Raw genomic sequence first — 72089 nt, 5'->3', positions numbered from 1 at the left:
AAATCTTTTCTAACTTCCTATCTTTTCAAAATTGATTTTCAAATCTTTTTCAATTAACCACTTTACTTTTTAGTTTAATTTTAAAAGTTTTCTATTTCAATCATATCTTTTTCAAAAGTACCTAACTACTTTTCTCTCTCTAATTTTCGAAAATCACTGACCACTTTTTCAAAAATCTTTTAAATTAAGTAATTTATTTAGTTTTCAAATTTTATTTTAATTCTCCTTTTAATTTTCGAATGTTAACCAATAACTAAAATAAAAACAAAAATATTTTCCTTTTATTTTAATTTAAATTCAAAATCTTCTCTCTCTCATCTCTTTCTATTTATTTATTTAATTACTAACACCCCTCTTCTTCTTAGAAATTCGAACCCTATCTCCCTCTCTGTGTTCAAATTTTTCTCTTCTCATTCTTCTACTTTTCTATTCTTCTACTCACATAAAGGAATCTCTATACTGTGACATAGAGGATTTCGATTCTTTTCTGTTCTCTTCTTTTTCATATGAGCAGGAGCAAGGATAAGAACATTCTTGTTGAAGCTGATCCGGAACCTGAAAGGACTCTAAAGAGGAAACTAAGAGAAGCTAAAAGGAATCCTGTGAATAATGGGACGCCTCAGAAGAAGGGAGTTCTTGAAATTGATGCTCTGAATGCCATATTGGCTTAGAACAAAATATTGACTCAGAAAGTCAATATGATTTCTCAGAGTCTGAATGGATTGCAAGATGCATCCAACAGTATTAAAGAAGCATCTTCTAAAGAAGAAGCTTATGATCCTGAGAAGCTTGCAATGGCAGAGGAGAATTACATGGGTGAAGCCTATGGAAACACCTATAATTCCTCATGGAGAAATCATCCAAATTTCTCATGGAGGGATCAACAAAAGCCTCAACAAGGCTTTAATAATGGTGGAAGAAACAGGTTTAGCAATAGCAAACCTTTTCCATCATCCTCTCAGCAACAGACAGAGAATTCTGAGCAGAGCACCTCTAGCTTAGCAAACATAGTCTCTGATCTATCTAAGGCCACTCTCAGTTTTATGAATAAAACAAGGTCCTCCATCAAAAACTTGGAGGCACAAGTGGGCCAGTTGAGTAAAAAGGTTACTAAAACTCCTCCTAGCACTCTCCTAAGCAATACAAAAGAAAATCCCAAGAAAGAGTGCAAGGCCATAACCTTACTTAGTGTGGCCGAACTTGGAGAGAGTGAAAAGGCAGTGATTCCCAGTGAGGAAGGCCTCAGGGAACGTCTACTGACCATTAAGGAGTACCCCAATGAGGAACCAAAGGAATCTGAGGCTCATACAGAGACCATAGAGATTCCATTGAATTTCCTTTTACAATTCATGAGCTCTTATGACTATTCATCTTCTGAAGAAGATGAAGACATTGCAGAAGGGCAATTTGCCCCGTATTTAGGAGCAATCATAAAGCTGAATGCCAAGTTATGTGGTAATGAGACTTGGGAGGATGAACCTCCATTGCTCATTAATGAGCTGAATACTTGGGTTCAGCAAACGTTACCTCAAAAGAAATAGGATCCTGGTAAATTCTTAATACCCTGTACCATAGGCACCATGAGCTTTGAGAAGACTTTGTGTGACCTAGGGTCAGGTATTAACCTCATGCCACTCTCTATAATGGAGAAACTAAGAATTTTTGAGGTACAAGCTGCAAGAATCTCACTGGAGATGGCAGAAAAATCAATAAAACAGGCTTATGGACTAGCAGAGGACATGCTAGTGAAGGTTGAAGGCCTTTACATCCATGCTGACTTCATAATCCTAGACACTAGAGAGGATGAGGATGAATCCATCATCCTTGGCAGACCTTTCCTAGCCACAGCAAAAGCTATGATTTATGTTGACAGAGGAGAGTTGGTCCTTCAATTGAATGAAGATTACCTTATGTTTAAGGCTCAAGGATCTCCCTCTGCAACCATGGAGAGAAAGCATGAAAAGCTTCTCTCAATACAAAGTCAAACAAAGCCTCCACATTCAAACTCTAAGTTTGGTGTTGGGAGGCCAAAACCAAACTCTAAGTTTGGTGTTGAGAGGCCCCAACCATGCTCTGAATATCTGTGAGGCTCCATGAGAGCCCACTGTCAAGCTATTGACATTAAAGAAGCGCTTATTGGGAGGCAACCCAATTTTTATTTATCTATGTTTTCTTTAGGTTGATGATCATGTGGAGTCCCAAAAATAACTACAAAAATGAAAACAAATTAAAAAATAGCATTAAAAATAGCACACCCTGGAGGATAAGCTTACTCGCGTTTAAACGCCAGTAAGAGTAGCAGAATAGGCGTTAAACGCCCAGTCTGGCACCATTCTGGGTGTTTAACGCCATAAATGGGCACCAGACTGGCGTTTAACGCCAGGTAAGGTATAAAAGCTGGTGTTTAATGCCAGAAACAAGCAGTAGTCTGGCGTTAAACACCAGAATTGCACTCTAAGGGCATTTTTTCACGCCTAAATGGAGTAGGGATGAGAAGTCATTGACCCCTCAGGATCTGTGGACCCCACAGGATCCCCACTTACCCCACCTCTCTCTCTCCCCCTCACACATCTCTATAACACTCTATCCAAAACACCACTCACAAATCAAATCCTATTCTCTTCCCTATATTCTCTTCACTCCTTCATTTTCACACATCACAAACCCTCTCTTACCCCCTTGGCTGAACCACTTAACCCCTTCCATCTCCTCCATTTCTTCTTCTTCGCCCTTCTTTCTTTCTTTAAAGGACGAGCAAATATTTTAAGTTTAGTGTGGTAAAAGCATTGATTTTTGTTTTTCCATAACCATTTATGGCACCTAAGGCTGAAGAAACCTCTAGAAAGAGGAAAGAAAAGGCAAAAGCTTCCACCTCCGAGTCATGGGAGATGAAGAGATTCATCTCAAAGGTCCATCAAGACCACTTCTATGAAGTTGTGGCGAAGAAAAAGGTGATCGCTATGCAATTCAGCTGGAATTGTCATAGAGGAAGACATCCTCATTGAAGAGGACAAGCCCATCACCAAAAAAGAAGATGGAGCAAACAAGAGAGCCCACTCATAGACCTCAACAAGAGCATGAGGAATTCTCTCATCAAGAAATCCTTGAGATGCCTTAAGGGATAATTTTTCCTCCACACAACTATTGGAAGCAACTAAGGATAGGAGCACCAAAAGTACTAAGGATGGAGCAACAAAGGCAAGGAAGAGACATTGAGAAGCTCAAGCACTCCATAGGATCTTCTAAGAAGAAGAACTAGCCGCCATCACTAAGGTGGACCCGTTCTTTAATCTCCTTGTTCTTATTTTTTCTGTTTTTCAAATTTGATGCTTTATGTGTTATCCATATTTGTGCCTTCATTACATGATCATTAGTGGCTAGTATCCATGTCTTAAAGCTATGAATAATTCCATGAATCCTTCACCTCTCTTAAATGAAAAATGTGCCTAATTACAAAAGAACAAGAAGTACTTGGATTTCAAATTTTATCTTGAAATTAGTTTAATTATTTTGATGTGGTGGAAATACATTTTGTTTTCTGAATGAATGCTTGAGCAGTGCATATTTTTTATAGTGAAGTTTATGAATGTTAAAATTGTTGGCTCTTGAAAGAATGATGAACAAAGAGAAATGTTATTGATAATTTGAAAAATCATGAACTTGATTCTTGAAGCAAGAAAAAGCAGTGAAAAAAAAGTAGCGAAAAAAAGAAGAAGAGAATGGCGAAAAAAATTTAGAAAAAGAAAGAAAAAGAAAAAGCAAGCAGAAAAAGCTAATAGCCCTTTAAATTAAAAGGCAAGAGTAAAGAGGATCCAAGGCTTTGAGAATTAATGGATAGGAGGGCCTAAAGGAATAAAATCCTGGCCTAAGCGGCTAAATCAAGCTGTCCCTAACCATGTGCTTGTGTCATGAAGGTCCAAGTGAAAAGCTTGAGACTGAGTGGTTAAAGTCATGATCCAAAGCAAAAGAGTGTGCTTAAGAACTCTGGACATCTCTAACTGGGGACTTTAGCAAAGCTAAGTCACAATCTGAAAAGATTCACCCAGTCATGTGTTTGTGGCATTTACGTATCCTATGGTAATACTAGAAAACAAAGTGCTTAGGGCCACGGCCAAGACTCATAAAGTAGCTGTGTTCAAGAATCAACATACTGAACTAGGAGAATCAATAACACTATCTAAAATTCTGAGTTCCTATAGATGCCAATCATTCTGAATTTTAAAGGATGAAGTGAGATGCCAAAACTGTTTAGAAGCAAAAAGCTACTAGCCCTGCTCATCTAATTGGGACTAAGTTTTATTAATATTGTGAGATTCATTGTATATTCTATTCTTTTTATTCTATTTGATTTTCAGTTGCTTGAGGACAAGCAACAATTTAAGTTTGGTGTTGTGATGAGCGGATAATTTATACGCTTTTTGGCATTATTTTTACATAGTTTTTAGTTTGATTTAGTTAGTTTTTAGTATATTTTTATAACTTTTTAAGAAAAATTCACATTTCTGGACTTTACTATGAATTTTTGTGTTTTTTTGTGATTTCAGGTATTTTCTTGCTGAAATTGAGGGACCTGAGCAAAAATCTGATTTAGAGGCTGAAAAAAGACTGCTGATGCTGTTGGATTCTGACCTCCCTACACTCGAAATAGAATTTTTGGAGTTACAGAAACCAAATGGTGTGCTCTTAATTGCATTTGAAAGTAGACATCCAGAGCCTTCCAGTAATATATAATAGTCCATACTTTGCTCGAGTTTTGACAACGCAAACTGGTGTTCAAATGCCAACTTCCTGCCCTATTCTAGCATTAAACGCCAGAAACAGGTTACAAGCTAGAGTTAAACAACCAAATCAGGCTACAAACTGGTGTTTAACTCCAAGAAAAGTCTCTACACATGAAAGCTTCAATGCTCAGCCCAAGCACACGCCAAGTGGGCCCAAAAGTGGATTTCTGCATCATTTACTTATTTTTGTAAACCCTAGTAACTAGTCTAGTATAAATAGGACCTTTTACTATTGTATTATAGAGGCTGGGATCTTTGATCAGTTTTATGCTATCTTAGACATTGGGGGCTGGCCTCACGACCATGCCTGGACCATCATCACTTATGTATTTTCAACGGTGCAGTTTCTACACACCATAGATTAAGGTGTGGAACTCTGCTGTTCCTCAAGTATTAATGCAATTACTACTGTTTTCTATTCAATTCATGCTTATTCTTGTTCTAAGATATCCATTCGCACACAAGAACATGATGAATGTGATGATTATGTGACGCTCATCACCATTCTCACTTATGAACGCGTGCCTGACAAACTCTCCCGTTCTACATGCAAACAATCTTGAATGCATATCTCTTAGCCTTCTGGTTCACGATCAGAGACTTCGTGGTATAAGGTAGAATCAATTGGCAGCATTCTTGAGATCCGAAAAGTCTAAAACTTGTCTGTGGTATTCCGAGTAGGATCTGGGATGGGATGACTATGACGAGCTTCAAACTCGTAAGTGTTGGGCGTAGTGACAGACACAAAAGGATCAATGGATCCTATTCCAGCATGAGTGAGAACCGACAGATGATTAGTCGTGCGGTGACAGCGCATTTGGAACATTTTCACTGAGAGGACGGACGGTAGCCATTGAAAACGGTGATCCCTCTATATACAGCTTGCCATGGAAAGGAGTATGAAGGATTGGATGAAGGCAGTAGGAAAGCAGAGATTCAGAAGGAACAACGCATCTCCATACTCTTATCTGAAATTCCCACCAATAAATTACATAAGTATCTCTATCTTCATTTTATGTTTATTTATCTTTTAGTTATCAAAACTCCATAACCATTTGAATTCGCCTGACTGAGATTTACAGGATGATCATAGCTTGCTTCAAGCCGACAATCTCTGTAGGATCGGCCCTTACTCACATAAGGTTTATTAGTTGGACGACCCAATACACTTGCTGGTTAGTTATGCGAAGTTGTAAAAAAGAGTTGAGATTACAATTGTGCGTACCAAGTTGTTGGCGCCATTGAAATCACAATTTCATGCACCAATGACACCTTTAGTGATGACCATTCTTTTGAATTGAATATATTGCTTAGCTCACCAGTGAAAGAAACTTAGGTACTATTACTAATATTTTCTTTATCCTTCCTATGTGTGTTGTTTCTAAATAGATTTTTTATTGGTTGAGTAATTTTTATACCTTTTTATTAATTTCTGTGTCATAGGAGGTATTCTCCGAAGTTCTTGATGCGTCTTCCTACTATAGAGAGAAGGTTATTTATGAAGATGATGTTGTTACTTCCAAGGGAAAGAGGAATTTGAATCCCTAATTTGATAAGGCGGCTAATGATGCAACTGGGCATGTATCCAAGATTGCCAAGATTGATGGAGTTTGATTTAAGTTGTGGAGTTGAGCTGCTGTGTTTAGGTGTAAGTATGTTATATAGTATATATCTACAAGTGTTTAGAAAGGCTTATGATTCCAAGTGGATCTAAATGTAATCATTCTTGCTGGATACTATTTTGATTTGACTTTTTTTGGATTGTGTCCAACTAATAGGATTGTCATATATAGGGGTTTGCCTTATGTGTTGGCTCAGGTTACGAGTCAACTAGCTCTATTGTTAACTCCTTCCTTGTAATATTGGCTTTGCTAGGGATTGGACACATTTTTAATGTTGTAGCCTATAAGTTACATACTTGGATATGTAGTCAGGTTTTGGAATCCTCCTTAACATAGGAGAGATAGCCATATGTAATTGTGCGTATCAATTTATTAATGAAATGTAGCAGTTTCTTATTATTATTAGTTTATTGTTGTGCTACCCTATCTTTTCATGTCAATAGTTAAAGATATTAAATAAAATACTTTATCTTTTTTCTTTTGTGCCTTGCCAAACGTGTGAATGGTTATATAAATAGTTTGTTGCTGTGGTTCATAGGTTTTGTTCCCAGCCCTTTCTTTTTTTTTTACTTGTTGCTTATAGAAACTTAAGAATGTGGATCTCTTTTGGGTAATGAATTAGTGTTAGTTCTTGAGGTTTATCTTTCAAGTTCTTGTTTTGTTTAGCACGTGTAACAAAAATGTCTCAGAATTTTATTGGTGCCAGAGAATATAGGAGGAATTCTTGGAAAAGAAAGCGAGCACAAAAGCACCATTGAAACACAAGAGGTCAGCACTGAATTGAACTTGGTGATGTTTTTTAATTTTTTTCCCCAACTTCCAATGATTTCATATCTTTGGGAGTGCATGTAATTTTTTTTTGTAATATTTTAGAGGTCCTGAATTCCTCGATGTCTGTTCTCTCTTTGAATGATTATTTGGGTAAATTTTATTTTTCTAACTAGATTTTTGTAATTAATCTTTATGTTTCTAATAATTTATGTGTTTGTTTTATATATTTTTAATATTTTTGTATATTTTTATGTTTTAAAAAATTTAGTTGAAGTGTCCCAGAATCTTAATCAAAGTTTAAATTTTATGTTGTCAGGTATAATAATAATTTTTATTATTTTATTCCTGTCCAATATTGTTTTTGTTAAATTATATTTTAAGTTGTTTTGATTTATATCTAATAACAGATTCGTTTATTGGTTTATTATTATTTTTTTACATTGCTATACCTAAAAGATTTACTTTAACTATTATTAACATAAAGAATTCCTGATTAAACATATCATTAGGCTTTTGTTTTGGTCTCTTTTAATTTAATATCTCAATTAATATTTGTAAAATAAAAAATTATATAATAATTTTAAATAGTGACAAAAAGTTATTAAATTAGGTAACCTAATCTTGGGGTCGTTTAGTTCTTGTTGTTTACATCGCTGAAAGAGATTAAAATAATTAATAATTTATTTAACTCAAATAATTACCGAAGGTTATTAAATTAATTAGCGTAAGCCTAACCAGTTGCTGCATGTGGCTTAAATAATTAATCCCATGATAAATTTGTTTAGACAATCGTTTAGATCACTACAGGTAAAACAACCCAAGTAATTGAAAAATTAAATAATAAGTTATTCATGATTTATTATTTTATTAAAAAAATTTATTTTTTTTGAAAATAATTAAATTAAATTTTATGATATTTTGAGTTTAAAATTTATTAAAATTTTTTAAAATTTTTTATTATATTGAAAAAATTCAAAAAAAATAATAATAAAAATCATCATCATCATCATCATCATCATCATCATCATCATCATCATCATCATCATCATCATCATCATCATCATCATCATCATCATCATCATCATCAATTTATTTATTCTTGGCCAAATGCCATTAAGAAAATAATGATTAAGAAAGCTAAACATAGCTTGCATATATATATATATATATATATATATATAAAGTGTGACACATGTTTCATTTTATTTATTAGTCATGATACCTAATAACACTAAATACCAAAAATTATAACTCATCACTTTCCTTTAACTATTCATTCATTCCCACTGAACTTGAAGAAAATAAAAGAAAGAAAATAGAAACGTGGCTTAAGTGCATATATATATAACTTGACACCTAATAAAGCTTTTATATTCACAAATCACCATTAGCCTTAATCTTCTTCATTTCTTCTCATTTATCACCGAAACCATAAGAAAAAGAAAAAAAAAAGGCTGAGAGAAAATGTGATGCTTCCATGGAAACTGTGAGTTTCCGACTCGAATTTCTTGAGATCCGTCACTTCGATTAAAAATTTAATCCGATAAAAGTGTTTGTATCTTTCTCTTCTACAAGTTGGCGTTACTTTTATCCGGTAAAAGTTGACGATGACGTAGCTCCTTTTCCCTTTGAATTTGGCCAATTGAAGTTCTAGAAGGCAGAACCAGTTTCTGATGTTTTCTTCTTCAGTAGCTCGGTCAGAAAGCTTCTCCAAAATTTTCGTTGATTTTGATTTCGTACGGGGGTAGAGGCTTTGTTTTTTAAATTATAAGTTTTTAATTCATGAATGCTCAAAAGCTTAATGAGTAATTGAAAATAATTTATGACTGTCTGGACTGGTTGAATGACGAATTTGTGTTCGATTTTCGACTGTGAAAAATAATTGAATTTGATGAATATGTGTTTGATTTCCAAAATGTTTAAGAATGCTAAAGATTATGATTTATAGCTGGTTGTGATGAGAGTTGTCGAAATTGTGGCTGTGAATAAATTATGTGTATGTTTTGGTAAAATAATGTAAGAATTGAGAATAGTGTATGGATGGAGATAAGTTAATGAATGGTGAAAGTGAGGGAGTACGTGAGGTGGTGAAGTCTATTTTAAGCAGAGGTTCTGCCAGGTTCTTGTAAAATATACGAAAAAGTGATTTTATTTTGAAAACCTAATTTACAAGCTTATTTTGAAAAATGAATCTATCTTAGAAAAAGATTTGGTTTATATATTTAGTCATAATTGAAAAAAGAGTTTTTGTATTAAAAAAGATTGACTTATTGGAAGTGATCTTTGAGAATTGAAAATGGATTTATAATATTGAATTTAATTTGTTTGAATTATCAAGAAGAGGATTTTGAGAATTGAAGATGGTTTGGCAGGAACCCTTGAAGGGTGGCAAAGCCTGAATTTTAGAAGAAATGCTGTAAAAATTTTTATAAAACTTCGAGGCTTGTTTAAAGTATTATTTAAAAGAAAATTTGATTTAAGAATCATATTAATTGATTTTGATTTATTAAGAAAAGTATAACTTTTTTAGTTCAATCTATTAAGAGAAGATTCTGTTTTAAGTTAGGAATTGAGTTTGGTTTATTAAAAAAGTAACTTTTATCTTGAATAAAAGTTAAAGAAGTTTGGGTATTTGGAAATTAAAGGTTTTGATGCTAAGACTGAAAGTATACCTTTGAGGTGATGTAGAGGTAAGAGTGATTGATTATTTAAGGTGTGTAGGATAAACATGCATCATATTATTTGTGCATTTGCATTTGATTGTGTTTTGCTTGTTGTATTTTCTCTTTGATTGTACCGGTTGCCTTATTCTGCCTTGCTTGTGTGTTCGGTCTCTGGTACTATTAGGTTATATATTAAGTGATTAAGAATTAATGTTGTAAATGAGTTTTTGTTTTAAGTTCAGAAATCTTAAGGAAAGCATCTAATTGTCTAAAGTAAAATTAAAAAGTATTTTCAAAGGCTTCATAAAAGAATAGTTTTACGGGGTAAAGTCAATTATTCGCATTTTGTTAATTACTTTTACGACATTCGCTTTTCCAGCTGAGAACATGCGAGGATGACGTTCTCACCCCTACAGATTTTCCTTTCAGCAATAGGTTCAAGAATTCTTGGCGAGGAGTCGTGACCTATCCCCATAATTTTATTATATATATTCATATTTCTTGTATTTGATTTAGTCCTAGAATTTACTTTCCCCTCGCCATTTATTCTTTTGACTTTTAGAGAGGCAGGACTTGTAATTGAGACTCTTTGAATAATTCTATGTATATATTGCTATGTGATGATATATATTTTTGTGATTAAGAAGTTTAAAATAAAAACTTTCCTTTTCTTGATTAAAATTTCAATTCGTATTCACGAAGGCTCAATATTAAATAAAGATAGTATGAAATAAAAAAGTTTAGATGTAAGTAACGTCTATGCTTTTAGTATGATCATGAGGTGCTAAAAGTTAAGGTGTTACAATAGGGGGTTTAACTTATGTACCTATTTTGAACATAAACAAGTACCAGAGGTGATTAAACTGTTTAATCAGCGTTTATTCTTGTCGTGGAGAATATGGAAAGTTTCCTAGTTATGTGGTTGGATCCAGGTAATTAGAAAATTAATTAAGTTTTTTAGCTAAATAATAGAGGAGGGATCTTTGTTGAAAACTTTTTAATTTGATGTTCTAATCAATATTTGTATATTAAAAAAGATTTAATTACTCTATTGGTCCCTATAATGTTTCGAAATTTTCTATTAGGTACCTATATTTTTTCTTTCATTCAATTTTTTTCCTGTACCAATTTTTTTTTATTTTTCAATTAGGTCCCTCTTGACATTAATTGGCTTAATTGTATAGGGATCTAATTAAAACAAAAATTTAGTGTAAGGATCTAATTAAAAGAAAAACAAAATCTAGGGATCGAATTAAAAAAATAGTGCAAGGACTCAATTAAAATAACAAAAATTATAGGAATGTAATTAAAAATTTTGCAGAATTCTATAGACCAATAGAGTGAATAAAAATTAAAAAAATAGAAAATTATTCTAATAGTTATTTACATGATGTATTTCTAAGCTAGACACTTACTATGAGTGATTAAAATAATTAACCAAAGTCTATTCTAATATTAAAAATTATGAAAATGTCCCTGAATGTGCATTGATATTTATTCCACATTGGTTTTTAAAATTTTTATTTTTATTTTTAATGTTCAATTTGAACGTTAATTATTAAATAATTAATTGATTTCTTATTCGATAATATTTTTTTATTTTTGGTTATCAAATATATATATTTTTATATATTTGTGTTATTTTAAATCAAAATGGATGATCTAGACGAATCAGAAATATATGATCCTTCGATAAATTCATTCAGTCAAATTGGTTCTGTTATTGATCATCATCTCTTCATGCAAAGTGAAATACAAGGCATGGTCTCTTTTTTAAATCATCTATTATTCAATAATAGTAAAATAAGATTCCTATTTAGTTAGTGCTAAAAAATTTTGTTGTCCTTCTGTGATAAAGTATTATTCAGTAAGAGTAAAATAGAATTATTTTTTTGCCATATATTTTTTTATCAAAATTTAAAAGAGTAAAGTATTTATAAATATATTATATCTGTATGCTAATTGTTTATTCATTTTATGTTGAATCTACTTCATGTGATAGAATTGAGAAGAAATTTTTATATTTTTATAATATTTTCTTTCCTTTTTTCTTTACCAAGTTGTCTTGATGTTGGTGCTCCTCACTATAAATGTTCAATCTGTGGGGCATGTTTCTAGTTATTAGAACATGTTGAAAGATACTCTATAGTTAATCATCCTGTTTTTACTATTTTTTACTCAAAAGGAAAAATTCAGTTACTTTATTGCTGAAAAACACCCGATCTATTAAATAATTTGATTACCGGACATAATAGCAAGAGTTTGTACTTCCAAAAAAATATTCGATCTTATAACAATATGTTTGCTTTCACGTCTCTTGGTGGTAAGGTACTGGATTCAATCAATGATGGGAGTGGTCCATTGCAATTTGTAATAACTGGTCAAAATTATCATCGGATTGGAAGCTTGCTCCCAGATGCTAGTCAGAAGCCTAAATTTGCGCAATTCTATATATACGACACTCAACATGAGATAATTCATAGGCAAGGAATCTTTGAGTATGTGTGTTTGAAATTTTGTTGTTGAGTTTTTTTTATCATATTTTTCTAGATATTTTAATGTTTTCTGTATTGAATAACAGGTTTATAGCTGGCATTACATAGATATACCATGCTTTATTCCTCTTATAATGTCTTATTAATCATTTTTAACTAATAATGATGTATCAGAAAATATGATAATTGTATTCTGTATGGTTCTTAAATATATTTTTATGGTTAATGTATATTTATTTTAGGCAAACATTTAAGATAGATAAAGAATTGATAACTGACTTGTTGCAAATGATCGATACCCATAATGTTATATCACAATCAATTCGAAGAGTCAGAGAATTCTATAAATGTCATCCTTCTAAGATTTTCCGTTTGAAGTTGTATTCCCAAAGGACAGTTGATCGAAGAACTTACGTGCTCCCTCTTGTGATGAAGTTGCTGCTTTGATTGTTGGAGATTTTGATTCCTCAGATCATGGTCATGACATTATTGTTCGATCTACTGTTGGTCAGTTGCAGCGTATTTGTAACACCCTACCACACAGAGTCTTATGCTTAAGTCATAAAACAGAGGTGGTGACGTATTACGACGTCTAAAAATAAAATTTAGTACTTATAGTATTGCAAAATTGTTTATAACTAGGAGCCTTTGAAGAAAAAGGGGTAAATCAAAACTGTTAAGTCGAAAAGCGCAACTCTCCAATCGATAATGTAAACGAAATAGATAAGGTAAGCTAACGCGAAAAGACATACAAAAAAGTGCCAAGAATACGGATATTAAGACTCTGAACTCGGTTTGCGAAGAGAACCGGTCCGAGCATATAAGGTATACATACATATATAAGGGACTTCCCAAATGACAACCCATAGACAATATACAGAACCTATTTCTCCAAAATAACCTCTAAGAGGAGTCAATACAAAATATATATAAACAGTGGAGAATATGAGTATCTAAGCGAAATACATGAATCAAAATAAAATCCCGAGAGCTAAGGATCTTCGCCAAAAGGAAGTCTACAACATGCCTCAGCGAGGAGCCTCACGTCCTGCATCTGAAAATCACAAAATCTGCATGGGTGAGAACCGGAGGTTCTCAGCATGGTAACAGTTCCCAAATATCTAACATGTAATGTCCTGGAAAAGCCGAAGGCAATCCTAGAACTTCCAGTTATAATCAAAGCGTGTAAATATAAATAAACCATGAGAAAATGATAGTAGGCAACTAACTTAAGGGTCTTCAGTGTAACTAAATATCCCCTTCCAAATCCTACAAACCTCCCAACCGCTAATAGTAACTTGATATGCAAACACAATTAGTTCATACAAGGAAATGCACAAGTAGGAAGCAATTATAACAGTTAAGCAATTAGCAAGTAAATATGCAAAGAATTAGGCATTCCAAATAAATCACATATGATGCATATGATGCATGCCTGTCCTAATGGCTGATGAGTCTCATCTGTCGGTTATAAAGCCAACCCGACAAGTCCTGGTAGCTATCCATTGGACAGAACACCAAACACCGAGCAAGTGGAACAACGCCACAACCTTTGCATCTTACCCGCGTACTCAGAGCAGGGGACAACTTCACCCTGCCTCTTACCCAGGCAGTGTTACATTCTCGGCCCGGAGCAAGTGGCAACAGAACACAGCCCTTGCATCTTACCCACAACCTCGAATTTTTCTTGAGCAAGTGGATAACACCACTGCATTTTACCCGGCTTACTGACTTTTACCCGGAGCAAGCGGGTAACACCGCTGCATCTTACCCGGAGTCACATATAGAAACACACTTTCATTACCATTAACATTCATTCATTCATCCAATCATACTCAATTTATACTCGGAGCAAGTGGATAACACTACTGCATCTTACCCGGCGATCTCACTTCTTACCCAGAGCAAGTGGTTAACACCACTGGGTCTTACCCGGAGGCACATCATAATCAATTTCAATTTCATTATCTTTATAATTCCCTTATCTCAGCCAACCAGCTTAGAATCATAATTTATAATCAGCTATAACCATCATCACACATAGTCATTCGGCTCATATCATACTCAGCCACTCGGCTCATGTCTTACACAGCACTCAACCATCCTCCTCAATATCTCATATCGTCTTTATTAATCATAACTCATTATAATATCCCCTTTCTTCCTCCACAAGTTACCGTTTCCCCTAGCTTACTCCCATTCACTAGGCATCCTATATCAATTTAAGATTCAAGGGATAAAATTGGGGGTTTATAAGTGTGAATTAACACCTCGAAAGGTTACAAGCTCGTTGGGAATGTGAAAGTCTTGAAAACAAAAACGTTAGAAAAGAACTGGTCGTGTGCGTACACACAAGGGTGTGCATGCGCATGCCTAGAAGCATTTTCAGAAGCTATGCGTGTGCACAGGCTTGTTCATACGCATAGAAAGTTAAATTCCCAGGGTTGAGTGCGCACAAGGTGTACTAGCGCCATCAACTGAATGCCATTCCCAACCTGTGCGTGCGCACAAGTCTGTGTGTACGCACAACTCGCAAACCTTCGTTGGTTGTGTGTACGCACGGGGCGTGCTAGCGCTCTCATCCATAACCCTGTCCCTGTGTGTGTGTACACACAAGGCTGTGTGTGCGCATAGGTTTAAAATCACGCGGGCTGTGCGTGCGCACACAAACCAGAAATCTCAAATTCTGCAGAATTTGCAAAATTCAGATTTTTAGCCTAAACTTCCAACGATCATATCTCCTTCCACAAAATTCAGATTTTTACCAAATTTAAACCATTTTAAGGCTTATGAAATTATCTTTCAATTGATATAAAAATAATCAAATTTCAAAAACAATAGCTCGAGATATGATCCGTTGAAGTTCATCAAAATTCCATTTTTACCAAAACTCATAAACTCCCCATTTTAAAACATACACTTACTAATCAATACAAAATCAACCAAAAACTCAACCATCCCAGCATCAATCATTTCCAAACTCCTTTCAATCATCAACCCACCAATTCCACCATATTTAACCAAATCTCAATTTAACAAATCTCACATCATAATCAACATTTCGTATCTCACTTCAATAATCATCCTTCCTTCTCTCAATTTCCAAAACAAACAATCATTTATCAATCACTATATATTTTCACATATCAATATCATACTCCAAAGACATGCTCATCAACAAGAGCTTCAACCTTTTCATCAATTAAACATATCAATCTATATATCCATCTCAATCCAATTCATTCATCAAATATATCAACATGTCACAATCCACTAAGTTCATACATAACAACACAACTTATATCATCCACCAACCACATTAATAGCTCAAAAATCTTATCCTAGGGCCACTAGCCTATGTTTTCATAACCACATTACATTTTAGATACATGAAATCGAAACCATACCTTGGCCGATTCCTGTTCCACCCGGAACACCTCTAATTTCAACCTCCTAGGTCCCCAAAGCCTCACCAACAGATTTCCAAACACAAAGCTCCTTTCCAAGCTTGTGATGCCAGGGCATTTTGGCTAGTTTCACTGACCTTTCTTTACTATTTTTAAGGTAGTTTCATGCATTTTCTTAAGAAATAAGCTAGTTTTGGGTAGATATTCACTTACATCTTGTTTCAAGTATACATTGTGCATTTTACATGATTTCATGAGAATTTTGCATGAATTATATGACAAATTAGATGATGCATGTCTCATGACTTGGATTAGAACTTTGATGCACTTTGCTGCTTGATTTCAGGACAAAGGAAGCAAAGAAGAACCACGTTAGCATTCACGTTAGTTCAACTAATGTGACCTCTAACATGGAATGGGAGCTAGTTTTGCAAAGTTAGTGAGAAAGGTAATCACCAATAACGCCCTCGAAGCCATCACAGCCCACGTTAAGAGTCACGTTAACTAAGTTAACGTGAACTCTAACGTGGAAGAATACAACAAGGCCAATGTTAGTGACACTCTCTTTTGTCACTAACGTTGGACCAAGCTCATAATTGTCCACGTTAGCTGCAACATTAACGTGGACTCTAACGTTGGAAAGCAAAAGAGAAGCCAACGTTAGTGACATTCACCTTTGTCACTAACGTTGGCCAAGCCTCCATGAGCCACGTTAACTTAGTTAACGTGGAAGCTAACGTGGAGAGAGCAATTGATTGCCAATGTTAGTGACACTTACCTTTGCCACTAACGTTGGATTGAACCACCAAGAGCCACATGAACAACAATAACTCCCACGTTAACCTAGTTAACGTGGAAGTTAACGTGGATAAAGAGATAATGAGCCAACGTTAGTGACATTACCTTTGTCACTAACATTGGAGATGGCTAGCAGTACTATGTTAGAAGCCACGTTAACCTAGTTAACGTGGACTCTAACGTGGGAAGTAGGGGCACACTGGAACGTTAGTGACAAAGGTAAGTGTCACTAACGTTCTCGAAGGATTGGCATTACTACGTTAGAAGCCACGTTAACCTAGTTAACGTGGACTCTAACGTAAGAAGAAGGGGTGACTCATCACGTTATTGGAAAAGGTAAGTCCCAATACGTATGCGAAGGGCCAAGAGGCAACGTTAGTAGTCACGTTAGTGCCACCAATGTTGAAGTCAACGTGATCATATTTGGGTTAGGAACGTTAGTGAAAAAGGTGATTGTCACTAACGTTCTCGAACCCACACTTTCACTTAACGTTGACACCACTAACGTCCTGAGCCAAAGTCCCTGCCTACTTCACATTTTCTCTCTGCAAGCAAAGCTAAGCCCAATAAAGAGGATAACTGCTTCAAACTCAAGATGCAGAGGCCCATACCCAAGACTTGAAGAGCCAACTAGAAGATCAGAAGAGTAGTATATATAGGAGTAGCTTTGAATTAAAAAGGGGTAGGAAACTTTAGGAGCCCGGGGGCATAGAACTACTCTCTGTATTTTTTTACTTTCTCTGCAACTTCTAGTTTTACCTTCATGATGTATTCTCCATCTTTGTTTTCATTTTTCAGAGCTATGAACAACTAAACCCCTTTCATTGGGTTAGGGAGCTCTGCTGCAATTTGATGGATCAATATTAGTTTTCATTCTTCTTCTTCTATCTTTTCTCTTGATTTTTACTAGAAAGCTTTCAATCTTCATCGAATTGGGTAGTTATCTTGGAAAAGAAACTATTCATACTTGGATCTCTTCAGAACCTTGAAAAGGGAATGAAGAGATCATGCTAGAAATGCTTTCTCATGTTGGATCAAATTGGGTTTGGATGGATATGTGACTATAATCCTACCAATACTTGATTTGGGAATCCATGTGGTATAATCAGGCCCATACTTCATCTCTTCTCATGAGCAATTGACCAAAGAATTGGCTATTGATCAAGATTTGAGAGATTGGATTACCAAGGAATTGGAATTCGATCACTTAAGATTGCCAAAGAGATCAATGAATGCATTGATTGAAGAAGAGATGAAAATGAATTTGATCCAGAGAATGTAACATCTCCTAAGCCCAATGAACTCCCATTTCTGATCTTACACATTCTCTTTAATTTCTGCCATTTACTTTTAATGAGCATTTCCCCCATTCCCATTTAAGATTCTGCAATTTACTTTATGCCATTTACATTCAGCTCTTTATTTATAGCATTTACTTTTTCTGCTATTTACTTTCCTGCTATTTAATTTTCTGCAAATCTCAAATCAAATTCTGATTCGTTCAACTAGAACATTCCTCTAATTAAAGTTGCTTGATCAATCAATCTCTGTGGGATTTGACCTCACTCTATAGTGAGTTTTTACTTGACGACAATTCAGTACACTTGCCGAAGGAAATTTGTTGAGAGATAAGTTTTCCGTGCATCAAGTTTATGGCGCCGTTGCCGGGGATTGATTTGTATCAACAATGATTATGTTGGAGGATAACTAGATTGAGCATTTTTCATTCTGCTGATTTAAAATTCTGTTTGAGCAATTTAATTTCAGTTTCAGTTGTTTTTCTTCCCATCCCTTTAACCCTTTTATTCCAGTTGTTTACAAACTTTTTCACTCACCCACTAACTGTTTGATATATTGCTTCACTCACACTAACAGCATTTTTTAACAAGAATAGTTTCTACATTTATTTCATTGCTTGTGCCTTGTTGATTGTATGACAGGGAGAAGAAGCGGGGCTTCAACTTCCTTTGATTATGAACCTGAGAGGACCTTCGTTAGATTAAGGAGGGAAGCAAGAGGAAAAAGAGTAGTAGGTGCTGAAGAAGAGGAAGAGTACTTCGAACCCAACATGGAAGAGAATTTGGAGAACAACCATGAAGAGGAGGCTTATAATCAAGGCCATGCCAACCATGCTTAGCAAGAAAGGAGGGTCTTAGGATCCTATATCAATCCTAATCCCGGAAACTGTGGAAGCAGCATTCAGAAATCCACCATACATGACAATAATTTCGAGCTAAAACCTCAGTTCATCACCCTGGTGCAGAATAATTGTTCATTTGGAGGAGGTGCTCAAGAAGATCCTAATCAACACTTGACCACCTTCTTGAGGATTTGTGACATAGTGAAGTCCAATGGAGTCCACCCAGATGTATATAGGCTGCTCTTGTTCCCCTTTTCACTCAGGGACAAGGCATCCAAGTGGCTTGAATCCTTTCCAAAGGAGAGCTTGACTAATTGGGAAGAGGTAGTGAACAAGTTTTTGGAAAGGTTTTACCCCCCTCAAAGGATCAATAGGCTGAGACTTGAAGTGCAAACATTCAGACAGCAAGATGGGGAAACACTTTATGAAGCTTGGGAAAGGTTCAAAGATCTAACAAGGAGATGCCCACCATAGATGTTTAATGAGTGGGTCTAACTTCACATCTTCTATGAAGGTCTTTCCTATGAGTCGAAGAAGGCTGTGGATCATTCATCAGGAGGCTCTTTAAACAAAAAGAAAACCATTGAAGAAGCCATAGATGTCATCGAAACAGTTGCTGAGAATGACTACTTCTATGCCTCTGAAAGAAGTAACACTAGAGGAGTAATGGAGCTGAACCACATGGATGCATTGTTAGCTCAAAACAAGATGATCACCGAGTAGCTAGCAGATCTTACCAAGAAGGTGGAAGAGAACCAAGTTGCAGCGGCCATCACCTCATCACCAACTCAAGAAGGAGTAAACATAGGAGAAGAAGGTGACTGGGAGCAAGCCAACTATATGGGAAACTCACCTAGACAAGTCCATGATCCATACTCCAAAACTTACAACTCTGGATGGAGAAATCACCCCAACTTTGGATGGGGAAATCAACAAGATCAAGGCCAAGATCAAAGACGCCCAAATCCCAACAACATATCTCACCAACATGCCACACCTAGACCATATCAACACTCACATAACAACCCCTCTCAACACCTATACCAAAGCCAACCTAACCATTCTCTTCCCTCCAATCTCAACTCACCATCACCTTCTGATGACAGACTCTCAAGGATTGAGAACTTACTTGAGGGTATATGCAAAGAGATTCAAGACAACAAGGTGTTCAAGGAGGAAGTGCGAGCTAACTTTAAGAACCAGGGAGACACCATCAAGAGGTTGGAATCTCAAGTAGGTTATCTCTCTGAGCACATTCCCAAACCTACAGATGGATTCCCAAGTGATACGGAGAAAAATCCGAGAGGAGAAACAAAGAAAGTAAGATGGGAAGATTGTAAAATGGTCACTACAAGTGATCAGGAGACCAAGGACGAGCCAAACAAGCTATCAGAACAGCCTGAAGATACCTCAACAGAGAAGCAGGAAAAAGATCACCAAGAACCCAAAATCTCACAATAGGAGTTGCTGAGACTCTATGCACCCTTCCTCCAATTACTCAATGGTGCTGTGGAGAAGAGAATATACTTAATGTTTCTTGATTTGTTTGCATCCCTCCATGTAAACATACCATTCATCAAGACCCTCCAACAAATGCCGGCATACATCAAGTATATGAAGGAGCTGCTTTCTAGGAAAAGTTCACTCAAGGGAGGGAAAACTATAGTAATGAATAAGGAGTGTAGTGCTCTCATTCAACCAGAGTTGCCTACAAAAAGAAAGGACCCAGGGAGTTTCTACATTCCCTATGCCATAGGAGAAACCATGTTTGATAAAGGACTCTGTGATTTGGGAGCAAGTATCAACTTAATGCCCTTATCCCTTATGAAGAGGCTGCAGATCAATGAGATAATACCCACAGATGTAGTCATCAGGCTGGCCGACAAAACTCAAAAACAAGCAATAGGAGTGGTGGAAAACGTGTTGGTAAAGGTTGGGAAATACTTCCTCCCAACAGACTTTGTCATATTGGACATGGAAGAGAGTCGCACTCACCCAATCATATTGGGAAGACCATTCCTAGCTACAGCCAGAGCTCTCATAAATGTGGAGCGAGGGGAGCTAATTCTGAGGATCCATGATGAACAGCTCACCTTTAATGTTTTCAAATGCTCACAAGAAACAGATCAAGAAAACAATGAACCAAGGAAAGATCAATGTGAGATACTAAAGGAAGAAACAAGCACTGAAGCACAACCAGCACATCTGGGAATCTCATTGATTGAGGAACAAGGCAAACAACAATTGCCACAGCTCAAAGAAAATTAGGATGAATGGTGCACGAAATTGCAATCACACTTTTGCAGCCCCGCACAACTAACCAGCAAGTGCACTGGGTCATCCAAGTAATACCTTACGTGAGTAAGGGTCGATCCCACGGAGATTGTCGGCTTGAAGCAAGCTATGGTTATCTTGTAAATCTTAGTCAGGATATCAGAAATTATCAGGATTGATTGTGAAAAGTAAAAGAACATGAAATAAGTACTTGTTTTGCAGTGATAGAGAATAGGTTGAGGTTTTGGAGATGCTCCATCTTCTGAATCTCTGCTTTCCTACTGTCTTCTTCTTCAAACACGCAAGGCTCCTTCCATGGCAAGCTGTATGCAAGGGTTTCACCGTTGTCAGTGGCTACCTCCCATCCTCTCAGTGGAAATGTTCAACGCACCCTGTCACGGCACGGCTATCCATCTGTCGGTTCTCAATCAGGCCAGAATAGAATCCAGTGATTCTTTTGCGTCTGTCACTAATGCCCCGCCTTCAGGAGTTTGAAGCCCGTCACAGTCATTCAATCATTGAATCCTACTCAGAATACCACAGACAAGGTTTAGACCTTCCGGATTCTCTTGAATGCCGCCATCAGTTCTAGCTTATACCACGAAGATTCTGATTAAAGAATCCAAGAGATATCTACTTAATCTAAGGTAGAACGGAGGTGGTTGTCAGGCACACGTTCATAGTTGAGAATGATGATGGTTGTCACGGATCATCACATTCATCCGGTTTAAGAACAAGTAATATCTTAGAATGGAAGCAAGCATGATTGAATAAGAAACAGTAGTAATTGCATTAATCCATCAAGACACAGCAGAGCTCCTCACCCCCAACCATGGGGTTTAGAGACTCATGCCGTGGAAGGTATACAAAGAATCGTGTAAAGTGTCATGAGGTACAGATACAATGTCAAAAGATCCTATTAATAGTAAACTAGTAACCTAGGGTATACAGAATTGAGTAAATGACGTAAAAATCCACTTCTGGGTCCACCTAGTGTGTGCTTGGGCTGAGCATTGAAGCTTTCATGTGTAGAGACTTTTTCTGGAGTTAAACGCCAGCTTTTATGCCAGTTTGGGCGTTTAACTCCAAGTTTTATGCCAGTTCCAGCGTTAAACGCTGGAAATTCTGAGGCTGATTTGCCACGCCGGTTTGGGCCATCAAATCTTGGGCAAAGTATGGACTATTATACATTGCTGGAAAGCCCAGGATGTCTACGTTCCAACGCCATTGAGAGCGCGCCAATTGGGCTTCTGTAGCTCCAGAAAATCCACTTCGAGTGCAGGGAGGTCAGAATCCAACAGCATCTGCAGTCCTTTTCAGTCTCTGAATCAGATTTTTGCTCAGGACCCTCAATTTCAGCCAGAAAATACCTGAAATCACAGAAAAACACACAAACTCATAGTAAAGTCCAGAAAAGTGAATTTTAGCTAAAAACTAATAAAAATATACTAAAAACTAACTAAATCATACTAAAAACATACTAAAAACAATGCCAAAAAGCGTACAAATTATCCGCTCATCAATGAACCTAAACCACCAGAATCATATGAGACCAGCAATAACATTTCTTTAGAGGAAGAGGTCACGAAGAGCAAGACAACATCACAAAGAACAAAGAAGAAGGTACCAAGAAGGTGGAGGAACAAGAAGATCCCTACAGAGGACTTCTCTCCAAGGGATAAAGTAATCTCAACTTACTTCCCAGACATCCCCCCTGATCTCCCCACTGTACCATCACAATTACCTAAAGTTTTCACCATCAACAGAGTTCTCTCCTTGGAACATGTAGAGATCATTGATACAACCAATGGATATAGGTCTACTGCCAGAGGAGAAGACTTGAAGCACTATCAACCTCCCTGATAAAGGAAAAACGTCAAGCTAGTGACGCTAAAGAAGCGCTTCATGGGAGGCAACCCATGTTTTATATGCTTTTAGAATAGTGAATAATTCAATATTCATGAGTTCCAGACCAACCTTGACAAACACTTAGCGAAATCCTTATTATGCAATATATAGTGAAGAACAAGTTTGGTGTTCAAGGCATACCAAGAAAGCATGAATGCAATTTAGATCATGCTATTCTTGGAGCCTTGAACAAAACCTTTTTCATCACATTGCTACAAACTAAGTTTGGTGTCACCCATGGTGCTACCAAGGTGCATATAAGGATACACAGTAGTTGGTTAGTTGGTATTCATGAATAAGCAATCTAATTTTTTCCTTCCTTATTACTCTGGCCGAAAAGTTTAGCTCTTTCAATGATATTAGTTTTTCTTTATTTTATTTTATAGGAAAAAGGAAAGGAGCATTGAAGGGGATTGATTGGACAATTAAAAAAGGAAGGTTTGGACACCACAAAAGGAAGGTACTACACACGTGCCTCAAGGGGGGATGCATTGGAAAATGTTGCCATGCAACATTGAAAAGGATGAGACCATTGAAGACTGGACAAAATTCTTCATAAAGTTGATGATCCTTGTCCTTTCTCCATGCTAAACCCCATCCGTCCATTTTCCACTCACAACATTCATCCAAACCCTTCATTTACCCACCACTTCCCTATATAAGTAGTTCTCCCTCCATACCCCTTTCACATTCCAAATTCCCTTCTTTTGTGCTTCTCCTTTTCGGAACTCAGCATCAAAAATACACTCTCCCACTCTATTTCAACCTCGCCAATAATCATTATCTGTCCACAAACTTCACCACCATCACACATTAACTCCCAATCATGGCATCTCCAAGGTCTAAAAGAAGAAAGGGAAAGGAACCTATGGAGCAACGCCTGTATGATGAAAAAAAAATTAGAAGCCTTCACCATGCGTTGCAGTACGGGTGGATGGTTGATAAGGAAATAATTTATGAACTTGGATTTTAAGTCAGAAAAACTGAGTGCCCAAAGATCACAAAGACGGTAGAAAAGAGAAGATGGGAGCTCCTCACTGATCCGGTTGTTAAGGTAAATGCAAATCTTATAAGAGAATTCTATGCAAATGCGGTCCGATATGATAAGGCAGATGAGTCCTATACAAGCTTTGTAAGGGGAAAGACTATGGATTTCAGTCCCATGAGCGTCATGAGGGCATTAAAGCTACGGTCCATACCATTTGAAGAGGAGAGTTATCATTCAAGAATGGACAACAGCCCCAATTATGACCAGATTTTGCAAGATATTTGTGTACCAGGCGCTGACTGGGAAAGATATGCGGATGGGAGGCCAAGGTTCATCAAGAGAGGAGACCTCACTCTGGAAGCAAAGGGGTGGTTCGAAATAGTAAGGAGATCCATCCTCCCAGCAGGGAACAACTCGAAGGTGAATCTCAAGAGAGCCACAATGGTGCACTGTATACTCAAAGGAGGAGAGATCAAGGTTTATGAACTCATAGCCGCAGGCATTAGAAAGATGGCAGAGAAAAGCGACTCAAGAGGAAAGTTAGGTTACCCCAGCACTATTTACCGACTATGCGACAAAACTGGGGTGGTGTTTGAAGATGAGGACCCCGTGTGGATAAAAGAGGGCATTCCAATAACCGTTCGACGGATGCATGCTGCCACATCTCCCCTGCCTCAATGGAAGCAAAGGAAGAGGCCAGCCCCTCAAGTAGTAGAAGGACAAGTCTTAGAGGGGCAAGCACTAGCTACTTTGGATATGCACCAACTACAGGAAGCCATTGATGGCCTATCTAGACAATATTTGGAAAGCCAAGGAGCACAGAAAGAGCTTCAACTGCAGATGATGGGGCAACAAGAGGAATCACTCTCAAGATGAATGACTCAACAAAGGGAGTGGCAAAAGCAAATGATGGAGCAGCAACTGAGTCAAGGACAACAATGGTGTGAAACCTTCCACAGTATAGAACAGAGGCAAAATGAACAACAAGAATCCATCCAGAAGCTCATCAACATCCAAGCACATCAAGGTGCACACATACATGAGATGCATCGAAAACAAATAGAACAAACAGAACTATTGGACGAGCAAAGGGCATTCGCAGAAGGAGTTTACATGAGCGAGACTGGGCATCATATAAGCACTCAAGCCAGGCTTGGATACTTAGTAGGACAGCTGCCTATATTGCATCCGAGAATCGCAAGGTATGAAGAAGTGAAGGATGAATTAGCACGAGAAGAAAGACAAAGGGTGGAAGAGAGTCATGAATCAGTGAGGAAGGCACTTGAGGATTGGAAGCAAGCAAGAATGGCACGGATACAAGGAAATGCAAGAGGACAAAAAGAAGACAAACAAGGAAGGGAGCATGGGCATCCACATGAGTAAAAGGTGGTGGAGTTCCTTCTTTGGTCCATTTTTTTCTATGCTTTAAATAAGGAAGATCTTGTATGAAATAGAACATGCTTCCATGATAGTTTGAATTTTTTTTTTAATATGTCTTTAAAACTTTTCGTTGATTAGGTCTATGTTTGCTAGTCTGAATGTCACTGCATCTTTTCTTTACTTAATTGTATGCTTGTCCTTTTTAACCAACTGAAAAGAGAATGAGTGTTTTATAAAAAACCAGAGTGGAGTTCATATTATGGAGTAAGTTCCTAAGTTTGTGGTGTAATCATAAGTTAGCTAAGTTGGTTCACCAACATGGTGGGAAGACAACTATCTGTCCTGAATCCTATGCTTTGAACACACTCCATGAGACTAACTAAATAACAATATCCTAATAAGAAAAAGGGAAAGAAAAGGGAAAGTGAAGAATAAAAGAAAAATAGCAAGAAAAGAAGCTAGGCACCAAGGGGTTGAGTCTTGAGGAATGTGTTTGTGGTGTTCTTGTACCAAGGATCTGCTTGGATTACTAAGCTCTCAAGGGTGCTTTATCACCTGGTAACTTGGGTTAGCTAACCCGGGATTATCAGCTGAAAGTCCACTATCAAGAGCAATCTTTGCTACAGAACATTTAGTAGCCCAAAGAGGTGCTGGACACCAAGACCTCAAGGAAAGAAAATAAACAAACCATGTGCATGTGGTGTGTATGTATGGGGGAGAGACTTGAGAAAGTAAGTCCTTAGGGGTGTTTCAACACCTAGCACCTTGAACCAACTGGTTCGGGAGTGTTGGCTGAAAGCTTATTCTAAAGAGTTGCCCCCTTACAGAGCACTTAGCCTAAGAACACAAATAAGCCCTAAAATGACAACAAAAGGAATGAACCTAAGTTGCTATGCATGAAACCACCATAAAACCAGAGACATGACTTCCACAAGAATGACTCATTTCTCTTGGAATTCCATTCATCATTCTCTTGTTCCAGTACTTGCTTAGAGACAAGCAAGCTTTAAGTTTGGTGTTGTGATGCCAGGGCATTTTGGCTAGTTTCACTGACCTTTCTTTATTGTTTTTAAGGTAGTTTCATGCATTTTCTTAAGAAATAAGCTAGTTTTGGGTAGATATTCACTTACATCTTGTTTCAAGTATACATTGTGCATTTTACATGATTTCATGAGAATTTTGCATGAATTATATGACAAATTGGATGATGCATGTCTCATGACTTGGATTAGAACTTTGATGCACTTTGCTGCTTGATTTCAAGACAAAGGAAGCAAAGAAAAACCACGTTAGCATTCACGTTAGTTCAACTAACGTGACCTCTAACGTGGAATGGGAGCTAGTTTGCAAAGTTAGTGAGAAAGGTAATCGCTAATAACGCCCTTGAAGCCATCACAGCCCACGTTAAGAGTCACGTTAACGAACTCTAACGTGGAAGAATACAACAAGGCCAACATTAGTGACACTCTCCTTTGTCACTAACGTTGGACCAAGCTCATAATTGGCCATGTTAGGAGTAGCTTTGAATTAAAAAGGGGTAGGAAACTTTAGGAGCCGGGGGGCATAGAACTACTCTCTGTATTTTTTTACTTTCTCTGCAACTTCTAATTTTACCTTCATGATGTATTCTCCATCTTTGTTTTTATTTTCCAGAGCTATGAACAACTAAACCCCTTTCATTGGGTTAGGGAGCTCTGCTGCAATTTGATGGATCAATATTAGTTTTCATTCTTCTTCTTCTATCTTTTCTCTTGATTTTTACTAGAAAGCTTTCAATCTTCATCCAATTGGGTAGTTATCTTGGAAAAGAAACTATTCATACTTGGATCTCTTCAGAACCTTGGAAAAGGAATGAAGATATCATGCTAGAAATGCTTTCTCATGCTGGATCAAATTGGGTTTGGATGGATATGTGACTATAATCCTACCAACACTTGATTTGGGAATGCATGTGGTATAATCAGTGCCCATACTTCATCTCTTCTCATGAGCAATTGACCAAGGAATTGGCTATTGATCAAGATTTGAGAGATTGGATTACCAAGGAATCGGAATTCGATCACTTAAGATTGCCAAGGAGATCAATGAATGCATTGATTGAGGAAGAGATGAAAATGAATTTGATCCGGAGAATGCAACATCTCCTAAGCCCAATGAACTCCCATTTCTGATCTTACTTATTCTCTTTAATTTCTGCCATTTACTTTTAATGAGCATTTTCCCCATTCCCATTTAAGATTCTGTAATTTACTTTATGCCATTTAGATTCAGCTCTTTATTTCTAGCATTTACTTTTTCTTCTATTTACTTTCCCGCTATTTAATTTTCTGCAAATCTCAAATCAAATTCTGATTCGTTCAACTAGAACATTCCTCTAATTAAAGTTGCTTGATCAATCAATCTCTGTGGGATTCGACCTCACTCTATAGTGAGTTTTTACTTGACGAAAATTCGGTACACTTGCCGAAGGAAATTTGTTGAGAGACAAGTTTTCCGTGCATCAGCTTTCCAAAACCACCAATTAGGCTCCAATACACATATATATAATGTCTAAGCCACAATATCATACCAAAACACACTCAATTCCCAATACATCAAATTCAACATTTTCACTAGGGTTTGAGATCTCTTAGCTTACCCAAGGATCAAGGGAGTGAGAACAAGCCTTCTCTTCAAGTTAATTCGATCCTATAACACAAAAAGCTCACAATTTCAACATTGTTGCCCAAAAAAATCGAAATCAAGGGCTGTGAATTCGAAGATGAAACTGTGACTTACCTCAAGATTTCTTGAGTAAGTTTTATAGAGCTCGACGCCGGGGTCGCGTGGCCGCAAACGGTGCTTCAATCGGAGCTCCGAATCAAAAGTTGTGATCAATGGAAGTTGGAAGTGAATAGGAACAAGGGTTTCAATCTCCCCCTTTTCCCTTTCTTTGTTTTAGCGTGTGTGTGTTGAGAGGGTAGAGAGAGTATGCTGAGTTTCTTTAATGAATGAGGCTTGGCTGTGCCCTTGGGCCCAACTTGGGTCCGGTTGGCTCGGTTTGGCCCAATCTTGGGCCGATTTCTTTGAAATTGGTGTCGAAATTCTCATTTTAAATTTCTCTATCAAATTAAATGATAAAAACCTCATTTCTTATTCTCTAAAATATATTTTAATTTATGGGTTATTTATTTATTAATTAACTAGGTTTTACAGTATTTATTAAACTCGTGCTTTGCATTGGCCTTTACAGTATCCATTGTTGTTTTCATATGGTAGGGATGGTTACCAGCTGAGTATTTCTTATTGAGGTGAACAACATGGATATGTTCCCGAAAGGAGAACAAGAGTTTCTCTCAGGGAATTCATCTGTTTTCATCTGCAAATTAGGGAGCACGAAGATGGAATTAATTTACAAGTGTAGGCGATTATTTCAACAATTTGTTGTTGATTGTTTCACAATGATAGAGTCCCAAAGGTTGTATGAGATTAGAAAGAAGCAAAGTACAATTAGAGTAGAAGTCCTTCAAGGAATAGAGGAGGCTATGCGTCGTGGTGATGACGAAGCTTCTTCAATTGGGACACGAGTTATTTTGTCTTCCTCTTTTACTGGCAGTAGACGTTATATGTTTAACCATTGTCAGGATGCCATGGCAATTTGTAAATGTTTCGGCTATCCAGATTTATTCTTCACTATTACGTGTAATCCAAATTGGCTTGAATTTTAGCGATTCACAGAGCGAGAGCGAATTCCTATCGCTGATCGTCCTGACATCTCTTGTCGTGTTTTTCATGCTAAGTTGAAGTGCCTCCTAAGCGATCTTAAGGAAAGTGTATTTTTTGGTCCACTGAATACAGATATATTATTTCATACATAGGATTTCAATTTTTTTGTTGTCTTAAAACATATGTTTGTTTGGCTTCTTTAGGATATTTTTGTATTTTTTAGGTATGTATACTATTGAGTTCGAAAAAAGAAGTCTATCACATGCACACATGTTACTTTGGCTTAACGGGGAAACCAACTTACAAAGTATTGAAATTGTTGATGAATTGATTTGTGCCGAGCTACCAAATCCCCAGAAATTTCCAACTCTTTATAATGTCGTCACTAAGTACATAATCCATGGTCCTTGTGGTCGACTTAGACCGAGTTCTCCTTGCTTGAAAGATGGCAAGTGCTCAAAATTTTATCTAAAAAGATTCGTTGATCAAACGAGGTTTAATAAAGATGGCTACCTAATATATAAACCTCGTAATATGGGTGTTACAGTGAAGATCAACAATGTTGATATTGACAACAGATTTGTTGTTTCCTATAATCCACTGCTGTTAATGAAATATCAGGCTCACATAAATCTTGAATTTTGTAACAAGTCAAATGCCATTAAGTATCTTTTATCAGGCTCACATAAATCTTGAATTTTGTAACAAGTCAAATGCCATTAAGTATCTTTTTAAGTATGTCAATAAAGGTCTGGATCGAGTGACTGCAACTGTTGGAGATACATACCAGGGTGGTCAATCTTCTAAAGTAGTTGATGAGATCAAATAATATTACAATTGTCGTTATTTATCACCCTCTGAATCCATGTTGAGAACTTTTGCTTATGATATTCATCATAGATGGTCATCAGTACAGAAGTTGACTTTTCATTTGCCGAACTAGCAACATATTGTATTCGATGATGTTGATATTATTACTCATGTTTATTTGCGTAATAAAGATTTGGTCACTACTAGAAAACTAGTTATTACAGACGGATATTTTCGACGGATTTTATCCCACGGAAATACAGAGGGAATTTCAGAGGAATTTTTTGTTGAAAAATAAAAAAAATGAATTAGCATAAATTACAGACGGAAAAGAGAATCCGTCAATAATTTTGTCGATAAAATTAATTTTTTTCGTGAAAAATGATTACAGACGGAAAATCCGTCTGTAATTTAAAACTTTCCGTCAGAAATATTGATTTAAACCTAATTTAACCTGAGTGTCTCCGGGTTCATTCACACTCCACACAAACTTCTTCCTCTCTCTGTCGCACAAACAACTTCTTCCCTCCGTCTGCATGAGCTTTTTCCGCCGTAGCCGCCGTTCGCGTCGCACGAGCTTCCTCCACCGCCGCTGTCGACACATCTTCTCCCTTCATTGCCGTCGTCACAGAACTCTCTACGCCACCGCTCTTGTCGCGTTTACTCCCTTAGTGAATTTCAGGTATAATCTGATTTTGTGATTCTGGTGCTTAGGGTTCAATTTTCCTGTGCCAATTTTAGGTTTATCAATTTTTCTTAGCAGTTTTCATCTTCTTGTTGCTGTTGATGCTGATTGAGCTTGTTGTAGGTTCATCAATTATTTTATTATCAGCGAAGAAAGATATTTTCGGTCGGTCATTTCTGCAGCAATTCGTGAAACTCGGTGGAAACTTGATGGTTGTTGTTGAATGGCGAAGCTTGGAATGATAGTTGACTTCGTTGGTAACTTCTTCTCCGGCAAAGACCAGCTTCCCTAGTGTGACCCTGACATCGTCACTGTAAGCCTTTTCTTTTTCTCGATTCCATTTTCTTCATTCAGAATTGATGTTTATGTCAAAATTAAGTTTGCGCTTGCAATAGGTTTAAGGTTTAGATATAAATCAATCACATATCTTTTGTTACTTTAGTTAAGGATGAAGAATTGCAGGTTCTATGAAAGAATTCCCTGTTATGATGGATCATTGTGTAACAGTTAAAGCTATAGCTTGGAGCATGATATGTTTCATTCACAAAAGAAATTGTTGATAACAATTGAAACCTCCTTATCTTTTTATTGCTCCTTTGCTGCTTTATTCTCCAAAATCATTGTTTATTCTTCTGCACCTGCCCCTTTGCTACATGAATTCATATGGCTTTGAATTAACTACGATCCTCTTTATTATTGGTAATTAAGGAAATGAAATGAGACTTGTAAAATTTATTCTATGACTTACTTAGAATAAACTATTATCTTTCATATGCCCCTTTCCATTTTATTATTATTTTATTCTATGACTTTCTCAGAATGCCTCACCATTTGAGTTTCACATTCATTTAAAGGTTCATTCTTTATTTTTTAATTCCCTTCTTGGAAATACTTATTGAAGGAGGGGAATTTTTGTTTTATTTCACTGGGATTTAGAAAATGAAAAAGAATGTGGAACTGGTATTTGAGATTTGTGTGGTGATTCCCAAGAGAAAGGCGGTTCTTAAAGGAGAGAAAGACTTTGATTGTGGCATAGATAGAAATCAATGAAACATGATTAAAATTAAAATATTTCCCACATTTACTTTTTCTTTGCTCCTTTAGAGGGAACAGGTAGTGAAACATGAACATTGGCGCAAAAGTTCTTTCTAACAAGCTTATTTTGTCATTACAGGACAGTTATCAACTAGCATGGGAGTTGGAGAATGCATGGGACCAAAGTGTAAAATCAGGGTCTCCAATTGATATTGATTCTTCCCTAAGGAGGTAAATTACGGTTTGTTCTTCAAATACGAAAATGAATACTGAAATAACAATTTTGTTGAAATGAGTTGATCTCCTTGCATTGTTGAATCCATTTATTTATTAACAAAATCACTTTGGTGACTCATGGTGCCTTTGTTTCATCAAGCTATGAGAGAGAAAGAAGATTTTGAGTTGCCATTATTCACAGAATGGCAAGAATGGCTGCTTTAATGACTTCCACCTACAAGGCATATTTGGGTGTTGGTCTTGGTCCTTTAGAGGTAGGAATTTCTTACTAACGAGATAAGTCAGAATTCAGAGAAGTTGACTGATGCATGGGAATTTGTCTCTCAACAAATTTCCTTCGGCAAGTATACCGAATTATCGTCAAGTAAAAACTCACAATAGAGTGAGGTTGAATCCCACAGGGATTGATTGGTCAAGAAATTTTAATTGGAAGAATGCTCTAGTTGAGCTAAGCAGAAAGTGGATATAGAATTGCAGAAAATTAAATGGCGGGAAAGTAAATGACAGAAAATAAAGTGCAGAATCTTAAATGGGGAATTGGGGTGATTAGCATGAAAGTAAATGACAGAAAGTAAAGAGAATGGGTAAGATCAGAAATGGGGAAATCATTGGGTTCAGGAGGTATTGCATTCTCCGGATCAAGTTCATTCTCATCTCTTTCTCAATCAATGCATTCATTGATCTCCTTGGCAATCTTAAGTGATTGAATCCCAATTACTTGGCAATCCAATCTCTATAAACTTGAACAATTGCCCAATTCCTTGATTTAATTGCTCATGAGAAGAGATGAGGTATGGTCACTGATTATACCACATGTATTTCCAAATCAAAGTGTTGGTAGGGTTATATGTCACTATACCCATCCAAACCCCAATTTGGTCCAACATGAGAAAGCATTTCTAGCATGATCTCCTCATCCCTTTTCCAAGGCTCAAAGAAGATCCAATTATGGAGAGTTTCTTTCCCAATATAATAATCTAATTAGATGAAGATTGAAAGCTTTCTAGTAAGATCAAGAGAAAAGAAAGAAGAAGAATAATGAAAACTATGATTGATCCATCAAATTACAACAGAGCTCCCAAACCCAATGAAAGAGGTTTAGTTGTTCATAGCTCTGGAAAATGGAAATGAAGAAAAAGAAAGATACGTTCTAACTCTAGAAGTAAAATATACAGAGTGTAGTTTTCTCCAATATGCCAACCCCTTCTAGTTCAAAACAACTCCTATATATACTACTCTTCTTGGTCTTCTAGTCAATTCTGCAAGTCTTGGATATAGGCCTTTGATCTTAAGTTGAAGCAGTTGGGAATCTTCAGTGGGCTCAGCTTTATTTGCAGAGAGAAAGTGATGTAAGCATGGACTTTGGCTTGGGGCGTTAGTGGCGTTAACGCTGAGTGACATTGTTGGTTCGAGAACGTTAGTGGCAATCACTTTTCTCACTAACGTTCCCACCACATGGCCCACGTTAACTCCAACGTTAGTGGTACTAAAGTGACCACTAACGTTGCCTTACAAACCTTCGCAAGCGTTATTGGGACTCACCTTTCCCAATAACGTTGCCTTGTGCCCCTAGTCCCCACGTTAGAGCTCACGTTAACTAAGTTAACGTGGCTCTTAACGTAGTTATGTCTCATCTTCGCAAGCATTATTGGGACTCACCTTTCCCAATAATGTTGCCTTGTGTCCCTAGTCCTCACGTTAGAGCTCACGTTAACTAAGTTAACGTGGCTCTTAACATGGTTATGAATGCCATCCCAACGTTAGTGACAAAGGTAAGTGTCACTAACGTTGGCTCATCAATTTCAACTCCACGTTAACTTTCACGTTAGTGGTCTTAACGTGAGCACTAACGTGGGCAATGCAAGCTTGATCCAACATTAGTGACAAAGGTGAGTGTCACTAACGTGGTTCATTGCCACATCTTAGAGCGTTAGTGGTGATCACAATTACCGCTAACGTTGGAGTCTTTTTTATCTCCACGTTAACTACCACGTTAATGTAGTTAACGTGGCAATTAACGTGGCTCATGATGGCTTCGAGGGCGTTACTGGTGTTCACTTTTCTCATTAACGCTGCAAGCTTATCCCTATTCCACGTTAGTACCTACATTAACTAGGTTAACATGGATGCTAACGTGGCTCTTCCTTGCTTCCTTTGTCCTGAAATTACACAAATAAAGTACATCAAAGCTCTAATCCAAGTCATGAAATCATGCATTATCCAATTTAACATTCATTCCTTGCATAATTCTCATGAAATAATATAAAATTCACAGTATTTGTCTAAAACAAGATGTAAGTGTTCTTTTACCCAAAACTTACTTATTTCCTAAGAAAATGCATGAAACTACCCTAAAACAGTAAAGAAAATGTCAGTGAAACTGGCCTAGATGCCCTGGCATCACAACACCAAACTTAAAGCTTGCTTGTCCCTAAGCAAGTACTGAAACATGAATGATGAATGAAAAGGCAAGAGGAATGAATCATTATTGTGGAAGTCAAATCCTTAGTTTTATGGAGTTTCATGCATAGCAACTTAGGTTCATTCCTTTACCAGGTTTCAGACCTTTATAATACCCTTGAACACTTGCTTACTTACATCCCCTGAGACTTCCTAGTTATTGATCCTTCCTCCTTTTGTTTTCTCAAGATTTATTACATTCTTCCTTTGGCTAAGTGCTCTATAAGAGGGCGACTCTTTATGATAAGATTTCAGTCAACACTCCCGAACCAGTTGGTTCAAGGTGCTAGGTGCTGAGACACCCCTAAGGACTTACTCCCTCAAGTCTCTTTCCCTCATACATAGGCACCACAGGCACATGGTTTGTTATTTTTCTTTCTTGAGACCTTGGTGTCCAGCACCTCTTTGGGTTACTAAGTGTTCTGTAGCAAGGGTTACTCTTGATAGTGGACTTTCAGCTGATAATCTCGAGTTAGTTAACCCAAGTTACCAAGTGATAAGGCACTCCTGAGAGCTTATTCATCCAAGTATATCCCCTATACATGAGCACCACAGACACATGCCTCCATCTTAAAACCCTTGGTGCCTAGCATTATTTCTTATTGTGTTCCCTTCCTTCTCACTTTTATTGCTCTTTTTCTTTTCTTATTGGGATCTTATTATTTAGTTAGTCTCATAGGATGTGTTTCAAGCATAGGATTCAGGATAGATAGTTGCCTTCTTTCCTTGTTGGTGAACCAACTTAGCTAACTAATCTTCCTACCACAAACATATAGGATTCACTTCACAAAATAACTCCACTCTTGTTTTTCATATCATTTCTTTTCATTTGGCTCAGAGGGACACACATACAAGTAAGCAAGATGAAGTTCAAAACCAGGGACACTAGACTAGTAATCATAGACTTTAACAACAATGAAACTTAAATGCAGAATTGAAAATCCTAAACTACTATGGAAGTATGTTCTATTTTATACATGATTTTCCTTATTTAAAGCTTGAAAAGGTAGAGAACAAGAAGGAACTCCACCACCTTTTACTCATGAGGTTGTTCATGCTCTTTTGCTTCCTTGTCTTTCTCTTGACTACTTGACTCCCCCGCTCCTTTGCTCTTCCCAATCAATTTCTTCCAGAAGCCAGCGTCTTCCATTTTCTTTTTCAGTGTTTCCTTTTGTTGTTTCACCTTCACCTCCTCTTGATTCTTCAAGTTTTTGTGAACTGTTTCATATTTTGGAATGGCAAAGTTTATATGATGCATGTTATCAGCCATATAAGTCAGCTTGGCTTGAGCGTTTATATTAAATTCTTCTCTGTGTAATTGCCGCCCTTCATTAAGCACATTGAACTCGTTGAATGCTTTCATTTGAGCTATCTGCCTTTGGTTAAGCTCTTGAAGGTGCTTATCGTGACGCTCTTGCCTTTCAGACACTTGATTGATGGCTTGAGTGAGCTGAGAGTAGTGCTCTTGTTGCTGCTCCATTAGCTATTTCTGCCATTCCCCTTGTTGATTCATCCAATTTGATAGCATTTCCTCTTGATGATCCATTCTCTGAAATTGAAAATTCAACTATTGTTCTTGTCCTTCCATGTATCTTCTTGCTAAATCGTCAATGGCTCCTTGAATGTGACCCAATTTTATGTTGGTTTGGTCATAGTACCCTTCTTGATGATATTCTGTTGGTTGGGGTTCTTCTTGGAAAAGGTTCTTCTTCTGGTTCTTCTCCTGATGTTCTCTTCCTTAGATGGGTTCTTCTCTGTTGTTGAGTTGGTGTCACATGAGTTATACGTTGAAGTGTAAGTGACCTCCCGAGACTTACCTAGATTGGATTACTGTCTTTGAAGACTACCTTGGCTTTCATGCATAATCTAAAGATGGTGCTGGGATACCAAAGTCTAGCACCCGAATCACTCTTCTCTGCTGACTCTTGAATTCCCTCAACTATGATTTCATGCACATTGATGCCTCCACCCTTTATTAAGCAATGTACCATAGTAGCTCTAGCGATGTTGACCTCAGAATTGTTTGCAGCTGGGAGGATAGATCATCTCACAAGCTCAAACCATCCCTTGGCTTCTGGGATGATGTCTCCTCTCCTGATGAACCGGGGCCTCTTATCCAAATACCTTTCCCAGTCAGATCCCACAATACATATGTCGCCCATAATTTCTTCTAGTTCATCATTGTCGGGGCCATTACTTATTCTTTCTTGATAACCGAGCTCAACAAAATGTGGTAATTTCAGCTGGAGAACCCTTGTTATGGCATTGGGGCTGAAATCCACCTCTGTTCCTCTTACTTAGCTCTTGAAGGTGGGGGCCATGGTCTTGTGTTCTCTAACCACATTTGCATAGAATTCCTTGATGAGGGTTGCATTAATCCTTGTTTCCGGATTGGTGAGCTTTTGCCAACCCCTTTGCTCAATCTTCTCTCGAATTTGTGGACATTCATCTTCGTTGAACTAGAATGTCAACTCAGACAGTATCTTTTTGTTCTTTATTCGTTCAAACTCGAGCTCATGGATGGCCATTTTGAATCTCCCTCCATCGAAGGGAATGCTCTCCACTAATTCCTTCCTCTTTTGCCTCTTGGAGCTTGATGATGCCATAAGTGAGAATTGGTTTGCAAATGTGGTGAAGGATATGAGTTTAAAGATAGAGTTCGGTTGGTTTGAGGCAACATGTGTCTTAGAGAAAAATGTTTTGAGAGAAGGAAGAGAGGTGAGTTGGATGAATAGTTGAGAAGGGCTAGAGTGGTGAGGGTTCCTTATATAGGCCGATGGTGAGAATTGAAGGGTGTAGATTGTTAGGGATGTTCAATGGTGGATGGTTGGGGTTTATTTTGGGGGGCACGAGTATCATTGCTTTTATGACTTTGATTAGTTTGATCTCAGAGATGATCCTTCCCAATATTGCATGGCACACTTTCCAAGGAGTTCCCTTTGAAGACAAGTGTATAACCCCTCTTAATGAAGTGGCCGAACCTCCTTCCATTGGTTATTCCATCAATCTACTCCAATCCCCCTTTTTTTTATTTCCTATACAAGACAAAAGGAATACAAAAAGTTAATTGAATTTTTTGTGGGAAGATTTAAAATATGAACTAGCTACCGTAATATATATATATATATATATATATATATATATATATATATATATATATATATATATTACATTCTAGATATGATATTCAGGAAGACAAAGCAACTGACTTCTTTGATGCTCATATATGCACATTGGTGACACCAAACTTAGTTTGTGATCATGTGGTGTTTAAGGGTTTAATCAAGACTCTTAGCCCAAAATGACATAAGTTGTGTTCATGCCATCTTAATGTGCCTTGGACACCAAACTTGTTGTTCACTATATGTTGCATATAAGGGTTCTGTTAAATGTTTGTCAACGTTATTTTGAAATTCTTGATCTTACTTTATTAACTAACACTAAAGAATTTAAAAGAAGGGATAAGAATCATGGGTTGCCTCCCATGAAGCGCTTCTTTAACGTCATTAGCTTGACGGTTGACCCTTGTCAGGATGGTTGGTGGTGCTTCAAATCCTCCCCTCTTGCAATGTGTTTGTCTCTAGTGGCTTTGTTGAGAAGCTCCACATGTTCCAAGGATAAGACTTTGTTGATGATGTACACTTGAGATAGCTGAGATGGGATGGTTGGATAGTGAGCAGAAATTACTTCATTTCCTGGGGAGAAATCCTCTATAGGGATCTTCTTGTTTCTCCAACTTCTGGATACTTTCCTCCTTGTTTCTCTTGATGCTGTCTTGCTTTCCATAGATTCTTTCTCTAAGGGATCCTTGTTGCTAGCTTTGCATGACTCTGGTGGGCTCAGCTCCCTTTGAGTTACCTTTGAATGTGGTTCTTCCTGAATATATGGCTTTCCAACCAATGGGGTTTCCAATTGTGTTGTTTGTGCTTTACTTCTTGTTTCTTGCATCAGTGCTTCATTATGCTCTTCTCTTGATTCTTTGTTTTCTTAACTTGCTTCTTGCCATGATTTGAAGACATTGAAGGTGAGTTGTTCATCATGAATCCTTAAGATTATCTCTCCCCGTTCCACATCTATAAGTGCCCTAGCAGTGGCTAAGAATGACCTCCCTAAGATGATTGAATGGAGATGACTTTCTTCCATCTCTAGGATAACAAATTCTGTGGGAAGATAGTAGCTCCCAACCTTCACCAGCACATTTTCAACTACTCCTATTACCTGATTTTGAGTTTTGTCAGCCAATCTGATAATTACATCAGTAGAAGTTAGTTCATTGATTTGGAGCTTCTTCATGAAGGAGAGGGGCATTAAGTTGATGCTTGCTCCCAAGTCACAAAGCCCTTTGTCAATCTTTGTTTCGCCTATAGCACAAGGGATGTGGAAGCTCCCTGGGTCTTTTCTTTTTATAGGTAGCTGTGGTTGAATAAGAGCACTGCACTCCTTGTTCATCAGTATTGTTTGCCCACCTTTCAATGAACTCTTCCTGGTTAGCAGCTCTTTTATGTACTTAATGTATGAGGGCATCTATTGGAGAGCTTTAATGAATGGTATGTTTACATGAAGAGATTAAAACATATCAAGGAACCTTAAGTATATTCTTCTTACTTCACCACCTTTGAGTCTTTGGGGAAAGGGTGCATATGGGTTCAGACCCTCTTCTTTTAGCTTCTCCTTCTATGGAGGGTTGGGTTCCTGATTTCTCTCCTCATGCTTATCTTCTGGACTGTCTTGAAGATGTTTTGCTTGTGTGGCTGCTTCCCCCACACTCATTTCATCACTAGTGGTGATCACCTTGCACTCTTCCCATCTTACTTTCTTAGCTTCTCCTCTGGGGTTCTTCTCTGTGTCACTTGGGAAGCTGTTAGTGGACTTAGGAATTTGCTGGGATAGATACCCTACTTGGGATTCCAACCTCTTGATGGTGTCTCCTTGGTTGTTGATGTTGGTTCGTACCTCATCCTTGAATGCTCTATTGTCCTGGACTTCCTTGCATAAACCTTCAAGTAATGTTTCAATCCTAGAGAGTCTATCCTCAGGGTATGATGGTGGGTTTGGGTTATAAGGGTGAGGGTGATCATGCTGGATTTGGTATGGGTGTTGAGGAGTGTGGTTAGGTGGTTGTTGATATGATCTTTTTTATGAGTGTTGGTGGCCAGCATGCTTGTTAGGATTGTGATTTTGATGTCTCTGGTCTTGGCCTTGGTCTTGTTGGTTTTCCCACCCAAAGTTGGGGTGGTTCCTCCATCCTGGATTGTAAGTTTTGGAATATGGATCATGATTTTACCTTGGTGAATTACCAACATAGTTGGCTTGCTCCCATTCACCTCCTTCCTCTGTGTTTACTCCTTCTTAGGTTGATAATTGTGTGGTGACTGTTGCAACTTGGTTCTTCTCCATTTGCTTTGTAAGGTCAGCTAGTTGCTTGGAAATCATCTTGTTCTGAGCTAGTAGTGAATCAACATGGTTCAGTTCCATTACACCTCGAGTGTTGCTCCTCTCAGAAGTATAGAAGTAGTCATTCTCAGCTACAGTCTCAATGACATATATGGCTTCTTCAATGGTCTTCTTCTTGTTCAAAGATCCTTCGGATGAGTGGTCCACTACCTTCTTTGATTCATACGAGTCCTTCATAGAAAATATGCAGCTGTACCCATTCATTGAACATGTCCGGTGGGCACCTTCTTGTCAAATCCTTAAACCTCTCCCACACTTCGTAGAGAGTCTCACCATCTTGTTGCCTGAAAGTTTGTACCTCAGCTCTCAGCATGTTGATCCTTTGAGGAGGATAGAACCTTGCCAAGAATTTGTTCACTACATCTTCCCATGCTGTTAAACTCTCCTTTGGGAAAGACTCCAACCATTTAGACGCCTTGTCCCTGAGTGAAAAGTGGAAACAAGAGTAATCTGTAAACATCTGGGTGGATGCAATTAGACTTCAAAGTGTCACATATTCTTAAGAAGGTGGTTAAATGTTGATTTGGGTCTTCATGGGCACTTCCTCCGAATGAACAGTTGTTCTGAACAAGGGTGATGAGCTGGGGTTTTAGCTCAAAGTTGTTAGCATGTATGGTTGGCTTTTGGATGCTGCTTCCACAGTTGCCTAGGTCTGGGTTGATGTAAGATCCTAAAACCCTTCTTCCTGGCTCAGCATGATTCACATGGCCATCTCTGGCATGATTATGAGCTGCTCCTTCATGGTTATCCTCCATGATTGTTTCAAAGAATTCCTCCTCTTCCTCTGCTCCAACAACTCTTTTGCCTCTTGCTTCCCTCCTTTTTCTAAGGAGGGTCCTCTCAGGTTCAGAATCAAAGGGTGTTGAAGCTCCGCTTCTTCTACCTGTCATACAACCAGCACAGCTCACAACAAGAAAGAAATTGCAAAAATTATAATGGTTAAAGTGGTTGTTAGTGTGAGTGGTGCAAATTGTCAAACAGTTAGTGGGGTAGTGAACAGAATTGTAAATAATGCAGGAAAATAAAAGGGGAGATAAGGAAAGGGAAGAAGTAACTGTAATTGAAAGTAAACAGCTAAAAAATATGAACAAAAGAAAAAAAATGCTCAATCTAGTGATCTTCCAACTTAATCATTGTTGATTCAAAATCAATCCCCGGCAACGACGCCATACACTTGATGCATGGGAATTTGTCTCTCAACAAATTTCCTTCGGCAAGTATACCGAATTATCGTCAAGTAAAAACTCACAATAGAGTGAGGTCGAATCCCACAGGGATTGATTGGTCAAGCAATTTTAATTGGAAGAATGCTCTAGTTGAGCTAAGCAGAAAGTGGATATAGAATTGCAGAAAATTAAATGGCGGAAAAGTAAATGACAGAAAATAAAGTGCAGAATCTTAAATGGGGAATTGGGGTGATTAGCATGAAAGTAAATGAACAAAAGTAAAGAGAATGGGTAAGATCATAAATGGGGAAATAATTGGGTTCAGGAGGTATTGCATTCTCCGGATCAAGTTCATTCTCATCTCTTCCTCAATCAATGCATTCATTGATCTCTTTGGCAATCTTAAGTGATTGAATCCCAATTCCTTGGCAATCTAATCTCTCTAAACTTGAACAATTGCCCAATTCCTTGATTTAATTGCCCATGAGAAGAGATGAGGTATGGTCACTGATTATACCACATGTATTTCCAAATCAAAGTGTTGGTAGGGTTATATGTCACTATACCCATCCAAACCCCAATTTGGTCCAACATGAGAAAGCATTTCTAGCATGATCTCCTCATCCCTTTTCCAAGGCTCAGAGGAGATCCAATTATGGAGAGTTTCTTTCCCAAGATAACAATCCAATTAGATGAAGATTGAAAGCTTTCTAGTAAGATCAAGAGAAAAGAAAGAAGAAGAATAATGAAAACTATGATTGATCCATCAAATTACAATAGAGCTCCCTAACCCAATGAAAGGGTTTAGTTGTTCATAGCTCTGGAAAATGGAAATGAAGAAGAAGAAAGATACATTCTAACTCTAGAAGTTGCAGAAAAGTAAAATATACAGAGTGTAGTTTTCTCCAATATGCCAACCCCTTCTAGTTCAAAACTACTCCTATATATACTACTCTTCTTGGTCTTCTAGTCAATTCTGCAAGTCTTGGATATAGGCCTTTGATCTTAAGTTGAAGCAGTTGGGAATCTTCAGTGGGCTCAGCTTTATTTGCAGAGAGAAAGTGATGTAAGCATGAACTTTGGCTTGGGACGTTAGTGGCGTTAACGCTGAGTGACATTGTGGGTTCGAGAACATAAGTGGCAATCACTTTTCTCACTAACGTTCCCACCACATGGCCCACATTAACTCCAACATTAGTGGTACTAACGTGACCACTAACATTGCCTTACAAACCTTGGCAAGCGTTATTGGGACTCACCTTTCCCAATAACGTTGCCTTGTGCCCCTAGTCCCCACGTTAGAGCTCACGTTAACTAAGTTAACGTGGCTCTTAACATAGTTATGTCTCATCTGTGCAAGCGTTATTGGAACTCACCTTTCCTAATAACGTTGCCTTGTGCCCCTAGTCCTCACGTTAGAGCTCACATTAACTAAGTTAATGTGGCTCTTAACGTGGTTATGAATGACATCCGAGCGTTAGTGACAAAGGTGAGTGTCACTAATGTTGGCTCATCAATTTTAACTCCACATTAACTTTCACGTTAGTGGTCTTAACGTGACCACTAACGTGGGCAATGCAAGCTTGATCCAACGTTAGTGACAAAGGTGAGTGTCACTAATGTTGGCATTGTTCCTCTCTTCCACGTTAGTGTCCACGTTAACTTAGTTAACGTGGCTCTTAACGTGGTTCATTGCCACATCTTGGAGTGTTAGTGGTGATCACAATTACCACTAACGTTGGAGTCTTTTTTGTCTCCACGTTAACTACCACGTTAATGTAGTTAACGTGGCTCATGATGGCTTCGAGGGCGTTATTGGTGTTCACTTTTCTCATTAACGCTGCAAGCTTATCCCTATTCCACGTTGGTACCTACGTTAACTTGGTTAACGTGGATGCTAACGTGGCTCTTCCTTGCTTCCTTTGTCCTAAAATTACACAAATAAAGTGCATCAAAGCTCTAATCCAAGTCATGAAATCATGCGTTATCCAATTTAACATTCATTCCTTGCATAATTCTCATGAAATAATGTAAAATTCACAGTATTTGTCTAAATCAAGACGTAAGTGTTCTTTTACCCAAAACTTACTTATTTCCTAAGAAAATGCATGAAACTACCTTAAAATAGTAAAGAAAAGGTCAGTGAAACTGGCCTAGATGCCATGGCATCACGTTGACAGTTCAAATTGATATTTATGCGTGCCACTTCTATCTCATTATCGCTTTCAGTTCTTGACCAAGTTCCGGATACCACATCCTGGAAGGGTTGGAGGAAGATTTTTCGTCGACATCATGATGCCTACTATGTTGAGCTGGGTCTTAGGGGGGTTACAGGTAATGCCAAGAGTTCACTTTCCTTTTTCTAATAACCTTCACTTGGTGTAATCAGCATAACTGCATGTTAGGTATGCGAGCCAATTGAAAAACTTCATGGATGATGAGAGTTCCTGCAAACTGATAACATTGGAAACAATGTTCATGCTTTTATTTGGTGCTAATCAGGAAAAATATTATATTGCATTATCAACTACTTGTTACATAGCATCAATCATTGTTTGAGAAAGATACAACCTTTTAGTCCAACTTTTATATATTTCAGAACTTTTCTTCACTTATCACCTGCCTACATCTACTTGGTCTTCCATTCTATTTTTCATTTTGTGCTAGTGTAATTTTTATATAGTTTATTTAATTTAAAATCACCAAACATAATGCTGCACTTTTAGCCAAATAATATCTTTTACATAGTATGTCTTGCTTCTCTTGGGATCAGCACATTCAATTTGATATGAATGCTTTTGCTTTCTACGATTCTTCACACATTTTTCTGTGGTCTGGTGTTGCAGGTGGCCTATTACCTATGAAAATGCAGTTGATGAAGAATACAAGGTTGTTGGCATGAAGGGTAATACTCAACCCCGATAGAACCCAATGGACCTCATAAAATTACTTGAGGCTATAGAGTGAAGGGAAAGAAAGTGTTTACGAAATATGAGTGGTTTAATCATCTCTTGCGAATCAGGAACGATGCACTCATTATCATCAGCATAATATGCCTCCAGTTACCATTTGAGTTGGCATATGCTCATCTTTATGAAGTTCTTAATAAAGATATAATTAAGTAAGAATCCAAGTCGTTCTTTTCATGCTTCTACTTTTTAGTGTTAATCTATTATTCTCTTATTCAACTTCTTAATTCTTTCTTTGAGTTGTTCTGTATTACTTCAATAATTCTTGGTTATTCCCTTGTAACTACTAAGATGACTCTCTTGTCAAATGTTGCGGTTCAGGTTTGGGCTCACTGCTATTTATCTTGCTACCATTCAGTACATTACTAAGCTTGGTGGCAAGGTTTCTGTTAAACTTATCATGTTTAAACACAATGAAAATCCGGAAACACGAGCTGATAGCTTGGTCTACAAGGTAAAAATGGGAAATTAAAAGGTTCCGTGTGCCTTACTTTCCTTAGTACTACTGGACATGGAACTTAAGGGATTACTCTCCTCTGTAGGTGTTTGGTCTGTACTTTATGCAGACATACATTGGAATCTGTTATCACGCGTTATTGCACCAAAAATTTGGTAAAATATGCCATTCGGTAAGAGCTTTTGTTGCTTTAGACATGGATCATCAAGGTTTACTTTGTTTATGAGATTGCCACTGTACAGTAGCTAATTACTATTCATTGTTAAGACAAAATAAGGAGAAGGAGGAGAAAGGATCAGCTGGAACATTCCAGTTTACTTCTAGAGTAGAGAAAGAATTCCTTAAGGCTTCTTAGACTGCCAGCACTGGCAAGGAGCTTGAGGATGGGTTATTTGATGGTACTTCTGAATCCACTAGTCTTTCAAATTGCAATAAATACGTAGTTCTTGATTAATTTCATTTTGGATGATCAAATGTATGCACCAGTAAGAACTCAAAAGCATCACAAGATAAACATTTTGTGTGTATATATATTGGGTTTACAACAGTAACATTGTTTAATGGATTTAACTAGAACATCCTTGTTTGATTGCAGATTTTTGGAGTTGGCACTGCAATTTTTTTTGGGATAATTGTGCCTTTCTCTTGAATCTCACATGTTAGGGAATGTATATACTTACCTGATAGCCTTTTAATCCCATCTTATCACATATGGCAATAGATGCCTTTTTCTCATCCGACCTACACAGAAGAAAGACTCACTTATCATGAGGTTTTATATGTAAAGACTCACTTATCATGCTATGAATATTTTCTCATAAAACAAAGAGGGCTCCAAGGGTTGAAGTTGGGACTAGATCAACAGATGCTTCAATGGTTTAATGTCATGTTTTTTGACACCAGGGAACTGCATATGCTCAGTCCAATGCAAACAAATCAAAGAAGAACAAGTAGATGAACAAATACTTTCAAGTTTCAGCCACACAAGAGTCTACCATGGAGTGAAGAATCATGTAACACAGATTGGATTGGAGAGTTTAAACTTTAAAGAAAGCATGAGGAAATAGTTTTAAAATTTAGGCTGAAAGTCCTGCCCTTTTCTGTTGTAGTTTAAAAGAAATTTTGGGGTATTTTTTTATTGAGACAGTGAGATATTGGATAATGGTGTTAAAAAATAATATCCAATTTTATAGGTATCATGTAATGAATATTATGTTTATCTATGTGATTTTTGGCCTTTCTTTTTTTCAATCTATAGTGTGTTTGATGGAGTAAATTTAGAAAACAAATCTAAAGTATTTATTTTGTAATAGAAAAATTTAAAAAAAAATCTATTTTACCTTACTGACGGATTTACAGACGGATTTTCTGTCTGTAATCAAAGTGTGAGATGATTTTCTAAAGTTCAAATTACAGAGGGAAAATCTGTCGGAAAATTCATCTGTAATTACAGACAGAAAATCCGTCTGAAAATCCGTCTGTAATTACAAATGAAAAATCCGTCGGAAAGTTCGTCGCCTTCGGGAAATTGATGGAGAATTTACAGAGGGAAAATCCATCGGTAACTAGTAAAAATCCGTCGGTAATTTTTCGACGAAAAAAAAATCCGTTGGTGAATAATTTCTGACGGGGCTTTTACAGAGGGACAAAATCCATTGGTAATTTCGTCAGTAACCAAAAATCCATCTGTAATAAAGACTAAATCTGTCTGTAAATCTGTTTGTATTAAGCCATTTTCTGGTTGTGGGTGACAATGTTTACGGGGGCGCTTCTTGGAGGGACGGGCTTTAACATATGTTGAATATCCAAGAAAATTTGTGTATTGTTTGAATAGTATGGAATGGAAGCCAAGACAGAGAGGATTCTCATTAGAAGATTGTGTTTTGCTCATTCCTCATCCAGTGAACTTCTCTATATGCAGATGCTTTTGAATGTGCAAAGAGGATGTACCAGTTTTCGAAGTATAATGACCGTGAATGGTGTTGCTTATGATACATTATTTCAAGAGGCATGTTCCACTATAGGATTCTTGATCGATGATAACAAGTTTGTTTCTGCTATTAAGGAAGTTGCCGACTTAGCATCAGCTGCACATCTAAGGAGGCTTTTTGTGATATTGTTGCTATCTGATTCCATGGGAATACCTTTGTCAGTCTGGGAACAAATTTGGACTTATTTGTCTGATGATTGATAAACCGTTATTTTACGGTTTATTTTGTATTGAATTGAGCAGATTTTATCCATTATTCTCACACTTATTCATATAATTCGCATATTTTACATTTTCCTTCCTAATTTTGTGATATGATTGAAAACATGCTTCTTTTGCCTTAAATTTGCTAATTTTAATCCTTTCTCATTACCATTCGATGCTGTGATATGTGTGTTAAGTGTTTTTAGATTTTATAGGGCATGAATGGCTTAGAGGATGGAAAGGAAGCATGCAAAAGTGGAAAGAACACAAGAAAGTGGAGTTTTGAGAAGCTGGCAGCATCGCGTACGCGTGGGCGACGTGTACGCGTGACCAGTGCAGCAGACGAGCGACGCGTATGCGTGACATGATGTGTACGCGTACGTGTGACAAAGCGTCACGTGCTACAGATATCAGAAAATGCTGGGGGCGATTTCTGGGCTATTTTTGGCCCAGTTTCAAGCCCAAAATCATAGACTAGAGGATGCAGAGTGGGGGAATTCAATCATTCATACTTTTTTTCACATTAGTTAGGTTTAGATGTAGAATTCTAGAGAGAGAAGCTCTCTCCTCTCTCTAGGTTTTAGGGTTTTTAGGTTTATTTCTTCTCAAATTCATATTTCTACCATCTTTAATTTAGGTTTCTTCTACTTTTATTTGTTCTAGTACTTGGTTTATCTATTTCTCTTATTGATCTCTTTAGATTACCAATTTAGTTTATGAATTCTTCTTGTTTCCTTTAATCCATATTAATGCAATTTATGTTTTCATGTTTATGATTGCTTTCATTAATTTGTTGTTATTGTTTCCTCTTGCAATTGTTAGTGTTAGATTTTGTTATGTCTTGTTAGTTTCTATGCTTTTATTTTGTACCTCCTAAGTGTTTGATAAAATGCTTGGATGGATTTTAATTTAGCTTTTTGTATTATTAGCTTGGATTGATTAATTAGAGACTCTTGAATTGTCAAAATCTTTTGTTGAATGGTGATTGAAAATTGCTAGTTGGCTTAGGCTTCACTAAATCTAATCTTTGATTAGGACTTGTGAACTTAAGTTGATTTTGCTCACTTGACTTTTCTTCAATATTAGAGGTTAACTAAGTACAATTGATAATGATAATGAGGATAGGAATTCCAATTCTCAATCCTTGCTAGGAGCTTTCTTAGTTATTGGTTTATTTTCTTGCCATTTTATTTTCTTGTTCCTTATTTCAAAAACCCAAAAAATATAATTTATCATAACCAATAATAAACACTTCCCTGCAATTTCTTGAGAGGCGACCCGAGGTTTAAATACTTCGGTTTATTTTTATTGGGTTTGCATTGTAACAAACAAATTAAATTTTGATTGAAGTTTAATTATCGGTTTAGAACTGTACTTGCAACGTGATATTTTTGTGAAAATCTTTACCGATATTTTTCCTCCGTCAATGATATTCTTTATCACAGAAGACATGTGCTGCAATATCCTGGTAAGATTTTAGTTCATGATGAATTTTGTATATGACAAGTAGGCATACACGCACACACATACGACAAAAATGATGTTTTAGTGCTAATATTTATTAATTAGCATTAAATGTAGATCTAACAATGAGTCCGGAAGAGTTGCAAACATTTTGTTTGTTAGAGATTGAGAAATTGCTGCAGAATAATGGGAAATCATTGAGAAATTATGCTGGTATGGCGGTTCTTAATACCTCTTTAGTCACTCAATTTACCAATTTTATGCTGTTGCGTGAGTTGCAATATGATACTGTTTCTTTGCTTCGGGAGCACGATGCAAATATCTTAGAGTTAAAGGAAGAACAAAGGCTGGTCTATGATAAAATTATTGATTGTGTTTCCAATAAGAGGCACAGATTCTTTTTTGTGTATGGGTTTGGCGGCACTGGAAAAACATTTTTATACAGTTTTGTCAGCTAGATTGCGATCTGAGAAAAAAGATTGTTTATAAAAATTACTTCTAGTGATATTGCTTCTCTGTTATTACTTGGTGGTAAGACATCGCATTCTATGTTCAATATTCCTATTGAGCTCACCGAAGATACTATTTGTTGAATTAAGAAGGATAGCCCGAAAGCTGAGCTAACCCGATTGGCTAATTTGATTATTTGAGATGAGGCACCAATGACTAACAAATTAGTGTTTGAAGCATGTGATAGATAGGACGTTACGTGATATAATGGTTTTGGTTTCTAATAGGAATAAAGATTTACCTTTTGGTGGGAAGGTGGTCGTTCTCGGTGGTGATTTTAGGCAAGTGTTGCCAGTTATTCCAAAGGGTTCTCGTGCTAAGATTGTGATGGCTTCCATAAATTCTTCTATTCTCTATAAATATTGTGAAGTTTTAAGATTAACAAAAAATATGACGTTCGCAAGTGGTTTGGAACAATCAACTGCTCAGGAGATAAGGTCCTTTTCAGATTGGATACTTCAAATCGGTGAAGGTCAGTTTAGAACTGTGATCAATGATAAACTTTTTGTTGATATTCCTTCTGATCTAGTCATTCCGATTTTGCAAAATCCAGTTGAAGATATTATAAATACAATTTATCCGAATTTGGTTCAAAATTTTTGTGATCCAAGTTTTTTCTAGGATAACGCAATACTGGCTCTGATTGTCGAGAATGTTGAACAGATAGACAATTTTATAGTTGACTTGTTGCCTGGCAAGGAGAAAAATTATCTCAATGCTGATTCAATATGTGGTAGCAATGCCTATTCTGATGTTGATGTTGATTGGATAAATGTTGAATTCTTGAATCAAATCAGGTGTTCTGGTTTACCTAATCATTCATTGAAGTTGAAAATAGGTGTGCCTATTATTTTGTTGAGGAATATTGATCCAGCTGGTGGTTTATGTAATGGGACTCGACTTGTTGTCCGAGATCTAGAGACAAATGTGACGGTGCAGATGTTGTTTCTGGTAGCAATGTTAGGGATAAAGTTTTTATCACTAGAATGAATTTGATTCCCAGTGATACGGTTATACCATTTAAATTCCAATGCAGACAATTCCCGATTTTTTTGTTGTTTGTGATGACAATTAATAAAAGACAGGGTCAGACATTATCAACAGTTAGTTTGTTCCTGCATCGTCCTGTGTTTTCTCACGGTCAACTTTATGTAGCTCTTTCTCAAGTCAAGAATAGAAATGATCTTAAAATTTTACTTTGTGATGAAGGATTAATTGATTCAACTAGGACTAAAAACATTGTATTTAAGGAAGTGTTTGATAAGATATAATGTAATTCTTTTTATTATATTTTCCAATCATATGTGTATAATCTATAATTTTGTTTTGGTCTATGTTTTCTTTAGAAAGGGACATCTTCTTTAGTGGATAGAATTGATAGTTCATATTTTCGTTTAATGACCACCCCATCAAGTAAGGAGGATAGTGGGCAACAAGTAACTCACCCACTTTATTTGACTTCTACCACTTATCTGATAATGCTAGGAGAAAGAAGGGTCAACCGTATGGTTTAGGATTCGGAGAAATTATCATCTCTAGAACCAAATCGCTAAGAACCAGTCGCATGTAGGAGGAAATCCGAAGAAGTGACACTTGAATGGCAGAATCAAGGTCGAGCATGTTCACCGTTGAAGAGATATATCAAGATATCAATTATAAAAAATATATAATATATATTAAATAAAATTAACGGTTACAATTACTGAAATATTAGTGTTTTAAAACTTGGAACGTTAGCCTTGAAAGCTGAAAGCTCCTATATTAATTTTTCCTGCTGTGGTTAACAATTTATTAGCTAACTGCTGTTTTGAACTTGCAATTATAACACATATCATAATGATAACGATAATGCTATAATATAATTGAATGATTATTATTGTTATGTGTGTGAATCAGGTCACAAGTTGTTGGATGCCCACCAACCCGTTCATTCATGGAGAACTCAATGGCAACTCAGCATCTTCAAAAGAATGAAGCTTATGCAGAACCCAAGCCTGGTTCCCATACTTGAGAAAAATGGATGGGTCCCCATACTTGAGAAAAATAGATCTCAACAATTATGCTTCCTATATGGACCTATCTTCAGCACTCGAAATGATGTTTAGTTGTTTTACTCTCGGTGAGTTCTTCTCTACAAACTATCACTCCTTTTCTTATATTTATCATTACAGAATTAAGATCGCAACTATTTCGGTAAAATAGAGCTATGAAACTTATCACAAAAAAAAATCCTTTTTTCATTTTTTACATTAGCATCACAATCTAAATTGTAATTTTTTTGAAACACAACTATCATAACATTAATTTTGTAATTTGCTCCTTCTTTCTAATCAAATGTTAATAAAAACTCATTTTTCAGTCACTGATTTTATATTTTGCTTTTTCTTTCTACTCAAATGTTAATGAAAACTCATATTGCAAGTGACATAATTTTACAATTTTTTCCAACCATTCTGCAACCAAACTTCATATTTTTTCCCTTCAACTCTAACATAGTTCTTGTTCTTTATTGTTTGGTAGCTTTGTCACTATAGCAGTTGAGTTCTTTTCCCAATCTTCTTCTACATAATTGTTTTAAATCATCTGAAAAATATAACATGTGTTACATATCAGAATTATTCATATATCTCCTATAAGTCTTGTGCATGGAGCTAAATATGTATTTTATTACAAAATTGAAAATATAAGTATTTGACATAAAAAAAAGATATAAACTGAATATTATGCATTGTCCAAAATTTTCAGATCCTTTTTAAAACTAAAGATTAGTTTGAGCTCTTACTGTTTACTTTAATAAAAGGAAACACTGTTGCATTTTTTGCCACATTTACTTTGCTGTTTGTTATGTGCTTCTTGTCCATACTATTAATAGATTTAAAAAGTCAATGTGGTTACTAGATTCAACATAAAAGAATATATATTACATGAATGAAAAAATTAAAAAGATATACAAACTAGAGTGCTTACATTATTTCCTCCTTGATTATTGTACCTGATTAGAATATGCATTAAGTTCATGTAGGCAATGGTTGTTATGCTATGGCAAGTTTGCCAAGGATTGAAAACTCTATCACATTTTATCAGGTGTTGGGTCTGGGTGTGTAACACCCTAACTATCAAAATGTCACGCTTCCGGCTGCGCCACTCTGATAGCTCGGGTATTAAGGCGACTCTTAAAATATTTAATACTAAAATATGAGTATGTTTAAAACGAAACATAAATCCATACTTACAACCATATACATACATATACATAGTATTAACTTACAAGCTTTACATAACACAAATCCTATCCCTCTTACAAATTGTGAAAGATAAAGGCGAGGGAATAGTAAATAATAACTAAAGCAATACAAAACATCGCGACAACAATAACTAGGTAAATTCTTCATGACTTCTGCATCCATATCCTGAAAGGGGAAATCTGTAGAGGGGTGACAACATCATCCTCGAAAGGGTTCCCAGTAGAGGGTTTTGAGAATTGTTATAAGAAGATATTTTAACAAAAACTGTTTTAAAAGCTCAGTAGTCATCGTTGTCTTATGAATTATTCAAACATGGACATGTAATTAAATCCGAAATTCCAAAACCCATATATTAATTTCGTAAAAGTTCCATTCTTTATAAATAGACATAATATTCAATGTAAATACCTAGGGATCAATCAACCCAAACTCACCCATCATGGCCTCCGGCCCAATATACAATTAAATCTCGGCCTCCGGCCCAACAAAACTCATCACCACCATCATCAACCCACCACCAATACTTAAAATAGAAATCAGTCACAGGAACAAACAAATACAAGGCAAACACACTTAAAGAGCAGTTATAGCAAATATCACGGATACCAGTTAAGCAGAACTTATCAGGTAGGCATACCAAAACAATTTAAGCACACCCAAACAATGGCAAACAAATGCAGTATGAAGCATGCCTGTCCTACTGGTCGTGAGCTCACGTGTTGGTTACTTTGCCAGAGCCCGACACATCCGGTAGCTAACCCGGATATTGTCTTCTTGAAAACTGGTGGGCGGTATACCACCACGAACCCCACCTGGTGGGTGGTATACCACCACAAACCCCACCATTGCGAGCGGTACACCACCACAAACCTAGAAAGATCATCAATTGGAAAACAACACACATGTGGGCGGTAAACCACCACGAACCCCACAAACATCTCAACACTGGACAAGCGGTAAACCACCACGAACCTGCTAGGTCAAAGCTCAAAACAATTTCATTTTTACTCCTATTTCTTAACATTTCACCAACATTTTATCAGCAAGTAATACAACAGTATATTCTCAAAAATATTTGATAATAATATAGGAATCTTTTCTTAAGATCCATACCCAAGGTAGTTACCAAAATAACACCGGCAGCCTAATTTCAATTCTGTTTTTAAAATACCAAATGAATTCGAAATTACACAAACTTTATGTCCAGACAACCGTCTCAGATTAAGCTTTCTAATAAACTAAAAATTATAATTTTCCTATTAATCTAGCCTTGGCAATAGAAGGAAAACCGTGCCTGCTCTACAGTACTTAAAAACCAGAAAAACACCAGCAGTGTGTCATGTTCAATATTCCATATAAAAATCAAATTAATTCCAACCACCTTCAAAATTAATATGGTTAAACTTAACTTATCCAAGTTTCTTTCTCAATTGGTTCCAGGTCAATATTATTTTTAATGAAGAAGTTACATAATTTGAAAGTTAGATAGAAATAATTCAAAATCTGTTTTAGAAATCAAGCAGCTTAGTATCTTTCAACTTGTATAACTTTTACTACAAAACTTTAATTAAGCTAAAGTTTGGTTTGAAAACTCCTAACTTATCTAGCAACAAGTGTGTCTTGGTTGCAACCCAATTTCTATTTAATTCTAAGAGTTACAAGCATTGGAAGTTGATGCATAACTTGTTGAAAACTAATTCTTTCAAGCTTTGATCACCAGTATTCAAAAATTCACAACTCCCAATCCTTAAAACAAAATTGGTTTTACTCTAAAACTCAGCTCGCAGGAGTTGCAGCAAGACAAATAAGTTGCTACCCTGTTTGAACTTCTCTGATGCAGGATAAATTTATTGACTTAACTTTAAAAATTCGCCATAAATTGTACATTTAACAAAAATTCCTCAAATTTTCTAGTCCAATTCCCTAAATTCCCAAGTTTAATCCAGACTTGGTCCCATACAATTCCGATCATCACAGAATTAGTTATAGCTTTTCAAAGTTTCTGACTTTGTTTAAAAGTAATGCAGAAAATTAAATTTCATAATTCAACTTTGAAAAATCATAACTAATTCTCTAGTTAATACGAAACCTTTAAAATTGAATATTGATAACTATACTTGTTGTAGTTTGCTTCGCTTTTAGTCTCATAATTCCAATCACTATTATGATGCCAGTTAACTTTTAAAGTTGCCATTTTATTTCAAAACTTCAGATTTTCAACAAGTAGTTTAGTATTTCAAAATTCAACCCCTTTTATACTTCTCAAAATCAATTCCAAATCAACTACCAACCAAAATTCATCGCCATCACAATACATCAATAACCAGCTCAACAACAACAATCCAATATATCAATCAATATCACTAATCAACAATTCAACCAGTTTCCATATACTCAATTAAGATCCACAAACTCCAGCCACCTCAATCACCTCAATCAAGCAAACAATTTTGTTATACAAAATAATTCAATTCAATCCATAATATTTACGTAATCATAGAGTAAATATATTTTTCTCTTTAATATTAATTTATAACGACTCTTGAAAGTAAAATAAGTTTAAGAAAAATGGCCGTACCTCGATTGCGATTTATCCACACGATAGAAACTCTTTTTCTCACATCCCGGAATAACACAGCCTCAACCACAGTTCCTTACTGCTTCTGCAACAATAGCCACAACTTTAAATGTGAAACAAAATAACCAAAAATCAACCCTAAAGCAATCACGCCATAAATTCCTCAATAACGTAGAGCAGAAAAGTGACTAAACCAATTTTTGGAGTAAAGCAACTTACTGAAATCAAGGCTAAGTGGGGGAACGACATGCAACGATAATAAAGCTCCCAGAATCTCAAAAGAATGTAAACCAAACTCAAAAACCCTTACCGGCATCATTTCCGACAATGGCAGGGGCGTATCTCGGCGGCGAAGGCTCGGCCATCCATTACCCGCAGTGGCGACGGAGCATACGACGACGGCTAGGCAGATCGGCGGTAAGGGGAACCAACCCAGTCTCGGATCTCTCTCTCTCTCTCTCTCTCTCTCTCTCTCTCTCACGCATCTCTCCTCCACGACGGCGCAGTTGGCGGCAACAAGGACGAACGGCGGCAGCGAGCTTCTCCTTCCCCAATGCCTTCCCTCTCTCTTGGGTCTCCCTTCCCCATCTCCTTCTTTCTTTCTTCTTTTCTTTGTTTCATTTCACAGGACCGTGCGTGTATGTTGGTGAGAAAGAGGGTGAGCTGAGTGTTGTTTAGTTAGGGTGAGGGTTTGGGTAGTCTTAGGAAATTTTAATAAAATATGGATAATAATGTAATTTTATAAAAAAAGAAAAGATAGAATAATAATTTAGAAAACCAAATTAAATATAAAATATTTATCTTTGAAAATACCTTTTTAAGTACTAATTTGCAATTTATTTTCAGTTAAATAATAATTTAATAAAAATTAGAGATAAGTAAATTAATTCTCCTTTAGTGATGATCAAACATTATTAAAATGTAAAATTTTTAATTTGATTTTAATTCATATGTGTTAATTAATAATTTTATTGTGCAGATTTTGCTATTGGGCTGAAAAATAGCAAGCCCAAGATGATTAAAGAAGATCAGCCTTGGTTATCAAAAATGTTAAATGTTGTGGCTAAATTATTTTTATACTTGTTGGGCCAAAATTTAATTATTATTAGCCCAAATCAATTTTGAAGAAGAGATCCATTAGTTAGGTCCAAATTGGAAAATGAAGGAGGGAACCATGCTTGCTTCCACGGATACCACCTCTTTCATTTGGTGGAATTCAAATTTTTGTTAAGTGGAGTTAATGCAGACATTAGAAATAGGAAAGAGAAAGTGAAAAAGTGATTTGATAGCTTTCAATGTATTACACGCTACTAGGCATAGGTTTTGGAAAACTTAATTCATTTCATTCTCTTTCTTAGTCCCACTAAAAGCATTTCAATTTCTCGCTTCTCTCTCTTCATTTTTCAAGCTTCGGTCACCTCACAGAAAATATGGAAGCTAAAAAAAGTTATCAGAAGAAGGTGGAAGAAGCTAGTAGCAAGGCCATTGTGATGATGGCATCAAGAAAAAGAAAATCTGAAGTATGGAGTGGTTGAGATCTTTACCACGAAAGGTAAGATGTGGTGAAGTAATCTCAAGCCTTCCATAAATAAAAATGGAAGAAGATCCATTCGGTCAGAAGAAGAAGATCCTTGGATGGATGGCTCGTCTCAGCTTTTGATCAAACACCACAGGAGGTAGCTACTGTAGCTATGTGGAGGAAGAGGCAAAAGTTAGAGCAGATGGAGCTGTCATCATCAAGAACTCATCAAGGGCTAGGAATCCTTCTTAGAGTGCAAGTCAAGATGGAAGGCCCGGATTGATGAAGATTGGTGACAAGGGAATACACAGAGGTAATTACATGTTGGATTTTACATTCAGTTTCCTCTCCTCTCTCTCTGGCCGAACCGGTTTTTGCATGAAGAAGAAGAAGTTTAGCTCGGTTCAAGAGTTTCAACCTTGGAGGCTTCCCCTTCTATAAATAAGGGAGAACAGCCAGGGCTTGAAGCAAGAAAAAGAGTGAAAGCACAGTGTTCCTATAGCTACCCTAACTAACAGAAGTTCTTCTCCTTCAATGTTCTTTATTTTTTATATTTCTGTTTAATTTTATCTTTCTTGAGTCTCATGGAAAAAGGCAAACAGTGAGGTTTATAAGAAAAAGTCATAAAGCAAGAAAAGGTAGAGTGCACAAAATTAAAAGAAAAAGCCATAGATGTCCTTATAGGTCCTTTGTACATCTATGTTGTGTTTTATGATTCTGTGGGAATCCCCTTGCAAGTTGGGTTAGCACTTAGCGGTTGAAAGCTTGGTAGGTTACCAAGTTAAGTTCAGGATTGGGGCTAGATTCTGGACTTGTCCCGGATAGGAAGGATAGTTCCCAGGGAGAATTGGTATATGTAATCATGATTATAGTAAAATTCCATCATTGTTGTGATGGAGACTGGATGTAGGCTGCATTGCACTTAGGAGCTGAACCAAGATACATCTTGGTATGATCTTTTCTCTCTTCTACTCCATTTCTGTTTCTGCTGCATAGGAGAGAAAACTAAAAAGATCTCTTGGCTGGTTACGAGACAAAAAGAAAAAGTCTTTTGACTAGGCACGAGACAAAAACAAGAAACATCTCCTCAAGTTTTTTAAAAGGACAGCAAGTGTTATTAATCAAAAAAGGGGCTGAGATTCAACCCCCTTCTCTTAGCCACTGATAAACCATCAATTGGTATCTGAGCTTGGTCTCAAGGAGATCAAGCTTTGTAGCTTGGACAAAAGATCCAGATGGCAAAGAATAGTGGCTCAAATCTGGTGACCTACAATCTGACAAAAAGACAGTCAAACAACAGACCTCTTCTTTTCAATGGGAAGAACTACACCTATTGCAAGCAGTAGATTACAGACTTTGGAAGATCATCCTGGATGGTCCTCAATTCCCAACAACCACAAGTGCATAAGGAGTAGTCTCTCTTAAAGCCGAAGCTAGTTGGACTGAAGAAGACAAAAAGAAGGTGGAGCTCAGTGCCAAGGCTATCAACTTGCTCAACTGTGGAATCAGCTTCGAGGAATACCAACGGGTATCACGATGCACAAAGGCAAAGAAAATCTAGGACAAACTTCAAGTCACTCATGAAGGAACCACCATTGTAAAGAAGACCAGGATAAACATACTAAACAGAGAATATGAAATGTTCTCAATTAAGGAAGGAGAATCAATAGATGAAATGTTTGAAAGATTCAACATCATCATTGTTGGCTTGGATGTTTTGGGAATCAAGTATCCTGAATCTGTGCTTTTGAGGAGAGTATTGAGATGTCTCACAAAAGAGTGGAAAACTAAGGCATTAATAATATCTGAGAGTAGTGGTCTTGACTCTATGACATATGATGATTTGAGAGGAAACTTACTGGCTTTTGAAAACACCTATTTTAAAAAAGATTCAAAAAGAAAAGGAATAGCTCTTACATCTGTTTCTAACCCCTTGGAAGATGAATCCAATGATAACTCCTCTGAAAATGAATTTGTGTTATTTGCCAAAAAAAAATCAGGAAAATGGTGAAGCTCAAGGAAAGAAGCAAGGGAAGCAGTTCAAGAAAACAAAAGAAAGATTTCAGTAAGGTGACATGCTACAACTGCAAAGAGACTGGACATTTCAAATCTGATTGCCCTAAGTTGAAGAAGGAAGAGAAGCCAAATAAGGGAAAGAAAAAGGGACTGATGGCTTCTTGGGAGGACTTGGAAAATGACTCAGAAGATGAAGAAGAATCAGAAACTGTTCATACCCTGGGTCAAAGCTGTCCGACCCGGGATGTTCTACAGACAAAGCGACCGACCTCTTCAGGTCAGGATGACCCGACTTCTTCTCAAAGAGCTCGGCCAAGTCACAGGAAAGCCCAATAAAGGGCCCAAATAGAGGAACACGACCCAAATCCAGAGGCAGCCCAAGCCTGCAGAGAGAAGGGTGGTTCCCTTAAAGATAAGATGACCTCGCTCAAAGATAAGATAACTAACTTATCTTATCTAAGAAGGTCGCTCAACACCATTATAAATACACTGGAGCGACCCAAGTATAACTCATACTCTGATTCTACTCAATACCTGTTTAAGACCGTTGCTAACTTAAGCATCGGAGTCCCTTGCAGGGACCCCCCACCCTCCGGGGACGAAGGAATCAGTAGCGCTACCAAGCCCAACAAGTCGGACACAGCAACTCCGACCATTATAGAAGATCTTATCTGAGATCGACCTATAGTTTCAGGTAACCCTCAGAATTGAAACCAAGTCTCAACCATGTCTCATGGTAGATCACGTTGAATAGGTAGTCTTTCATAACCTTGACACTGAAGATCTTCATCTTATGATAGACCGCCTTTTTGAAAAAATTAGATGTTGCTTGCTTGATAACCAAGATCTTGAATCATAAATCACCATTCTTAAAGCTGAAAATGGTTTTCTCAAAGATAAGTTAAGGGAGGCTGAAACTGCTGTTGAACTTGTTGAAGAAAACAAGCAGTTAAAGGCTCAACTTAGAAGCTGTGAAAGCAACCATTCTGTGATGGCATATCTAAACTATTTTAAAGAAAATGAAAAGTTGCTTAAAAAGGTCAAAAGCCTCGAAGATGACTTAGCCAAGTTCACTCAAAGTTCTGAAAACTTAAATCAAATCTTGGCTAGCAAAAACCTCTTTATGATAAAGCTGGTTTAGGTTTTCATAAAACTTTGAAATCTGTTGAGAAACCTTCTTTTGTAAACATAGCCTCATCTTCTAATGACACAAGGTTTCAAACCCAACAAGCTTTAACAAAACAGCAACTCCAATGTTTTGTAGATTATACAACCAGAATGGTCACTTTCCCATTCAATATTTTTTTGTTAAAAGAATGATTGGAAACAAAGTTTGTACAGTTGTTTGTGATTACAATGGCTTGGGACAAAGGAGATAGTTTAACATTAAAGGATCCAAAAAGATTTGGATACCTAAGGTCAGTTGAGCTCATTTTTTAGGTATGCCTAGCATCTAAGCAAAAGGACAATATATGGTACATGGACAGTGGATGCTCTAGGCATATACCGGAAAGGCAACCTTCTTCATTAAGCTTGATGAGTATGATGGAGGGTTTGTCACTTTCGGTGATGATGGTAAAAGAAAAATAGTGGCCATTGGAAAAGTTGGTAAAAACTTCTTATCTTTTATAGTGATGTTCTTCTTGTTGATGGTTTGAAACACAATTTACTAAGTGTTAGCCAATTATGTGATCTTGGATATGAAGCCATTTTTAGAAAATTGTTGTGCTTAGTTATCTCTAAAAAATCTGAGGATATTTTGTTTGAAACCAGAAGGTGCAATAATATGTATGGTTTGACTCTTGAGGATTTAAAGGATCAAAAGGTAAAATGTTTTACCTCTCTTGAATCTGAAAAATAGCTTTGGCATAAGAACTTGGGTCATGCTAGCATGTACCAAATTTCTAAGCTAGTTAAGAAAAACTTGGTTAGAGGAATTCCAAATATTAAATTTGATAAGGATATTACTTGTGATGCTTGTCAATTAGGCAAACAAGTAAAATCCTCTTTTAAACCTAAAGATGGAATTTCTACCAAGAGGCCATTAGAAATGTTGCACATTGATCTTTTTGGTCCCTCAAGAACTCAAATTTTAGGTGATTACTCTAGATTCAGTTGGGTATTTTTTCTTACTCATAAGAATGATGCTTTTCATGCTTTCTCAACCCTTTGCAAAAGAATTCAAAATGAAAAAGATTTGAAAATTGCCCACTTAAGAAGTGACCACGGAAAATAATTTGAAAATCAAGATTTTGAAAAATTCTTTGATGATTTTGGAATTGCTCATAATTTTTCATGCCCTAGAACCCCTCAACAAAATGGGGTAGTTGAAAGAAGGAATAGAAGCCTTCAAGAGATGACTAGGGCTATGCTATGTGAAAATGAGGTTCCAAAATTTCTATGGGCTGAAGGTGTAAATACAGCTTGTTGCACTTTGAATAGAACTATCATTAGAAAAGGGTTAAAGAAAACTCCTTATGAGCTATGGAGAGGAACCCTTCCTAATCTTAAGTATTTCCATGTTTTTGGATGCAAATGCTTTGTACTTAATAATAAAGAAAATCTTGGTAAATTTGACCCAAAATTCTATGAGGGGATGTTTGTTGGATACTCCACCACTAGCAAGGCTTATAGAATTTACCTTAAAGAACATAGAACCATAGAGGAATCCATACACATTTCTTTTTGTGATACTAATTCAATTCCAGTGTTGTGGTAGAAGATGATACAGATTGTGAAGATGTTGTCAACAAGGAATCGAGTGAAGAAAATCCCAAATCTATCCCTATTGAAGAATCTGTCCGCCCAAATTTATCTCATCAGGATGGAAGAGACATTTTTGTTTTGTCTCCTGAGCCAGCAAGAGAATCTGAAACAGAACAACCCACTGAAGCTCATCAAAGTTCAACATCACTCCAGAAACCAAGGGAATGGAAGTCCATGAAGGGTTATCCTCATGACTTTATTATTAGTGATCCCTCACAAGGTGTAACAACAAGATCTTCAACCAAAAGGCCAACCGAACAAAGAAATCTTGCTTTCTTGTCCCAAATGGAGCCTCACAATATGAAGCAAGCTCTTGGAGATCCCTCTTGGATCAAAGCCATGCAAGAAGAGCTAGCCAAATTTGATAAGAATGAGGTTTGGATATTAGTACCTCATCCGGATGGTAAGAATGTAACGGGTACTAAGTGGGTTTTCAAAAATAAATTAGGTGAGGATGGAAAGGTTGTTCGTAACAAGGCTAGATTAGTGGCCCAAGGTTACGATCAAGAAGAGGGTATAGATTTTGATGAGTCTTTTTGCTCCGGTAGCAAGAATGGAAGCAATTCGGTTGCTTCTTGCCTATGCTGCCCATAAGGGTTTTAAAATGTTCCAAATGGATGTCAAATATGCTTTCCTTAATGGCTTTATAGATAGAGAAGTGTTTGTGGCTCAACCCCCGGTTTTGAAAATAAATAATTTCCAAATCATGTTTTCAAACTTTCAAAGGCCCTTTATGGTCTTAGGCAAGCTCCAAGAGCTTGGTATGAAAGGCTTAGTACCTTCTTATTGGAAAATCAATTTCAAAGGATTACCACCGATACTACTTTATTTATTAAAGTATTTAATGATGATTGGTGGACGAAATTGTGATCCATATTCTCTTCAAGTTGTTTGTCTTTGTATGAAATCATTATTATGGCACTGGTTGAATTCACAACTCCGTTCAACTAACCAGCAAGTGTACTGGGTCGTCCAAGTAATAAACCTTACGTGAGTAAGGGTCGAATCCACAGAGATTGTTGGTATGAAGCAAGCTATGGTCACCTTGCAAATCTCAGTTAGGCAGATTAAAATAGTTTTATGGGTTTTTGAAAATAGAAATAATGAAAGGGATAGAACACTTATGCAGATTCATTGGTGGGAATTTCAGATAAGCGGATGGAGATGCTGTAGAGCTCTTGGACACCTGCTCTCCTACTCCTTCTACTCAATCCTTCTCACTCCTTTCCATGGCAAGCTTTGTATAGGGGTTCACCATCAACTGTGGCTACTTTCATTCCTCACGGGGAAATAACCTGTGCGGCTGTCACTCGCACAGCTAACCAGTCTGGAGGCATCACCCGTGGCTGATGGCTACATCCCATCCTCGCAGTGAAAACTATGCAACGCACTCTGTCACAGTACGGCTAATCACCGGTTGGTTCCCGCTCCTACTGGAATAGAATCCCTCTTTTGCGTCTGTCACCAACGCCCAGCAGGTTAAAGTTTGAAGCACGTCACGGTCATTCATGATCGGAATCCTACTCGGAACACCACAGACAAGGTTGGACTTTCCGGATCCAGATGAATGCCGCCAACTATCTAACTTATACCACGAAGATTCTGTTGGGGAATCTAAGAGATATACATTCAAGCTCTGTTGCATGTAGAACGGACATGGTTGTCAATCACGCGCGTTCATAAGTGAGAATGATAATGATCGTCACTTTCATCATTACATTCATCATGTTCTTGGGCACGAATGAATATCTTGGAATAAGAATAAGAGAGATTTGAATAAAAGATAATAGAATTGCATTAATACTTGAGGTACAGCAGAGCTCCACACCCTTAATCTATGGTGTGCAGAAACTCCACCGTTGAAAATACATAAGTAAAGAGTTCAGGCATGGCCGAATGGCCAGCCCTCTCTAACGTGATCACAGGATCAAAATACAATCCAGGATGTCTAATACAATAGATAAATGTCCTATATATACTAGACTAGCTACTAGGGTTTACATGAGTAAGTAATTGATGCATAAATCCACTTCCGGGGCCCACTTGGTGTGTGCTTGGGCTGAGCTTGATGAATTCACGTGCTAAGGCATATCTTGGCGTTGAACTCTGAGTTATGACGTGTTTTGGGCGTTCAACTCCGGATCATGACGTTTTTCTGGCGTTTAACTCCAGACAGCAGCATGAACTTGGCGTTCAACGCCAAGTTACGTCGTCATTCTTCGAATAAAGTATGGACTATTATATATTGCTGGAAAGCCCTGGATGTCTACTTTCCAACGCCGTTGAGAGCGCGCCAATTGGAGTTCTGTAGCTCCATAAAATTTCGAGTGCAGGGAGGTCAGATTCCAACAGCATCAGCAGTCCTTTTGTCAGCCTTCTTCAGAGTTTTGCTCAAATCCCTCAATTTCAGTCAGAATTTACCTAAAATCACAGAAAAGCACACAAACTCATAGTAAAGTCCAGAAATGTGAATTTAACATAAAAACTAATGAAAACATCCCTAAAAGTAGCTCAAACTTACTAAAAACTATATGAAAACAATGCCAAAAAGCGTATAAATTATCCGCTCATCACAACACCAAACTTAAATTGTTGCTTGTCCCCAAGCAACTGAAAATCAAATAGGATAAAAAGAAGAGAGTATACTATAAAGTCCAAAATATCAATGAATATTAATTTAATTAGATGAGCGGGACTTGTAGCTTTTTGCTTCTGAACAGTTTTGGCATCTCACTTTTTCCTTTGAAGTTTAGAGTGATTGGCTTCTCTAGGAACTTAGAATTTCAGATAGTGTTATTGACTTTCCTAGTTAGGCATGTTGATTCTTGAACACAGCTACTTTATGAGTCTTGGCTGTGGCCCTAAGCACTTTGTCTTCCAGTATTACGACCGGATACACAAATGCCACAGACACATAACTGGGTGAACCTTTTCAGATTGTGACTCAGCTTTGCTAAAGTCCCCAGTTAGTGGTGTCCAGAGCTCTTAAGCACACTCTTTTGCTTTGGATCACGACTTTAACCACTCAGTCTCAAGCTTTTCACTTGGACCTTCATGACACAAGCACATGGTTAGGGATAGCTTGATTTAGCCGCTTAGGCCTGGATTTTATTTCCTTGGGCCCTCCTATCCATTGATGCTCAAAGCCTTGGATCCTTGCTACCCTTGCCTTTTGGTTTTAAGGGCTATTGGCTTTTTCTGCTTGCTTTTTCTTTCTATTTTATATTTTTTTTTTTCGCCATTTTTTTTTCTTTTTTTTTTCACTGCTTTTTCTTGCTTCAAGAATCAATTCATGAATTTTTCAGTTCATCAATAACATTTCTCTTTGTTCATCATTCTTTCAAGAGCCAACAATTTTAACACTCATAAACAACAAGATCAAAAATATGCACTGTTCAAGCATTCATTCAGAAAACAAAAATTATTGCCACCACATCAATATAATTAAATTAAATTCACTAATAATTTCGAAAATTATGTACTTCTTGTTCTTTTGAATTAAAACATTTTTCTTTTAAGAGAGGTGAAAGACTAATGGATTTTATTCATAGCTTTAAGGCATGGTTTACACACTAATGATCATGAAGTAGAAACACAAAAACATAGATAAACATAACACTTAAAAACCGAAAACAGAAAGAAAATAAAGAACAAGGAATGAATCCACCTCTTAGTGGCGTCTTCTTCTTGAAGGACCAATGATGTTCTTTAACTCTTCTATGTCCCTTCCTTGCCTTTGTTGCTCCTCTCTCATAGCTCTTTGATCTTCTCTTATTTCTTGGAGAGTGAGGGCGTGTTCATGGTGTTCCACCCTTAGTTGTTCCACGTTTTGGCTCAAGTCTTCTAAGGAGGTACTGAGTTGCTCCCAATAGTTGTTGGGAGGAAAGTGCATTCCATGAGGCATTTGTTGATGAACTTCCTCATGTTCTCCTTGGGGGCCGTGAGGGACTTCCCTTGTTTGCTCCATCCTTTTCTTGGTGATGGGCTTGTCTTCTTCAATGGAGACATCTCCATCTATGATAACTCCAGCTGAATAACATAGATGGCATATGAGGTGGGGGAAGGCTAGCCGTGCCATGTATGAAGGCTTGTCAGCTATTTTGTAGAGTTCATTGGCTATGACTTCATGAACCTCTACTTCCTCTCCAATCATGATGCTATGAATCATGATTGCCCGATCCACAGTAACTTCAGATCGGTTGCTTGTAGGGATGATGGATCTTTGGATGAACTCCAGCCATCCTCTAGCTACAGGCTTGAGGTCCAGTCTTCTTAGTTGGACTGGTTTGCCTTTGGAGTCTACTCTCCATTGGGCGCCTTCCACACAAATGTCCATTAGGACTTGGTCCAACCTTTGATTGAAGTTGACCCTCCTTGTGTAGGGGCGTTCATCACCTTGCATCATGGGTAGATGAAACTCCAACCTCACATTTTCCGGACTGAAATCTAAGTATTTCCCCCGAACCATTGTGAGATAGTTCTTTGGATTCGGGTTCATACTTTGATCATGGTTCCTAGTGATCCATGCATTAGCATAGAACTCTTGAACCATCAATAATCCGACTTGTTGCATGGGGTTGGTTATGACTTCCCACCCTCTTCTTTGGATCTCATGTCGGATTTCCGGATACTCATTCTTTTTGAGCTTGAAGGGGACCTCAGGGATCACCTTCTTCTTTGCCACAACATCATAGAAGTGGTCTTGGTGGCTCTTGGAGATGAATCTCTCCTTTTCCCATGATTCGGAAGTGGAAGCTTTTGCCTTCCCTTTTCCTTTTCTTGAGGAAACTCCGGTCTTGGGTGCCATTGATGGTGAATGAAAAATAAAAAGCTAGGCTTTTTACCACACCAAACTTAAAATTTGCTCGTCCTCGAGCAAAAAAGAAAAGAAGAGTAGAAGAAGAAGAAGAGAATTTGGGTAGAGAAGGAGAAGAGGGGTTCGGCTATATGAGAGAAGAAGGGGTTATGTTGTGTGAAAATGAAGAAGAAAAGGGAGGTATTTATAGGGAGGGGGAGGGTTAGGTTTCGGCCATTTTGGGTGGGAATGGGTGGGAAATTGAATTTGAATGTAATGGGGGTAGGTGGGGTTTATGGGGAAGAGAAGGTTGATGTGAATGGTGCATGGGGTAATTGGGAAGAGAAATTGATGTGATTGGTGAAGGTTTTTGGGAAGGGTGACATTGAGAATGAGATTTGGATTAGGAGAATGTGAATAGGATTAAAAGAAAAGGTAGGTGGGGATCCTGTGGGGTCCACAGGTCCTGAGGTGGGGATCCTGTGGGGTCCACAGGTCCTGAGGTGAAAAGAAATACCATTCCTTCACCCTATAGGCGTGTAAATTGCCTTCATGCACCATTCTGGCGTTCAAACGCCCATTGGTGCATGTTCTGGGCGTTAAACGCCCATGTGATGCTTGATTCTGGCGTTGAACGCCAGTTTCAAGCTTGTTTCTGGCGTTCAGCGCCAGATTGTCCTCTGCGTGCGCATCCTGGCGTTAAACGCCAGGATGTAGCTTGTTTTGGGCATTCAGCGCCAGGAAGATGCTCTGTTCTGGCGTTGAACGCCCGCCAGATGCATCTTCTGGGCGTTGAACGCCGGCCCGCGCGTCCTCCAGGGTGAAAAATTTTTTTCTTCTGTTTTTGACTCTGTTTTTAATTTTTTTGATTTTTTTCGTGACTCCTCATGATCATGTACCTAATTAAACATAAAAATAACAAAGAAACAAAATAAAATAAAATTAGATAAATAAAATTGGGTTGCCTCCCAACAAGCGCTTCTTTAATGTCAATAGCTTGACAGTGGCTCTCATGGAGCCACAGAGCAATCAAGTCAATGTTGTCTAGTCCCAACACCAAACTTAGAGTTTGGATATGGGGTTTGAACACCAAACTTAGAGTTTGGTTGTGGCTTCACAACACCAAACTTAGAGTTTGACTGTGTGAGCTCTTCTTGACCTTGAACTGAGAGAAGCTCTTCATGCTTACTCTCTTTTGTCACAGAGGGATTGCCATGTGCTTGAAACACAAGGTATTCTCCATTTAATTGAAGGACTAACTCTCCTCTGTTGACATCTATCACAGCTTCTGCTGTGGCTAGGAAAGGTCTTCCTAGGATGATGCATTCATCATCCTCCTTCCTAGTATCTAGGATTAGGAAATCAGCAGGGATGTAAAAGTCTTCAACTTTCATAAGCACGTCCTCTACTATCCCATGAGCTTGTCTCACTGACTTATCTGCCAATTGCAGTGAGAACAAAGCAGGTTGCACCTCAATGATCCCTAGCTTCTCCATTACAGAGAGTGGCATAAGGTTTATCCCTGACCCAAGATCACACAGAGCTTTTTCAAAGCTCATGGTGCCAATGGTGCAAGGTATCAAGAACTTGCCAGGATCTTGTCTCTTTTGAGGTAGAGTTTCCTGAATCCAAGTATCCAAATCACTAATGAGCAAGGGAGGTTCACTTTCCCAAGTCTCATTACCAAATAGCTTGGCATTCAGTTTCATGATAGCTCCTAGATATTGAGCAACTTGCTCACTAGTCACATCTTCATCCTCTTCAGAGGATGAATAATAGTCAGAGCTCATGAATGGCAGAAGGAGATTTAATGGAATCTCTATGGTCTCTGTATGAGCCTCAGATTCCTCAGGATCCTTATTAGGAAGCTCCTTCTTGCTTGGAGGACGTCCCAGGAGGTCTTCCTCACTGGGATTTTCGTCCTCCTCCTCCTTTGTGCATTCGGCCATGTTGACTAAGTCAATGGCTTTGCACTCTCCTTTTGGATTCTCTTCTGTATTGCTTGGGAGAGTACTGGGAGGAGTTTCAATAACTTTCTTACTCAGCTGGCCTACTTGTGCCTCCAAATTTCTAATGGAGGATCTTGTTTCATTCATGAAACTGAAGGTGGCCTTTGACAGATCAGAGACTATATTAGCTAAATTAGAATTATTTTGTTCAGAGTTCTCTGTCTGTTGCTGAGAAGATGATGGATATGGCTTACTATTATTCAGCCTATTGCGTCCACCATTGTTAAAACCTTGTTGAGGTTTTTGTTGATCCTTCCAGGAGAAATTTGGATGATTTCTCCATGATGGGTTATAGGTATTTCCATATGGTTCACCCAGATAATTAACCTCTGCCATGGCAGGGTTCTCAGGATCATAAGCTTCTTCAGAAGCTACCTCTCTAGTACTGTTGGATGCATGTTGCAATCCATTCAGATTTTGAGAGACCATGTTGACCTGTTGAGTCAACACTTTGTTCTGAGCCAGTATGGCATTCAGAGCATCAATTTCAAGAACTCCCTTCTTCTGAGGGACCCCATTATTCACGGAATTCCTCTCAGAGGTATACATGAACTGGTTGTTTGCAACCATGTCAATGAGTTCTTGAGCCTCTTCAGGCGTTTTCTTCAGGTGAATAGATCCACCTGCAGAATGGTCCAGTGACATTTTCGAAAATTCAGAGAGACCATAATAGAATATATCTAATAGGGTCCATTCTGAAAACATGTCAGATGGACATCTCTTGGTCAGTTGCTTGTATCTTTCCCAAGCTTCATAGAGGGATTCACCATCTTTTTGCTTGAAGGTTTGAACATCCACTCTTAGCTTGCTCAGCTTTTGAGGAGGAAAGAATTTATCCAAGAAGGCAGTGACCAGCTTATCCCAGGAGTCCAGGCTATCCTTAGGTTGTGAATCCAACCATATTCTAGCTCTGTCTCTTACAGCAAAAGGGAAAAGCATGAGTCTGTAGACTTCAGGATTAACTCCATTCGTCTTTACAGTATCACAGACTTGCAAGAATTCAGTTAAGAACTGATAAGGATCTTCAGATGGAAGTCCATAAAACTTGCAGTTTTGTTGCATCAAAGCAACTAGTTGAGGCTTAAGCTCAAAGTTATTGGCTCCAATGGCAGGAATGGAGATGCTTCTTCCATCAAATTTGGATGTTGGCTTTGTGAAGTCACCAAGCATTCTCCTTGCATTATTATTATTATTATTTTCGGCTGCCATCTCCTTCTCTTGTTCGAAAATTTCTGAAAGGTTATTTCTGGATTGTTGTAATTTAGCTTCTCTTAATTTTCTCTTCAGAGTCCTTTCAGGTTCTGGATCAACTTCAACAAGAGTGCCCTTTTCCCTGTTCCTGCTCATATGAAAGAGAAGAAAACAAGAAAAGAAAAAGGAATCCTCTATGTCACAGTATAGAGATTCCCTTATGTTAGTAGAAGAAGAAAGGGGTATAAGAAAGAAGAAGGATGGATTCGGATTTTTGGATGAAGAGAGGTGAAGAGAAGTGTTAGTAATTAAATAATTAAATAGAAGAAGAAAAGAGAAGGAAGATTTCGAAAATAATTTTTGAAAAAGAGGTTAGTAATTTTCGAAAATCAAAGACAAAATATAATTAAAATTAAAATTTAAAACAAAAAGAATTTTTGAAAAAGAGAAGGAGAATTTTCGAAATTTAGAGAAGGATAGGTAGTTAGGTGGTTTTGAAAAAGATAAGAAACAAACAAAAAGTTAGTTAATTGATTGAAAAAAGATTTGAAATCAAATTTTGAAAAAGATAAGAAGATAAGAAGTTAGATAAGATATTTTGAAATCAAATTTTGAAAAAGATAAGACAAAAGATAAAAAGATATATTTGAAAAAGATATTTGAAAAAAAAAATTAATTTTAAAAATTACTTAACTAACAAGAAACTACAAGATAAGATTCTAGAATTTAAAGATTGAACCTTTCTTAACAAGAAAGTAACAAACTTCAAATTTTTGAACCAATCACATTAATTGTTAGCTAATTTTCGAAAATTTGATAAAAAGATAAGAAAAAGATTTTGAAAATATTTTGAAAAATATTTTTGAAATTTTCGAAAATGCTAAAAAAAATGAAAAAGATATGATTTTTGAAAAAGATTTTGAAAAGATAAGATTTTTAAAATTGAAATTTTGACTTGACTTGTAAGAAACAACTAATTTTTAAAAATTTTTGACCAAGTCAACCCAAAATTTCGAAATTTTAGAGGAAAATAAGGAAAAGATATTTTTGATTTTTAAATATTGAATGAAAAACACAAAAATGACCCAAAACATGAAAATTTTGGATCAAGACACAAGATGCATGCAAGAATGCTATGAATGTCAAGATGAACACCAAGAACACTATGAAGATCATGATGAACATCAAGAACATAATTTTGAAAAATTTTTGATGCAAAGAAAACATGCAAGACACCAAACTTAGAAATCTTTAATGCATGAAAATTATGAATGCAAAAATGCACATGAAAAACAACAAAAGACACAAAACAAGAAATCATCAAGATCAAACAAGAGGACTTGTCAAGAACAACTTGAAGATCATGAAGAACACTATGAATGCATGAATTTTCGAAAACAATGCAAGAAAAATTTTAAAAGCATGCAATTGACACCAAACTTAAAAATTAACACAAGACTCAAACAAGAAACACAAAATATTTTTGATTTTTATGATTTTCTAATTTTTTTGTATTTTTATTGATTTTTTTCGAAAAACATTTTTGGAAAAACGAAAAATAAAAGAAAAATTTTGAAAAAGATTTTTGAAAAGAAAATTACCTAATCTGAGCAACAAGATGAACCGTCAGTTGTCCATACTCGAACAATCCCCGGCAACGGCGCCAAAAACTTGGTGGACGAAATTGTGATCCATATTCTCTTCAAGTTGTTTGTCTTTGTATGAAATCATTATTATGGCACTGGTTGAATTCACAACTCCGTTCAACTAACCAGCAAGTGTACTGGGTCGTCCAAGTAATAAACCTTACGTGAGTAAGGGTCGAATCCACAGAGATTGTTGGTATGAAGCAAGCTATGGTCACCTTGCAAATCTCAGTTAGGCAGATTAAAATAGTTTTATGGGTTTTTGAAAATAGAAATAATGAAAGGGATAGAACACTTATGCAGATTCATTGGTGGGAATTTCAGATAAGCGGATGGAGATGCTGTAGAGCTCTTGGACACCTGCTCTCCTACTCCTTCTACTCAATCCTTCTCACTCCTTTCCATGGCAAGCTTTGTATAGGGGTTCACCATCAACTGTGGCTACTTTCATTCCTCACGGGGAAATAACCTGTGCGGCTGTCACTCGCACAGCTAACCAGTCTGGAGGCATCACCCGTGGCTGATGGCTACATCCCATCCTCGCAGTGAAAACTATGCAACGCACTCTGTCACAGTACGGCTAATCACCGGTTGGTTCCCGCTCCTACTGGAATAGAATCCCTCTTTTGCGTCTGTCACCAACGCCCAGCAGGTTAAAGTTTGAAGCACGTCACGGTCATTCATGATCGGAATCCTACTCGGAACACCACAGACAAGGTTGGACTTTCCGGATCCAGATGAATGCCGCCAACTATCTAACTTATACCACGAAGATTCTGTTGGGGAATCTAAGAGATATACATTCAAGCTCTGTTGCATGTAGAACGGACATGGTTGTCAATCACGCGCGTTCATAAGTGAGAATGATAATGATCGTCACTTTCATCATTACATTCATCATGTTCTTGGGCACGAATGAATATCTTGGAATAAGAATAAGAGAGATTTGAATAAAAGATAATAGAATTGCATTAATACTTGAGGTACAGCAGAGCTCCACACCCTTAATCTATGGTGTGCAGAAACTCCACCGTTGAAAATACATAAGTAAAGAGTTCAGGCATGGCCGAATGGCCAGCCCTCTCTAACGTGATCACAGGATCAAAATACAATCCAGGATGTCTAATACAATAGATAAATGTCCTATATATACTAGACTAGCTACTAGGGTTTACATGAGTAAGTAATTGATGCATAAATCCACTTCCGGGGCCCACTTGGTGTGTGCTTGGGCTGAGCTTGATGAATTTACGTGCTAAGGCATATCTTGGCGTTGAACTCTGAGTTATGACGTGTTTTGGGCGTTCAACTCCGGATCATGACGTTTTTCTGGCGTTTAACTCTAGACAGCAGCATGAACTTGGCGTTCAACGCCAAGTTACGTCGTCATTCTTCGAATAAAGTATGGACTATTATATATTGCTGGAAAGCCCTGGATGTCTACTTTCCAACGCCGTTGAGAGCGCGCCAATTGGAGTTCTGTAGCTCCAGAAAATCCATTTCGAGTGCAGGGAGGTCAGATTCCAACAGCATCAGCAGTCCTTTTGTCAGCCTTCTTCAGAGTTTTGCTCAAATCCCTCAATTTCAGTCAGAATTTACCTGAAATCACAGAAAAGCACACAAACTCATAGTAAAGTCCAGAAATGTGAATTTAACATAAAAACTAATGAAAACATCCCTAAAAGTAGCTCAAACTTACTAAAAACTATATGAAAACAATGCCAAAAAGCGTATAAATTATCCGCTCATCAATGATATTCTCCTAGTTCAAGTTTAAGTGGATGATATAGTGTTTGGATCGACCAATGAATCCTTGTGTGAAGAGTTTAGAAAACTCATGACTAGTGAGTTTGAAATGAGTTTAATGGGAGAACTAGCCTTCTTTCTTGGTCTCCAAATTAAACAAACTCCTAGTGGCACATTTATTCACCAAGGAAAGTATGCTAAAGAA

General features: G+C 37.2%; 1 long non-coding RNA gene across 1 annotated transcript; it reads left to right on the top strand.

Moving 5' to 3' along the window:
- Positions 1-31594: 31594 nt before the first annotated feature.
- LOC112770797 (uncharacterized) lies at positions 31595-43118 on the top strand. The gene is made up of 3 exons (XR_003186719.3): positions 31595-31693; positions 31839-31953; positions 43009-43118. It is a non-coding gene; the product is annotated as an uncharacterized lncRNA (long non-coding RNA).
- Positions 43119-72089: the final 28971 nt, after the last annotated feature.

This window comes from Arachis hypogaea, chromosome 3 (genome assembly GCF_003086295.3).
Source record: "Arachis hypogaea cultivar Tifrunner chromosome 3, arahy.Tifrunner.gnm2.J5K5, whole genome shotgun sequence".
Classification (NCBI taxonomy): Eukaryota; Viridiplantae; Streptophyta; class Magnoliopsida; order Fabales; family Fabaceae; genus Arachis; species Arachis hypogaea.
This window is presented reverse-complemented; position numbering and strand designations above follow the sequence as displayed.